We start from the raw sequence: 63087 nt of genomic DNA on the forward strand, positions 1-63087 counted from the left end.
AAATACATATCAATTCATCAATAAATACCATCTCGAATGTTTTGATTTTCTTATGGGTTGTTCTAATTCGAAACAGTACATACATGCACAACACGGAGTCGTAGATAATGGTTAACATGTGTTGGGTTAAGATATTCAAGATAAACTAACGTCGTCTTATTTTTTGTAGTTGGAGAAAAAACAATAATAAACATATAATAGACAACAAACTAAATTAAAAAAGATAAATAAATAATAACATAATAATCGCTTACAATTAAAGTTGTAAGATATTATGGACAACTATACGAATATATCCATTTTTAAATCTTTAATGAAATTATAATCCTAAATTTGATTGTGGTTTCATGTGTAATCTCTTAAGTGGGGATATATTATAAATCGTAGTATATTACAAACTAGATTAAATCCGCACGTTGTGTAGGGCCCACTAAAAGCGTAATTTAAAGGTAATAGATAAATAAATTTTTATTCATGATTTATGATAATATAAATAATTAGTTAGATTACAATTGATGCAAATAATAAAATTATAATTTATGATTATATGATATATATCAAATATGTTAAAACATGACTAATGAAACGTAAATATTTATAAAGGGGAAAGCTTGCATACTTTTACTGTATTTAATTAGATACAGCAAAGGTGAAAATCAGGGGGGGCTGGGTATTTAATCACGTTCCAAAAATTGAATAAGATGAATGTGAGAGCAATATATATATTGCTAACAACATTTAGTATTTTCCCATTTATAAATCATATGCAAAGATGACACCTAAAAATACATAATTTTTTTAGTTATATATAAAGAATTAAATTTAAATAATTACTAAAATTTAATATATATTTAGGACAGATTTAAGAGAACTTATATGATAGGATTAATTTGATTCAAGATGATATAGGTTTGCAGCCGACTTATTATATACTAATTTACTGATTCAATAATTGTGCAACTTATTATATACAATTTTGTAGATTTATGATACGATGCAGCCAACTTCACGTGAATAACAAATAACGGAATAAGTTATTTTTAAAAATTATAATGATGATTAGGATTAATGATTAGGAATAAATTAAATGACATGGATAAACATATGACAGCTTAAAATTAGGAAATTAATGAAAAAATGGCAACTCATAAAAAATCCTACATGGCATGTTCTTATAAATACCAACTAAGCAAAAACATATACTCTCTTAGTTATATAGGGAGATCTAATCTACTAATAAACTAAAATAGGATTGAGATGTTGTTTAACCGACATGTGGCGTAATACTTGATCGACACGCGTCCTTTTAATTTTTTTATGTTATTAAATTAGCTTTTTTAATTGTATATAAATTCGATTTTCTTTTTAAAATTAGAATTCAACTCTAACTCTTGACTTATTAATACAAAATGTATTATAACCTTATGATTGATCGTTTTCTCATTAATAAATTGTCTTCTTTTTTTTCTCAATTATTCAACTCCTAATACTCCTATTAATTATAATAAGTTATTAACATGAAGACTTTAAAAATTTGAGTTTACGATCCGAAATCACAAGGCTGTTTGACGTTATCCACTATGCTTACAAGTTCTGATTATGATGTGATTCTAAAAATTTAAGGTAAATCCAAAACTTTAACTAAATATATTATATTTATCATTACTGTTTATAATAATTTAGTTTCGATCATTGGTTTACATTAACCACAGTTTATTTCATACTCACGAATCATGTATGAGGCATATCCGAATTTTTTTATGATATAATTTATATAGCCACCGTACATCGTACGGGTATTAGGACTAGTTTATATATTAAAAAAATAGAAGATTAATTAGGACAGAAGATTAGACTCAAAGAGGGGGATTAGAGGTGACAAATGTACCCCCAACATCCTCTTTTAGTTATATTATAGATTAGAATCTTTCTATAAGTTTTTTCTTTGTAGCTTACAACATTCGAATCTCGAAAATATTTCTAGAATATTCAACAAAAATTATTTATAGAATCAATTTTTTCAATAAACAAAGTATGTGAATTATACATTTTATAATGGAGATAAACCAAAAGCTTTTATATTGCATTTCAAATTTTCGATACTTTACCTTTATGAAATTCACTATGTTTAGTTATTAATAAGTTTTGGAGTTAAATCTTCAAACTATATTAAGCTGTAAGTTTAAATAGTAAAAATAAAAAGTTTCATCACTGCCCTTATTAATGGTTAAAATTGTGTTCACATGATGTGTGATGATAATATTAATTTATAAGTTTTCGGCTAAATTATCTAGCTAATGGGATGATACGATTGGCTTCGCCGATCGATTGTTAGCATTGCATGGTGGCCAACAGTGGCTTGCGTTGATGGGAAAAGAGTAATTAGATGGGAAGCTCATGTGTTGATGGTATGAGAATGAATTGATCTTCTACAAAAAAAAATTTTGAAAATTTCTCCCATATGCATGGTGTTTATAACTTTATATTAATAATCAGTTAAATATATGACCAAATATGTTATATCTTATTTACTATTTTAACAATGTATATGGTTATAGACAAATAATAGTTTTGTCTTACTTTAAAACTCAAATTTTCATATCAAAAAACATTTTGTTTACTTGAAGGTAAGGCTGTAAATGAACTGGACAGTTCACGAATAGTTCATGAACCGTTCGGCGGAAAGTTCGTTCGTGTAACTAAATGAACGAACATGAACAAAGCTCTCGTTCGTTCATTTACGTTCATGAACGTTCGATAATCTGTTCGTGAACGTTCGTTCGTTTATGTTCATGAACGGTCGTTCGTGAATAATAGTTCATGAACCGTCGTTCATGAACAATAGTTCGTTTATGTTCGTGAACAATAATCCATTATGTTTGTTTACATATATATACACATAATAACCTATACTATAAAAAATAGTTTAAATATAAATATTTCTTTTATATAATATATATGAATACCTAATTATTTAAGAAATATTTAAATAAACATACTTAATTTATAAATATTTCGTTCGTTTGTGTTCGTGAACATTCGTTCATGAACACAAACGAACGAACATGAACAAGTCATTATGTTCGTTTATCTGTTCGTGAACCGTTGGTTAAGTTTAACGAACGAACATGAACATGGCTCCGTTCGTGTACGTTTACAGCCCTACTTGAAGGATGCTTCCGGTTTAAAATCTTTTTAGCTACGTATCTTAGGATTGTCACTAAAAATGGTAAACGGGTATTATTTTAAGAAAAAGAAAATTTTCATCTTTATATAATATAATCTGTACAGTAAAAATCTGTTCTGTGTAAAATAACTTGTGGATGGTTACTTAAAAAGGATTAGAAATGGAAGTAACCCCTATAGAAAGAAAATTCTAAATGTGTATCACACTGCCATATGCCATGTCTATCCATAATTTGACTCTTCCAATTGTCCCCCACTTTGCAGTTTCCCGTTCGATGCAATTCCTATATATACAATTAAAACCCGTGCATCAATTTTAGCGCTAGCTTATAAGTTCTTTTTTTTAATATATTTGGTGGGGTCTATCCACATCTATTTTAACTTTTCTTTTTACACATGCTCACAGATTTTTTTTTTTTAAATATATCTGGTGGGGCCAACATTTAATTTAACTTTTAGTTTTTTTAATTCCTGGACATCTTTTACTTTATTATTTTTTATAGAGACCAGAGACATTATAGGTTTACTTTGTTAGAACATTAGTCCCTACCAATGTTTTAAATACCGGTAAATACCGGTCGGTATTACCGGTACCGGAGATCACGCCGGTATTTTAAATCCGGTATTTTTTCGGTATTTTCACTATTTAATACCGTCCAGTATTTTCGGTATTCCCGGTATTTTCCGGTATTACCATACCGGTATTTCCGGTATTTTCAAAAAAAAAATTTGAATTTTTTAAAAAATTATTTTTATGATATTTTAATGTTATTTTTTGTTACTTGTGAACTTTAAAACTTATATTTTGTTATGAAATACATATTTGGTATTATTTTTGAGTAAATTATAATTGCATCTTAACTATTTTTGTTAAATTGTAATAAGTTTTGTAAGATTTTTACACAAAAAATATAATAAATTAAAAATAGTCGTACCGGCCGATATTTCCGGTATTACCGATAATACCGGAAAATTTTTCCACGCCGGTATAACTAAAATACCGATTTTTAAAACATTGGTCCCTACCATTAAATATGTGAGCAACGGTCATCCTTACGGCAACAACATATTATAAAAACTCTAACGGGAGCGAACTGATGTTAACTTCTTTTGCGCAAAAGTTTAAGTAACAGATAAAATTAGGTCTTTGGGTTAAATGCTTTTTATATGTCTGACGACAGTTACAAAAGTTGTTGCAAATCATATTCATTTCTTTAACGGATATAAGAGTAATATAAGAGTATATAGTCTTTTTTTTTCCGGTTTTGTCACATTTTCAAGTTTTTTTTTTTAATAAATCATACGTAACGTAGTTGTTACATAATTAACATTCGTTTATTATCACTTAACTATTCAAACAATTGAATATGTAAATGATTGTTACAATTAATGTTTGTACACGACAATATATTATCAGACATACGTTAAATAAAAAATAAACGAATATGTCTCCCGCTTGTATAAGGTTTCTGAAAGCAACGCCGTGTCACCCGGGGCAACGCCCGGGGTAACGTAACTAGTTAAATAATCTAATGAAGTACAACTAGTCAACTATCCTGTTTTGGGTTGTCTATAACCTTTCTTGCCTTCCGCCATTGAAACAAGATCTGAGCTTCTTATTTATTTATTTTTCTATTTTGACTTCAGTTATCAAACTTTTTAATATCAAATACTTAGTTTATCCATTGAAAACACAGTATACTAGCATCAAATATCCGAAAAGTAAGATATCTAAGCCTAAAAGGTGATAAAATGTGAAGCCTCTAATTTGTGAAGGCCTTAAACCACCACCTAACCTATATATACAGCCGGCTCTGGTGATACCGACTAATTAATTAATGTCATTATTAAAAATTCCAAATGAACTTAAGTTTGATGATTAAACTAGTTCTTCCTATTTATTGCTTCTCATGTGATGTCAATCTCATAATCTCATATGGCCCTTCCTCTTCAACGCCCCCCTTCATTTTCTTCTTATTCCAACTTTTCCCCTTCTATTAAACAAGTTGTATGATTTTCTTCACCTGTTAGGATTTTAATTCAACTTCACTGTTTCCCCGTCAATGCATGTTAGATTGTTAGTTTACTATCGATTTTTTTTTTTAACGTTCGAATGGTTAGATCTTATTTGTCCCACTCATCAGCACATACGTCCTTCAGACAAAATGTTATTCGAATTTTCAGATAACCACGGAGGCAGGAAAACCTCTTATTGATTCGCCAAACGACACGACGATATATAGGAGTAAAATTTGCTCCTTCATTACTTGAACCTACGTCTCTCCAAACCTAAGATCCTCATGGTAGGATTGAGATACCACTGAGATTTTGCCTCAATGATTAGTTTATTGTCAATTTACTTCATGTTCTTATTTATATCTAGCTAGTTATATACTAAGTTTTTGACCCGCGTTATATTTTAATGGTATAATCTTTTATAATACTAAAGCATAATTTCTTTAGTAATTTATCGACCAAAATCAAACTTGTCCATTTTTGAAAGTTACTTTTGTTTTCAATTTTGATTTACTTAACATTTTTTTTTGTTTTTCATCATAAGTTTACACTTTTTAACCGGCCAAAAACTCTAATTTAATAAATAAAGTATAATAACTAACATAAATCCAATATCCAACAAAATTATAGTTTATATATATTTCAATAAAATAATAAGTAATATATATTTTTATAGTACGTTTCATCTAATAAATATAAAATTAGTCAATTATAAATAAATAAAACTTAGTGTAAATATATTAAGATTTTTAAAAATAATTATACTATTATTTTTTTATTAAGTTTTTTTTAATAGTTATAATGAGACATATAAAAAAACATGTAAAAATATAACTTTTATGGAAAGCATATGTAATATTGTCATATTCTAATTAAAGATAAGTATACGTTTCATCATAAAATAAGATATTATTTCTAATAATGTAAGATAAAAATGTAATATACAATATGTAACAATAAAGCAAATAAAATGATAGTGACCTATTATGATTTTTTTAATATTCAAATATCACTAAGTATGTTATAATCTACAACTTTGATAGACATATGTTATGCTTTTGTAATATTCAAATATCGCTAGACATATCACAATAAACAAGTTCGATAGACATATGTTTAAAAAAATATTTCAATATAAACTCAAAGTTTTGTATATAAATCAATTTTATATTACTCTAAATAATAAATTAAATTTTAATCCATAATCAATTAACATCTAATATTTAATATTGATAACTTCGTAAGTCCGATATATTAGACACGCTCACAAGGGCCTAAAATTGAGTTTTGTAAATATTTTCAATGTGATTTTTATATGATGGATAATGGTAGCCGAATTTATAGCAAGGGTTGCACTTGCATAAATAGTTGAGTTTATTTTAAATAGATAACAATTGTGTTCATAATTGATAATTTGTTTAAATGTACTCAAAATCAACAACTTGTTTTTATGCTGCACCAAAGTTTATTAAACATATATGGCACTGAGCCAGTGAATAATGTTATCAGAGTGCAAGTTTGGTAATACAATTTATTAAGTTTGAAAACTTTTTTAAATTTTAGGTCGGAATGTAAAAAACTCGATTGAAAACTAATTTTCAAGAGCACGCAAAAGTAAAAATTACAATGTCGAACTAGATATTTTAAGAAAATTAGTTTATTACTTTGGAAGTTCCTATTAATAAACTTTGTTTTTGTTTACTAGCATGATGCCCGCGTAAATGCGGCGATGGTGACGACAATGTGGTGGTGACGGGTGACAGTGAGTGGATGACGGTGACGACAAATAGTGTAGGCTATTAGGTTAGTGTAGTTATTTTAAGACTTGAGGGACTGGTGGTGTAATTTATTTCATTAAGGGTATCTTAGGTATATTAGTGGAGATAATTAAATTAGTGATTAAAATAAAGAAGATGGGTAGGAAAAAAGTAAGGGTATTATAGTCATAGAGTAATTTCAACATTTCCATAAATAAAGAGGATTATTCTTTTTATATATAAATATAGATATCTTGCATGACTAGAGTGGTGCCGCGCGTTGCAACGGCGACGGTGTATAACGCTTTAAACACCGTAACGATTTATAACGTCAGTTTACTTTCATGAGATGCGTCAATGCAGGATCAAACCGTATATATCATTCTAAAAGTAAGTCGCGTATAGTTGCAAAAAATAATGAAATGTAAACACGAAGCATGAAAAATAACCACTTGTATATGCAGGGGAGAAGACCATGACAATTAAAAAAATAAATAGTTAAAAATTAAAATTTAATACGAATATACAAAGGACATAATTGGTTCGTAATTTCGTGAGTTATAAAAAGGTAATTATTTTTTAAACATTTTGTAATATAATTTATGACAATTAAAATGTTTTTTCTTATCCGTAGCAATAACTTTAGAGTTAATGGTGATTTTATAACAATAGAGGTTTTAGGTAATTGTGGGGTTTTTTGTTAAGAGTAATTTCGGAATTTCAGGTATAAGGTGTGTGGAAGTAGTTTAAATGTAGAGGGTATATTAGGTAATTTAAATGTAGAGAGTTGAATGGGGGAGGTATATAGGTAGTATAGATAAAAGGGGAGTGATAAATCTAAAACAAGTTTTTTCCATTTACAACAATATATACTGTATACAGTTGTACATTATGCAGTATAATATTTACATTGTGTAGTATCATTCCCCCATGATAAAATGGCATTAAAGGAACGAGGAGCGTAAGCCCACCAGGCTAAAAAAAGTCAAACCCCGACCAGGTAGTATTAGCGGCGACATCCCCGCTAATACTGCGGGCTCCCATGTCCTTAATGGTAAATCTGACAAAGAAAATAGCGGGGCCCTTGTCAGTGTCAGAGTATTAACGGCGACGTCACCACAAATACCCTGGTCGGGTTGACTTTTGTCTGGTGGTGTTACCCTGTGCCTAAAGGAATTGATGTTTTCTTGCAAATCCCAAAACTATGCTAAATTTGTCTGTTATTGGTAAGCACACTTGATGACGGATCATGGATTGATAGTTCAAATTTCGCAGAACACATTTCATACGGCATCATCATTATCTTTTTTTGTTATGTCACACCACAAACCTTGTAGCCTATTATCGCCTTATCGGCCTGTATTTATGTTTATGTACCAAACTCTTATTCGTTGTATAATGCAACTATTTTATGCTGGATATTATTATCTGATATTTTTCCCCATATCTCACTAAACTTGTCCACTTTTATAATTTTAAAATCAAATTTTATCAACTTATTGACAATAAATTTTTATCTACCAATATATATATAACAAGGTGTTAAATTCATTCTTAAACAAACAAGAACCATTGGATGAATTTCATCTATGATTTATAACCATTAGATCAAATTTAATTATTTCATCTTTATTAAATGACAATATTAATACTTATACTTTTTAAACTATACAAAAAAATCCCCCTTTATATTTAATTTACACTTTTTGATTTTCCATCACAAATTTACACTTTTTACCTAATAATTCGAATATAATATATTCAATAGATTAATAGTTAATATATATCCTAATATTAAAATAATACTCTCTATCTTATATCTTATCCAATAAAATAATAGTTAATATCATATAAAAAAATAAAGCATATTTTAATTTGAAATATTTAAGATATGATAGATCAATTTTTAATTAATATAAATATAGTAAGCTATATTTTAAACCATAATAAAATAAAATTGAGTATTAATAAGGTCATAACACCCTGTATCTACAATATATATATATATATATAATGTCGGGTTTAGAAATTATCAACGGCAGTGTTGAGAAGGGGGAGTTTAGCTTAGGTGAGTGACAACTTTGGTAATGTCAACCTTTAACATTAATCTGCAATTTTGGAGCATGTGGTGACGGAAAAGTTACGCTCTATTAAACAACATAAAATAAATTATCGAAATTAATGATATATAGTTTAACTTCTAAATATGCATGACTATTTGGATTACTATTATAAAGGATTTTGAAAAAAATATAATGTTTTTACATATAACTATATTATCAATGTACTGTACAATTACCTAAAGAAAGAAAAAATCTTTTTTCCAACCTTTTTTTTTCCCTATATTATAAAAATAAAACAACTTAAAATTTTTATTCTACCATTAGAGTGGTTTATCTTAAAAATAATGTTTCCAACCAAATAATGTACTTCCAAAAAAGAGGTCCATGACAACATAGTCAATGTTTATATGTATTCTTTATTTATTAATATTTTAATTGTAGGAACAAAATTACAAAAATGCCATTAAAAAAACTTTACATTGTACCAAAATTGGAGTGGGGACTCCATCCATGGTTATATTTCATAAATTTTGCAAAGTTGTTATAGAATAAAATCTAAACTCAATACTAATGCGTTGTCTATAATGGATTATAATTCGACAATTCAAAGTATTTATGGTATATTATTTTTCTCTATTTCGATTGATAAAGATTACAACTTAATGTTTTTTTGGTGGAAGGGGTAAGAGAGGAGGGGGGTCGAACTCGGAAATGAAATGTAATAAATCTACTAGAAGACAATTGTCAGGTAAAAAAGTGGGTGATTTAGGTTTTGGTGGTCTAGATACTCTTAATTTAGCATTGCTATGTATAAATGGATATGACATGTGGTTCAAAATCTGAATTATGTTAGGTTTACAATCATCAATGTGTTTCATGGTTCTGACTCTGGTGATAATATATGCGCAAATATATGTTTCTCATTCTCTGAGGCACACTCGATTGATAGCCCCCTTAAGATGTTGTTAAAGAACAGTTGGGAGCGAAAATAAGACAAGATTCACCAAATTGGAGTGGGGACTCCATCCAAGGTTATATTTCATAAATTTTGCAAAGTTATTATAGAATAAAATCTAAACTCAATACTGATGTGTTGTCAATGATATTTTCTAACTCGGTAATTCAAAGTATTTAGGATATATTATTTTTCTCTATTTCGATTGATAAAGGTTACAGCTTCATTTTTTTTGTTGAAGGGGTAAGGGAGGAAGGGGTCGAACTCGGAAAATGAAATGTAATGGATCTACTAAAAGGAAATTGCCAGGTAAAATTAAAGGTTTAGGTTTTGGTGCTCTGGATACTCTTAATTTAGCATTGATACGTACAAATGGATATGACATGTGGTTTAAAATCTGAATTACGTTAGGTTTAAAATCATCAATGTGATTCATGGTTCTGAGTCTGCGTTACTGAGTTAACAAATGGTAATAATATATGGAAAAATATATGTTCCTTATTCTATAAGGCTCACTCGATTGCTAGCCCCCTTAAGATGTTATTAAAGAACAGTTGAGAGTGAAAATAAGACAAGATTCACCAAATTGGAGTGAGAACTCCATCCATGGTTATATTTCATTAATTTTGCAAAGTTATTATAGAATAAAATCTAAACTCAATACTAATGTGTTGTCTATGATGGATTCTAACTCGGCAATTCAAAGTATTTAGAATATATCATTTTTCTCTATTTCGATTGATAAATATCACAACTTCATTTTTTTGGTGGAAGGAGTAAGGGAGGAGGGGGGCCAACTCATAAAATGAAATGTAATGGATCTACTGATAGACAATTGTTAGGTAATAAAGTGGGTGGTTTAGGTTTTGGTGGTTTGGATATTCTTAATTTAGCATTGATATGTGCAAATAGATATGACATGTGATTCAAAATCTAAATTACGTTTGGTTTAAAATCATCAATATGATTCATGGTTCTGAGTCTGCGTTCCTGAGTAAACAAATGGTAATAATATATGTTCCTCATTCTTTGAGACACACTTAATTGCTAGCCTCCTTAAGATGTTATTAAAGAACAGTTGGGAGTGAAAATAAGACAAGATTTTGGAATGATCATTGGGTTGATGGTGACAATCTCGCAACTCGGTTTAGAAGGCTGTATGCCTTGACACCATCTAAAGAATGTGTCAAGTGTGACATTTTTTATTATTTGACATGAAAATCCGAATGACATCAAGATATTTGTAATGAAATGGATAAGCAATAACTTTTAGCATTGAATGATTTATTTAATCGATAAGACTTAATGAGTAACACAATAAATGTTTGTGAAATTATCAAAGGTAAAAAAAAAAGTTTATAAAGTGAAATTGAATATTTTAATTTGTTAACTTTTAATGAAGAAAATAGTATTTTAGATATATATAAGTATAAAAATATATTTACCCGCGTATACGCGGGACAATAATCTAGTTTGTGTTATATAGTAATTGATGAAAGTTATACCAAATGAAACACACATGTAAAACACAATCAATTCATATAACTTTTATTAAATATTATATAACATAAACAAAAATATATATAGACAAAACTCGTAAAATTTGAATTTGAAAAATTAAAATGAACAAGGTTTAATGAAACGGATGGAGTATATTATTTAAATATAACTGTATAAATTCTTCGGTATAGAGTATAGACGTTTGGTATGCTAATTTCTGGTGAATATCATTTTGTTGACACATTTTTTTTATATTTGATAAATCAATTCATATAACAGAAGGATGCTTGGAAAAGGATTCGGTACCGAATACATATTTAGGTCAAATTCATATATTTGATAAATCAATTCATATACGTAAAACTAATGTCAATTACAATTGATAAGCATGATAATCAAAATTAAGTCAAATTTAAGTATTTAACTAAACTAATGTATAGGTCAAATTTAAGAGACATACGTATTCTATCGCTGTGAAATTTCAAATTCTCATACTAATAAACCTATAGATACACCTATAGATACACCTATTGATACACCTATACATACAGAATACATACAGAATGTGTGAATTGATGTATTATGTACGAATTTCAAATTCAAAGCTTATCCTTAAATTAATAAACGAAATTAGGTTAAACTCAATAAACCTATAAATACTACACATATAAACATAGATACATAAATCAAATTAAACAAAATAATCAGCTTCGAAAACAAAAATAAATCAATGTTACCGGAAAAAATCGGAGGAGGAGATTAGGCGGTGACGGCCGGATGAAGAGTGGTGATGTGTGTGTAAGAGAGAAGAGAGATATTCGTCTGTGAGAAAAGACAGAGTGGTGGTCTGGTGGATGCGTGACTTACACAAACTCTATTTCTTTTTATTTTTTTACGCTTAATAATAATAAGAGTTGTTTTATGGAGTAAAAGTTACTCTCTGTAATTTTAGACTTTTAATGACTGAAGTTATATCAGTCATAAAAACTTTCAGTCACAATGACAGTTATGTTGTAGTGGTGTGAACGATATAATATTTCTGAATCCGTCAAAATAAATTTCCATCGGAAATGCGAGAACTATTGCCAAAATTTTATAGATATCAACATAATGGTGTTTATGTTGGAATTCTAATGGTAGTCTATTTGAAATTTTTGCAAATTAAATTTGTAAGTTTTTTGGTAGTGAAAAAGGTAATGATCGACAATAAATCTATGATCTATTACTTATAAAGCTTATTAGACTCGCTCTCCCACACTTCACTTTCAACCATTCAGATTTTAAAATGTCAAAATTAAATACCTTTATACAATTAACACATCTAACCACTATCTAACTTCGTTAATTAAAAATAATCATAACGATTAATTTATAAAATCTATTACACTATCTTTTATAGAACAATTATCTTTACATCAAGAACATACGCTACTCATCGCCGCCACTGCCGCCGCCGACATCTCCCGTTTCCGCCACCACCACATCGCGTCAACATTAGTCTAATAATGATTAAAAAGAAGCAAAGAAAATGATTTGAGTTGGCTTAGCTAGATGAGTCGTTAACAAATGAGGTGAAATCGAATATTACAATCTTGATTTATTTTTTAGTAAAGTTAATTTCGTTTCAGACGTGTTGGAGACAATTTTAACCAATGATTTACTGGACCTCCAACCTCTTACTCATAGAAAATTCATTGAGATGAGAAACCGAAGACTCTAACATGAGACCTTGGAAAAAACTCACATTCAGGGCCCACATAATAGATTTAGAAGATATCTATGACCAACCCACCTAAGTGAAGTTGGTTATTACCATCTTTATTATATCAAAACTTTTTCTCTATTTGGCCGAGTACTTTAGTGAAAAACTTAAAATAATTATACTACATTAGAAAATGAATGCTTTAAGAAATCGAAAATATAGGTTAAAAATCTGCTCAAAGCAGTCCAGCCCGACCCAATCTACTTTTTTTGGGTAAAAGGTTACCCCTTGTTCATGTTATTATATAACAAATAAAAACAAGCGATCAGGTACATCCCGATCGACTTTACAAATGTCCATACGCTAAAGGTGCAATATCCACACAACAAATCTTCCCGCAACTAGAAATTACATGATAAGCCTAATATCTAGTTACAAAACGAAAAGACTAACGGGAAATAAGTAGCGACAAAGGCAGGTTCCATGCATCCAACATCCTTTCCACTCTATGAGTTTTCTTAAACCTGCTAGTAAGAAGTTTTAAAACTTAAAACTTATGGTTTTATTTTTACTTTTTTGCGTTGGTTAAAACTTAAAACTTATGGTGTCAGGTTAAAACTTAAAACTTATGGTGTCATTTTTACTTTTTCGCGTTGCCGGCTCGCCCAAAAAGAGATAAGTTATAACATGCTGTATCAAAATTTTCGTCGTTTATATATTTTGTGCATGTATTTTTTTAAGAATTGAACTGACCCTATATCAAATTAGTGAAGTACACAGCATTTCGCAAATTTAGCAATTTGTATAACGTCTTTTGGCCCAGTGGACCTACATTGATATCTAAACTACATACCAGATGCGGCTCTTAGTCTAGCCTGTAGACAATGGGCCCATATAATTTTAGCCCAATCAGATATCACTCTGTAATAGTTACAGAGTATTAGTGTATCGGCATTCGGTCACAAAATTCATTTACTATATGTATGCATCAAAGACCAGTAAAGTTTGATATATACATATCGTATATTATGATAAGAAAAATTACAAATATATGGTATGTATTCACCCACCTAATGTATTACACAACATAAACATAAACACTATAATTCATAGTTTTGATTATTCATTTCGATTGTAGACTTAGTGAGTTAGGAGTGAATTCCCCTACTATTGCAATCATATAATATGAGATCAAGCATTAGTTAGTGAATTAGACTGGTTGATTTACTACAAGTTTTCTCATCCATGAGAACCCCTTATTATATGTGCAAGACTGTCGTAGCAGATAGAATATAATTTTCGGGTCATATATGTTATCTTAATTCTGGATTTATGAGACTCTATTCAAGTCATATTGAACATTTATTCGTAATTTTATAAGAAAACAATGTTGGTTAATCCCTCATACTCTACTTATAACTAATTTATAACTATATCAGTATTAATAACTATAGTTGTATTTTGATTAATTATACGGCATCTTTTTAATGATCACATGCTATTTAAATAAATCATAACTACTTTTTTTTTTTTCTTTTCACATTTTAAAATTGGAATCAAATATGTAATGCAAGTATGCAACAAAGGGGAATAATCAAATACCAAATTTATGATTTTGAAAGTCAAATTTGGACATTTTGCTTTTGAAAATAGAAAAAATAGGACATGTCGTTTGACACGTGGGTGGTTTCTTAATTCAACATGTTGACTTTTGACGATGCAATTCTTCAATTAATTTGACATATTCTTGAACGGTTTGAATTTTGGCATCACGCAACAATAGACCCTTCCTAAGTAAGTTGATGATAGCATTGATTAAGAAACTTAATTGAGTAATCTAAAAATGATTTTTGGCACTGATATAATATCATAATAAGTGCACAAATTCTTACTACTTAAGAGATAATTTTAATTTTTAAATATAAATACATGACTCTTCTAATTTAAAAAACAAATACAACATTACAGTTTTTTCTGTTTTCGATCTCATTATTCAAACATTTATGATTGATGTTTACTTAATTACCATTGTTTTCAATTTTGACCAACCATTATAAACCATAATACCATCTAATTGAATTAGAGTTTTGTTATGCAGGTAAAGACGGTATCAGAAAAAATTCAGAGTAAGCAAAATTAAAAAATACATGAAAAATAAATTTGAAAGAGGGCAAAATAATGTTAAAAAACTATATAGAAAATTTAAAAGTCCATGAAAAATTTAAAAATAAATAACAAAATTTAAATTTCGAGAGGGTATTGGCCACCCTCACCCTGTTCGCAGGGTTTCATAAATACTATACGTATGTAATCAAAGACTGATTCTTGGACTTGCACAGTTGCACCCTAAAAAAATAAGAGGTGCTACTAATATACCAAGTAACTAACTCAATATTAGCCCCTTTGTTGGAGTTTCACATTACATACATTTTTTTAATCCTCTAAAAAGAAAAGAACAAAAGATCCGTTATGGTAATGATAAATTGCAAAGCAAATATTCAAAACCACATGCACCACGGTTGTTTAGTGTTAGAATAAAATTCATTATAAATACTATATTATTAATACCGTTGAGTCCAATTGTTAAAAAATAAATAATATAAATACACTGTTGAGTTTTGTAGAGTATTTGTCAAATGTCATGTTGGAGTGTGCATAACTTGTAAGGAACCGTTCTTATCCACATATTATGGTTTGAACCAACGACGTAACGATTCATAAACTTGAAGGCCAAATTAAGCTTTCTAGAGGTAGGCCTCTAATTAAGAACTCTACACCCACATATGGTGGTTAAACGTGGACCAATATATGATACCCAATTTTATGGGTCTTTTACACACACACCCTTTTCGTATTGACACATATTGTCCATAACTTCACAAAGACAAAGTGTCATAGTCTTGTTAACCAATCCAACTTGGTCCTTTTAAGGGAGACCATACCTAATTATGCAGAAATATCTATTTGCTTATCTAGATATATCATATATCTATATTTATATCTATCGTATAATACGGTATATCATAAGGTAAATCATTTCCAACAATTCATCAAAACCACATTCCATTAATAGCCTACACTACTGGTTAGCGTCGCCAACACCACCACCGCCGCTGCCACCATTACACCGCCGCATCGCGTTGGTAATGTTCTAGTAAAAATAAGTTTACGTAACGCTAAATGTGTTAGACAAGTGACAAAAATATCAAACGCTTTTCTTTTGGATGGTTTTATACTTTTATTGGTTTGCTAAAAATAAATTTTATATTATTATATATATAAACGATACAATACAACTTGGAGTGGTGTTCTTGTATCTTTCAAATCAACTTAGGTGACTTTACTGTTTGACACCCTGATTAAGTTTATCTATAATTCATTTGTTCGTTCTTGATGGGACGAATGTCAAGTGAACACTCATAATTTGAAGCTTAAATGCTCTACCCATCCGCAATTAGTTGATGGCACCGTGACTTAACCCAAATTTAAGCACTGATTGATCTGACTAGCATATGGTACACAAATCATATCGGTGTAAAAGAAGATGATATATATACATATAGGGAGGTCATCCAATAAGAACAAAATAAAAATAAGAACATGTAAGAACCAATATGATACTTCCAAATCATCAGCCATTAAGAAGGGTAATATAGACAATTGATAAATACAATTAATTTGTAATTTTTTAAAAGTAGTTTCAGATTCTATTAATTAACTGCCTTTATAATTCAAATTGAAAATAGAACGGCTTCAGGCTTCCATATAACGTATTCCATGTAATATCAAATGCAGTACGTTTTCCCAATTCAACATTAAACTCTCTATTTATTTAGTTTTCTGGCTTCACATTTATTACAAGTATATACAAATGAATGCTTCATGGGAATCAAAATCTAATGATCCGCCCCTTAATGTTAAGCAATTAATGGAAAAAGTTAACAAACTTCTTGCAGAAGCAAGGGAAATTCGACACGATATAAAGAAGTTAACAACCGTCTTGCACAACTCTTATATAAAAAGGATGCATAACATATAAATGGATGCATAACTTTTATAAATGGATGCAGAACTCTTATATAAAGAGGATGGACAACTCTTAAATGTGGATGCATAACTCGAATCGGATGCATAAATCATCTCTAAAAAGTGGATGAAGAACTCCTATGCAAACAGGATGCATTTTTACTTCATTAACTATATAAACGAGGATGCATTTTTACTTCATTATCTATATAATATATAGTTATAGTTATGTTATTGTACAATTAATAATGTACGAGTAAATTTCTTATTTATATTATGTAGGTTTACTGATGTGTTCTATTTAAACATATGCATCCAAGCTTTTAGTTTACAAACAAAACCAAGTATGAACGTGGAGTACATATTCATTTTGTAACTTCTTTTGATATCTTGTAAACTGCCATGAACGTGCAAGCATACTTTTGTTTTTGTTCTTTTTTAATTTACTATCATGTCCTTAAAAACATATGTAAAAAGACATAATCACCATTAATTCTACATAATATTTCAAAAATGCCCTAATTCATCTTGACCCTTCATTTTTTTCATCCAATGGTAAGGAACTGTTCTCACTATTCTTATTTTTAATTTGTTCTTACCGGAAAGTCACCCTATCTATCTATATATATATATATATATATATATATATACACGTTACGTTAATTGATACATATATTTTTTTATGTATATATAAATCTTAGTTGCCAAAGAAGGCTATGCGAACACTTGAGTTATACTCCGTATGTTATAATTTTGTATAGAAGATAAAAAGTTTGTCTTCTTCTACTTCTTGATGCAAAACTTTTTATCCGATTCGAGTGGCCTACTGCCAACTTGGGTTTGACGCCCCCTCTCGTCCAACTCGCATGGTGGAAATGTTTTTATTATTTAATGGAAACCTATTCCAAAAATTTGACTAATTAATTAGCAAGGATCTAGAAATCTCAAACTCTATTCGGATATTTTTATATCTCCAGACAGATATAAGATTACATCTCATCTTTTGACTCACCTTATCTATATCACGTTTGAATATTTTTGTTATTTATAATGATTGAAATATGTTGCGTTTATGTGATTCAGATTAGATGGTATGAACCGTATGATGTTATTGTCCATTTAGACAAATCTAAATTGTGGGAATTTAAATTTAAAGTAGACAACAATGTGTTGTATCTATATGTAGAATCAAACAATAAAAAAGTAAATAAATGAATCAACAATTAAAAAAAATTCTTTAAAACATAAGTATGTTTAGTTTTAAAGGTAAATAGAGTAGATTTTTCTTGTTTGGGTTATTAGAAATGGGCCATTGTTTTAAGTTATTGAATTTAGCGGCCTAAACTGGTTCAATCTTTTGTGTGCACAGTTTAATCCATTTTTTTGGTCACTCTCAAGGTGTTGTCTAAAACAAGATACGAATTCAGGGCATTTTGTGAGAAAACAAGACTTCTTGCTATTAAGATTAGACAGCTTGATGATCGTTTATATTAAGTCAAATACAAAACTAGACCCTCGCCATCTCTTAACATAAGAAAAGTAAAACATAAAAGAGTTCGAATGAGACAACAACAATTTCGTCTTTGGGTTTATATATATATAGCTAGTAAAACCGATGCTTTGTTTAAAGTTTTTTTTTTGAGCATAACTTTCTTCCAAGTGACTTCTAATCCTTGACCATCAAGAATATGCTTAATCCTAGGTTACCATAAATACAATAGGAAAAAAAACAAACTAATACTATTACAAAAACCAGATTATATTGACCAACAGTTCTAACAATTTCCACCTTATTAACAGATTTGTATAACTTAGTCTGTTCTAATTAAATTTCTAATAATTTTACAATGCGTGAACTAATTAGACTTTTGAAAATTCCTTGTCAAACACTCGTCAACATAATCCTCAACACCATTATAATCTAGATCAACTCTTTTTACAGTGACTCTCAAATTCGCCGACCTACCTATTTTCTAAGATTTACATTTTCTTCGTACTATATGTCAAGTTACATCCAATCATTTTCCGACTAGCTTCCATAGTTTTTGTCCACTTGTTTTTATTATAGAAGCTCTTATCCTATGCACATTTTTTCACTTGTCAAAAACCGCTACATTAACTCTACTTGTTCAAGACGTTATAAATACCACTAGCTTTCTTTTTATCTCCAAATAGAATTGATTCTCCATAAACCTTGAGTCTGACATTGAGGTTATTCTTTTCCACATTACTGCCTTCTTGATAATTCTCTTTTTAATGATTATCCCTAATTAGCAACTCGATCAATCTACCTTAAACCTCATCCTGTCCTCATGAACTCCTACTTCAGTCCCAAATCAAAAGTTTCTCACAATATTTTCACCCCATTAATTGTACACCAAATGTACGTAGTGCACTTAATGATTACCTTCGATGAAAACTTCAAATAAAACTTAGAGTGGATAACATTTTCATGAGTATATATATGTGTCATTTTCATACTCGAAAGACATGGCTAATCTATTAGACATATATAACTCTTGTATGTTTCCTAAAGCACGCATTAATTATTGCATATTGCTAGCAAATATGATCGAGTTGTAAAAATCACTTCATTAGCCCAAGCATAATTAAGTCAACAAACGTACGATGGTCTATTAATCTTTGAGATATTCACAAATCAATAAATGCTTTAGGATGCCATCAGGTTAATAGCTTAGTGGTAGGGGGTTAGGGTTTACCCTGTTGATGGTGGCATTTTATCCTTCTCCTCACGGGGTGATCCAATTTGCCCGGAGGCCGAGATTTATGGGGTGTGGGTTGGATTTGCTGGTAAAAAAAGAAAAGCTTTGTGGCAAGAAAAAATGAAACTAAAAGGAGTGAACTTTTTACGAATGATCTAATGGTGGTTCTAGTGCCTCAACTCAGGTCCATTTTAATTTGATGTTTCTTTTTTCTACTTACAGTACAATCCAAACTCATTTCATTTGGCTTCATAGTCTATAACTCTATAAAGTTCCGTATTTATACTCCCTTAGTCGCTTGTAAAATAAACTAAACCCCTCCTCTAAATTTAAGAACCTGATATGTTTAAACAATTAGAATAAAACCTTTTACACCGTCACCGCCTCACAACCGCTACATTGTGCGGAAACCAATATAGTAAGTAGTAACTATATAAGAGACCAAGACAAGTTTGAAAAGTCTCGACACTTTATTTATCCTATATTCAATTCACATTTTTCTAGGTACAAAATATACGTACAAGAAGTTATATAGATCACCCCCACCCCACTACTAAGCTGGATAATGCTAGTTGATTCGATTGAACATGCAGTTTGGATTTTTTAAAATACGATACTACGCAAATGCGGGACCTTCTTTTATATGGTTTACACTTTTTCGCTTTATATAAAGTTAGCACGTACTTTTAATTTTTTTTCGCTTAGAATTTTTAGAAATATAACAACCACCAAAATTACGTGGCGGGCAGCTCTCGTATTATTCGAAATGACAAAAACCACCCTCCCTTAAAACAGCATATTCTTCGAATGTCCCATTTTGGCACTTTTTCTCTACAAGTATAATAATTGTTATCCTATCAAACTAACACACCTCATATTATATTTTTTTGTCACATCATTGAATATTTATTTACTAATGGTATCTTGTTTAAATTCCAAATGTGAATGTACTTTAATTAAGTTGCTGGATATACTTTATAAACTAAGCTGCTGCATATATGAGAGTGATATATTGTAATTATATATCTTACATAGAGATGTAAACTTTTTTATTGAGTAGTTTTATTTTTTCCATTTTGTATTTTTTATAGGGTTTTCTTAAACAAAGTGTTAAAGACTCTGTTAAACTACATTAAATAGGTATATAATTATCATATATAAAATTTAAGGTACGTGATCTTTTGTTATAAAAAAACTACAAATTTTAAATGAATCACACTTTTGTCCACAAGTAAATCTCTTATATCTTTATCTTTATATCAAATAAAAGATTATTGTTGTGACATCATCATTCCATAAATATTGTTTATTTGTCATATCCAAATTATTTCTTAATATTAAGTTTGTTTGTTTTTTTAATTTACTTATGATGTTATAAACACTCTTATTCTTAAAATTTATTGCATTTTTGTTTTTGTTATTTTATAAAAAAAAAAATTTAGAGATATATATTTTTTAATTTTTTTTAATAAAAAACTATAATAAATTATACATTGTCTTATAAGTTTCATCTTCTAAATAATTTTATCATAACATATTTTTAATTATTCACATATTATGCAAGTTAATAAACTAATTATAACTTATAAGATATACTATTTTGAGGAGACGAGTGCTCTTAGACTATCGCAACTTCGGTGGTGAAAATGTGATTTTATAAAACTTTGATTGATATGCCCAGGTTAATTAGCTAGTATATAAATAAAACAAAATTGTTTCTTAAAGTTTATTTCTTATGTGGCATGCCAACATGTTTCCTATCCTATTTTTCTAGAAATATATGATGTCATAATACTTTTTTTTATATTAGGCCTTATGTCATATCTCTCTTTTTCTTTATATATATATTACCTTTCTAACACTAGTGATCTGTATTTTAGCTATTTATTTTTAATTCCATATCTAGCATAATTTATGATAGTTACTTTTTACTTTTTTATCACCCTAATTGATTTATATATTAATGTTCATCTTCCCGTATTAAATTACATTAATGTATCAACCAAAAATTACATACATATATTTTCTTAAATATATATATTTTTTATTTTAAATTTTTAATTAAACAGACCAGGTTGAATTCAGGTTAATTAGCTAGTTTGATAAACTAATTCATGGAAGCTTGCTAGTAACATCATGAATCGAAATTTGAATATTAGTTTTTCTCGTATCTATATTAGAAAATGGCTTTCCTATTTCACTATTTGCGCCCACAAGATTGCTAAAAGTTATCTTTGAAACTTATAATTGTTCTATGTTAATTGTTACTGTTTCTTAGATGCACGTTATGTCTCATGTCTTCGGCACAAGGTAATCTAATCTCTAAAATAATACCATAGGAGTAGGTTCAAGGTACTTACGGACAGGGAATGAAATAATAAAAATTTTTTTGTTAATTTTAAAAGTATAATTATTTTTGAAAGAAGCACATTAATACTAGTATAATTTGGTATAATATGATATATGAATGAGAAATGATATTCATACCACACAATTTGATAAATCTATCATAACTATGCATTAAATATTTGTACAGTGTGTTATGAAATATGTACAGTGTGATAAATTTATTAAATAAGGTGGTACGAATATCACTTCCCTATATGCATGCATCAATTCTACAAGGCATAATGTTTTGACTATAAGGTGTAATTATATTTTTAATGAAGTAGAGATTTACATTATACTAATTAACTCATTTTGATTGGCAACATGGTTGATTCTAAAACTTGAAAAACCTTAAAATATTTTTTTTTATTATTCAAATAAAAAATAGGATACTTATACTTTGAGGTTTTTCAAGTTTTGGGAGGAAGATATCTTTAGGTATTTTTATGAAATCTTAGTTTTTATCTTTGTCATTCGAGTTAATTTAATAATATGAGTAAAATAGTTTGTCGTTATAACTAAAAAAATTTTTTTGGTTATTTCTCATAAAATAAAATCCAATAATCATAAAAGTACTAATAGTTTCAATATCTTTGAAACCCATTAATATTTTGAAAAATTCTCTTTTCTATACAACAGATTTTTTACATCTAAATATATCAAATAATCATACACTACATCATTGTTAAAGGTAGAATCTTGGCCTTCACTCCAAGATGCAAAATCTTTATACCAAATGATCTAATATTCTAATCCCCCAAATTGAGCTGTTAAATTTCTAGACATATACAGTAGCTTGGTTCAAAGAATCCAATAGACGCTAATTAATTAGCGTGGCAATTATTTCCACTTGACATGTGACGAAGAGACGGAACCAAAAATTATTAGTGAGAGGTAATTTTAAAAGTTATTTGTTATATTTATAAAATTAGATTATTGTCTCGCGTAATATGCGAGTAAATATAGTTTTATACTTACACACATCAAAAATATAATTTTTTTAAAGTAATAATTAACGAATTAAAATATTTAATTTCACTTTATTAACATTTGATTTTTTTATCTTGAAAATTTCACAAATATTTATTGTATTGTTCATTAAGTCTTACTGATTCAATGGCAAAAGTTATTGCTTATCCATGTCATCACAAATATCTCGATGTCATTCGGATTTTCATGTCATGTCATGAAAAATGTGACACATGACACATTCTTTCGATAGTGCCAAGACATACAACCTTCTAAATTGAGTTGCAAGGTTGCCACCATTAAGCCAATGATCATTCCAAAATGTTTTTTTATTTTCACTCCTTCTTTAATAACATCTTAAGGGGTTAGCAATCGAGTGTGCCATAAAGAAAACCTTTTCTTTTACATATTTACATATAAGACAAAGAAAACCTTTTCTTTTACATTTATTTGTTATTTCTATTAAAAATTAAAACAACTCAAGTTTTTTATTCTCAAAATTAATGTTTCAATGACTTCTAAAGAATAAACTTATGACAACGAAGATAATATTTGTATGTATTTCTTATTTTTAGAAAAAAAGTTACAAATATACCATTTAGATTTTAAAAATTACATTGTATCAAAATTGGAGTGAGAGATGAGGTAGCTGACCCCGGTTCCCTCCCCCATAGTAGATCCGTCCTTGCATGTGAAGGAATTTTTCTATTTATATACTTGTGATACACTAGTACTAATATCATTCATTCAATATTTTGTAACTAATATGAATTGGGAATTGGAAACTTTGAGATTTAAAGATTTTGAGTTTAAATATTATGTGTAAACAAAACACTGAAAAGATTAGAGAAATGAGTTTTTAGAATGAGTTCTCCTTGTAAAGGAGAAATGAGTTTTTAGAATGAGTTCTCTTTATAAAGTTAAGTACTAGTATATGATAAGAAAAAAATATTGGCACTATACTTTTTTTTCTTTTGTTCAAAACAATGTATCAATTCGATGGAAAAAAATGAATGATTACATATTAAAGTATTATGTGTTTAAAGAATGTAAGCATTGTTATATACTTATACGCTTAGCCCCGTCTAATGGACGAGTAGTTTTAAAATATATCAATCAAAAAGCTAAAAAATTAGAATTCAAGTATATTAAATCCCTATGACTAATATCACAATTTAATCAATACGAAAACTAAAGAAGAAAACATATGAAATTTAATTCCATATAAATATTGATTCTAGTTTACCGTTTTTTTCAACTTTAGTTAAATAATTTTTTTGCAGTTAATACATACACAAACAACAATTTTAGACTAAACGATTTAGAGTTAAGCTCAATATAAAGAGAAACAAAAAGTGTACAGTATATAATTTGAAAAATACATACCAATTCATCAACAAAGACCATCTCGAACGTTTTGGATTTTATTCGAGTTGTGCCACTCCGAAACAGCTTGTACATGCACAACACGGAGTCGTTGATGGTGATTAACATGTGTTGGCTTAAGATCTTGAAGATGAACTAATGTGGTCTTATTTTTTGTTATTGAAAGAGAAACCATAATTAACCTAAAATGGACAACAAACTAAATTAAAATAATAATAATAATAATAATAATAATAATAATAATAATAATAATAATAATAATAATATAATAATAATAATAATAATAATAAGTTCATACCATTCGCTTTTTCTACTTTCGGAGAATTCGATAAAGAGGTCTTGGACACACTTTCACGTATTAAGTCTATTTCTAGTATTCACTCAAATAATATTAAGAGTGGTATTTATATTTTTCATAGGTTATGCTTTTGTATTCAAAAAGGAGTGGGAGCACAACTTGTATCTAGGCTCCCATCCAACTTCATGTAAAAGGTTTCTTTATATGGAATGATATTATAATAATAATAATAATAATAATAATAATAATAATAATAATAATAATAATAATAATAATAATAATAATAATAGTAATTTAAGTTCATACTATATTGAATTTCATCAAAGTACGTGATGATCTTTAAAAATTAAATACATGTTACCTGGTATAGGAGGAGGACGAAACTTTTGGTAGTTGACTTTTTTTTTTGTTTGCTCGTAGTTTTTTTTAAAAAAAATATATGAGGTTTTTTCTTAGGTTATATATATATATATAGATATAAAATATAATATTTGGGAGACTTTTAAGAATAAAAAGATTGTTTTATTAATAATAATAATGTCGACCTTTAGATTTAATAACTAAAAAAATATCTTAAAAATAGAAAATTAATGAGGAGGGAGTTTTAAGCTCAAGAAGATGATTAGGGGTGTCAAATGTAACCCCAACCCTCTCATTTAGTTATATTATATATTATTATTTATTAACTTACTTATTTGATTTTAATATTGTGTATATATACCGTAGATTAAAATAATTGTATTAGAATATTTAAAATAGTTATATATATATATATATATATATATATATAATATCTCTAATAGTTATATATATATATATATATAATATCTCTAATTTATTTACTCATTGAAAATGTATGTTAATATATATTTTGAATATTTTATCTAAAAAAAGGTTATAAATAATACTATATTAGAAAATTTTTCAGTTAGTTATATGATCAAAAATTAAATCAATTTTCTCAAGTTGATAGCTACAAAATGTAATTATTTTAGATTAAGTATTTAGTGAAACTAAAAATTATAAATTACTGATTGTGTAAGTTAATGAGATTTTTTCTACATCTATACTTTATTATAAAACAAACTACACTCTCTCTTTTCAACTTTTCACCTTTAAAATATGCAAAATACCCTTATTTTTTTTAACACATTCTTAACTCACACACTAAATCTAACCAATATATTCCTAAAATATTTTACAACCATATTTATCAAAACTATGTATCTCCTTTATTCATTATTTTGAATATTTCCGCCTAATATTTCTATAGTATTTCTTAATAAAAATATTTACGAAAGATATATCCTTTAACCATAAAATAACTATACTAATATTTACATCAATTACTTTAAATTAATAACCACATTGTTACTACCACCGCCACTAACACCACCCGTTGCCGCCACCGTCACCACATTGCGTGGTACCCATCTCGTATACTTAATATAATAGTAGTAAGATTTTAAAATATTTTGATAATGATTATATTGGTATTTTAAATTTGTAATTAAATTAATAATGGCATCATTAATGTTCAATTTTAAGGTTTGAAAAATTGTGATTGATCAATAAGTAATTAGGTCAATCATTTTTATTATATATAAAGATAAAGATTATTCACGTCTCATCTAAATCTATACGTAATAAAAAGTATGAAGAGCTATATATATGTTAGGTATGTGTGGCTTGACCAACCAGAATGTTTGGCATTTTAGAAAAAGAAAAAAGAAAAAAGAAAAAAATCTCAGCCATTGCCTATAATGATATCGGTATAACAAAGTTTTTCAAATTGAAGGTGATGTTAGATCTTCTTTGATAACCTTGATCACCCTCCAAATATGTAGTATGCTATATATATGTCTCCTTAGAGTAACAAACTAACAAATTATTGTACACACTAATTTGAGCTTCTAAAAGAAAGTTAACCCATTTACGCAACAACAAAGTTTATCTATTTTACCAAAATTTTATGGCATATATAAAAGGTGTTTGGGATTGCGTTATAAAGTGATTATTTGATTATTACGTTTGTAAAACGCAAATATTCTAAAATAGTGTTTGTATGAAAAAGTAATTATTGGCTATGAAAGCGCAGTTTTAAATAAGCATGTACCTACATGCTTTTTCAAAACGCAGTTTTGAAAACGCATAATCTATCTTGAAAACGCAGATTTTGTTTTGTAATCGCAATACCAAACACCCCATATTATGACAGAGGTGACATATTATGTTGGAAAATGATTGCACTTCGGTTACATTTGTACTTCTAGTGGACATAAACGGGCTTAGTTGTAGATAACGCTCTAAATTAATTATTTACTGTACTATAAAATCGTAAACTTGTTAATGATATCAATATCAAAGTAATATAATGGATAGAATAATATATAGTCGCAGTAAAGATGTTTGTCAGACAAAGCAACTATAACTATATCTGTTTATGATTTTATCGACTTTTGAAACGGAGAATAATAATCATTTATGTTGATAAAATTGAACTTAACTACTTTTTAATTTGTAAATCGTTTCTTATTTTTATATATACAGATTGGTGCTTGCAAGAAAACGACTTCAACAACCGGAGGAGTGAAGCAGCCTCATCGTTATCGTCCTGGAACCGTTGCTCTTCGGTAAGCCTCCTGACCGATCGATATTTTCTTTCTAAACCTTTGAATACTATAATATCCATTAGAGCGGGGACAATGGTCAGTAACTTTGTATGTAGAAAAAAAGAACCATTATAATTTTAAACAAAAGAGGTGTGTACAAAGCTTTAGCCTTAATCAGATAGTCTAGTTTGGATTAAAGCCGTAGTAGATCTAATAGATATAGTCTAGTTTTGATTAAAATCAAAAATACTTAATCTATTAAGTCATCAATAGTGTTTGTTTTTTTGACTTAATAAACAAAAAACAAATGTATTGACTTAATCCATATAGACAATACTTATCCATTCAGTCATTTAATCAATTCAGTCACTTAATGGTTAGAAAAACAAACATGCCGTAGTCTGGATTTTATGGCACATTTTTCTTAACTGGATTTTATGGCACATTTTTCTTAACTGTTTGTTGTAATCTTAGTGTCTTTAGGTGTTTTACCGAATTTTTTTTTTATTAATAAAATTGTTAGTTAAAAAAATATATATGATAGAGTAATATATTATTGCTAGTATGTCAATGGTTTTTATAGTCTCTAATGAAATGATTGGTGAAGAGTAATGAAATGATTGGTGAAGAGTTGAAGACAGGAAAACAAAATATCAAATATTACTGCTTAAAATCACACTCATCTTGCATGAAAATGAAACCGTTGCGTGCCTCGTCATGTATGATTCGGATGAAACAATATTGGGCCTACACTCTCATCATCGCAATTATGTACTCGTATTAATTAACTTATCAAAAATCTTTCAATTCTCAAAGAAAAAATATAAGGGGCAAGAGTGTAGGCGACTTGTTTTATCGGCAAGAAGTATCGGCAAACATCGACAATTCGGCTACACTATAGCACGTGAATCGGCTTGTATCGGCAAGTTCAATCGGCAAGCATTGGCAAGAGCAATCGGCTAGTTTTGGCCGATGAAAATGAACGTTGGGCAAGGCCACGTGGCCATTCTTAGCATGTAGGAGCGTATACTTTTGTCCCTCAACTTCTACATATATACAACTTTTTACACTAAACACATTTTATTCATATTAAAAAAAACACATTTTACACTAAAAAAAAACACATAACTAAAAAAAACAATACATGATAAAAACACAAAATACACTAGGTACGATTATTCATCATCATCATTTTTGCTTGACATACTTCCCAAGCCACGGTAAGCGTAATCGTCTAGCCACCACTTGTCATGTTGTGGGCATTTAACTTCCCACGTGCTTTTGCCTTCCTCGCAATTATCATGGTACGATTTGGCCCAAGTGCACTGGTCATCCAACGTATGACCGACCTTAAAAACATCGTCGACCACACTCTTGAAATTGTTGATCTCCCATTGTAGAAATGAAGAATAGTGCTCTTTCCATCTTCGAAACGTTGCGGCCTGACGCTTGTATTGCCTCTACCTTTTGCTCACATCGTCGTCTTTTCTCCCTCAGGTATCCCATGACCCTAGAGAGTTCAGTTTGAAGAAGGGTGTCCTCTTTGATATCAGCCATGATTCGTGTCTTCATTTCATCTTCGGTCAGACGAGGTCGGTGGACATTCTTTTTTGATGAGGATGTCATTTGGTTAGAAAGAATGCGTTTATAGAATGATGAAAATATATGATGAAAATGCAACTGAATTGAGGTCTGTGTTTGTATTTATAGAGTGACAATACAACTAGCCGTTCAGGGTCTGGAAGTGTAAATGTATTTGATTTTTTGGCCGTTTGAGGGACTAAAAGTGTAAATATATAAATTCTGCCGTTGGAGGGACTAAATGTGTAGATATTTTGAACGTTGGATGAGCGTCTTGTAGTTCTCTTTAAATAGTGGGTCCTTCATCTGGAACATTATCTCAAGCACAAACTTTTAACCATCTGGAAATGTCTTCTTCATCAAATAAAATGACGGTTGATCAAGTGCATGAGGGTATCATGGCTGATATCCTCGACCACCAAAGGGTCATAGAGGAACTCCTTGTTGTTATGCGAAAACTTAACGAGAAGAAACAATGGTGTCGAGAAGAAATCGATTACATACAAACCGGGTATTGTACTGATCTTGAGGGCCAATACTTTACTTATTTGCAGGGGAAGATCGATAAGATTACAATTGTTGTGCAAGAAATTGCTTCCGCCGTCATGACTTTGGACCATCTGATCATATGGGCTAAAGCAATGAATAATTTCCGTTGTTGAATTGTTCTGGAACACTATCATGTTGTATGTTTTTCTTTAATAAGTTTGTAATATTTTTAAATTATGAATAAATTTTTGTTGTTATTAAACTAGCACGTTACCCGTGCAATGCGGCGGTGGTCGTGACAATGCCGTTGTAGTGGGGGGCCGAGTGTTGGTGGTGGAGACGGCGTCGAGTGGTGTGGATAATTGATGTAAATGGTTAATGAAAATATATTAAAGAATAAAGGATTGGTAGTGTAAATTAATCATTAATGTTATGGGGTAGTGTATGTTGAAATATTTTAAGGGGTGCTAAGTGAAAATATTATATATTTTCAATACTTCCATAAATAAAGGGGGTTATTTCTTTTATAATATAGTATAGATAGTCAAGTAGTCAAAGGGTCAGGTCGCCTCAAAATCCAACACCTCATCAACAATACATCCTCTTCTTTAGTCCACTGATGATGCGACATTTGGATGTGATGAATGAAATGATTTGATTAAGAGATAAACGATTTGAGATAATATTGTTAGAAAGTATATGTATGTATATATAGAGGTTAGAAAAGGAAAAAGAAAAGTCCAGACGCTCCTAACGTTCGAATTTCAATAAAAAAAAAAGAAAAGGTAACTCCCAACGTTCACTAGCATCGGCCAAAACTACCCATATGTTTTATTTGTGTTTTTAAGTTTAATGAAAGTTTAGGGTTGATTTGGTAATATATTTTAACCACAAAATTGGCAAGTTTTACACTACATCACCACATTTGGCAAGAATTTGGCTATTTTTGGCTACACCACTTGTCAAGCATCCATTGGCTTATTTTTTGTCAAACTTACCAATTTGTTAATTTTGTAGCAGTACATCTTTGCCCCTAAGAAATCTTATATTTCATTAATATCTTAATGGAATTATAAAGCCTCTAAATGATTGCTCAATAAAAAAAATTCCAAATACAAGTTCTATCATGTAAATTTCAGCAACCTTAATGATTTAAATAGTGTTTGTTAATGTTTTTATAAAAAAGTTATTACTTAATCTTAATTGACTCAATCCATTAAGTCATCAAATATTCAAATGTGTTTGTTCTTTTCCAATCTCCATTCAGTCATAGGAATAAATAAGCAAACTAACCCTTAATTTAATTGCAACATAATACTTTTAGTCAGACCATTTCCAAATTTTGAATTACAAGATATAGAAAATACACAAATTTAAATATGAAAGTCATTATATATCTAACAAAATCAAGATTTGTAAATTTTTTCACAATAAATTGTATACTTAAATATATAAAATTTGCTGATACTCAAATTTAAATTTCAAGACACCACTGATAACCGTCAATTGACGACGTCAAGCATAGTCTGTTTGTTGTTGTTTTTTTTCTTTTTATAACTATACAATCTACCATTGTTTTGGTACATTTTAGCTTGTTTATCATTCATGTCTTCATATAAATGACGGACATAATCTAAAATCTAAACTACCTTATAAACCCTTTCAAATTTCTCAAAAAAGAACTTGATCTACTGTAACACCCATCGTTTAAAAATAAGGATTTCCAAAAACTTTTGCCTAACGGCGTTAAAAGAAGCGGAATTAACTTTAAAAGTCCAAGCCAGTAAAATCTGTTTGGTTTATTCATTAAATGGTGTTACTAGCCATATCATCAAAATAAGTCTAAATGGAAATCCATCGGTTGCCCAACATTAAACAACCGAGTACATTATCAATACAAGTCATTAATATTTAAACATAAAGCAAATGTCTAAAGCGAGCAGCCACTATGGGTAATCTATAGCTAGCTTCAAGATCATCTACCCATGCCTCACATCTTCACACATCTACCTGCTCACTATTGTTGGACCTGAGGGCACAACACATTTTTAAAGAGCAAGTGTTAGCTAACGAATTAGCTAAGTAAGATAACACATGGTTTATAAAACGTTTGTCCATTTAAAACATTATATAAAAGTCATATTAAGTCGTTAAGGCATATATCATCAACATATCATCTCACATACATATCATAGCATCAACATCTTTCATATTAGGATGGGTCATCCTAAATGTGCCTAGTCATCTTTTGCATCATCACATATCACATTTGAACATCTTTATAATTGTGACAAAAGTCACGCATCTCATATAACATATGCATCTCGTTAAGTGTGACATAAGTCGCACCCGACTAGATGAACCACCATTCAGTAGTACATCAATGTCGTTAAGGAATGGCAAGCCAATCCAGGAGTAATCCGTATGTTCAATGACAATGGGGTTGGTAAGACCTCCCGTATTACTCTTCACGTTGTACCATGTTGCAAGGAGCCACCCAAGCAACCACATCAACGCACTTAACCGGGCTAGGGCAAGTACGAGTTAAGCTTAACACTTTCACATCAAATTTACGAGCTTGATTTCACATCACATATAGTTTAGGTGTTTACACAACCTAAACAATCATCACATATACATCTTTTACGTTTGGGCCCTTAAACGTGCACGTGACATGGCAACTTAAAGAGTCTAGTGAACTAGATGAACAAGCCATACAAACATGCACATTTCAATACTCATCAACAAGTGTCATAAATCAATTCATCATAAGACATTGCATTTCATTTCCTAAGACAACATCACATATCGTTGGGACTGCATTTCAGGCCTCATTGGTCATTTACATAGCCCATATAACCTCCCGTGTATCCCGATTACCCATAAACGATCAAGATATCAAATGGAAGTTATTATAAGAAAACCATCTTTTGTTGAACCCTCAGCATGTCAAAGTAGTGTATCTTACCTCGTAGAAGCACACAACAAATGATAACGTAAGTTACCGAGCTTTGCAAGTATTCCCGACTACCTATAATCATTAAACGACATAATGAGCTAATAAATACCCACTCACTTATGGTCATGACTCACGTCTAAATACCTATAAACATGACTCATGACAATGCCTGATGCATCGGACATTCGATTAATACTCTAAAGCTTACATAACTCGACGAAACTCGGGATACACTCACTAAATTAACCTTTATGGAAACTTGACATTACAATCATCTTTCAAAAACATTTCCATTAGAAATTAGACTCTCTCATGATTCCGTGGATATCTTATTTGTCAAAAACGGAGTTACGGTTCAAAAGTTATGGCCATTTGAAAATTCCGTCGCTATTGCGTCGCAACTACCAAGTTGCGTCGCAGCTACGTGTCACTGTTTTCTAGTTGCGCCGCAGCTTAGTAGCTGCGCCGTAGCTAGCCCCGATTCTGCACAAACCTCATTGTTTAACCTCCAAAACTTAACCAAACACACCCCAAACGACCCCAAACCTTATGAACGACTTTTGCACCTCAAAATTCACTATTTTAAGACCATAATGATGCAATGAAATCATTGATTAATCCTTACTTGATTTGCATCACATAATTAAACGTTTTAGGTTACCGAATCGATCAAAACACACGTTTTTTGACATCAATTGATCTTTACAATAACCTAGACCAGTTATGGATCTGATTATATGATTGAAAGGACATAAAATCAATGTTATTATACCTTGGATACCTGGAGATTACAAAGAGGATGCAAAAACTTGATCAAAACACTCTCGAATCAACCGAATAACCATGAAATCGAACAATAGGATGCCATGGAACAAAGGGAATGGCTAGGGCTTCAAAGGAGATGTATATTCTCTGATTTATGAGTCTAATGACAGATTATTAGACCCTTAACCCGTTTTTTAGTTTCCAGCTTTATCAAAACTAGTCCTTAGACTTCCTTATGACTCATATTTAGCTTAAAACACCTATGGGGAATACTTACAACACATTAAACACTTTAAGCACCTCCAAAGACATTAAAATATACCTTTAGACACATTAACACATGAATCATTAAGGCTTTAAAACCTTACACATAATGCACCTTAATCACACATAAACATTAAATCTCTTAGAGACTTAACGGACACGTTGTGTTGACTTAACAACTGAAGTCAACCGTTAATTAAAAGTTCGGGATGTTACAATTACCTCCCCCTTAAGAGGATTCCGTCCTCGGAATCATTTCGCCACTCGTATATAAATAACTTGTCCGTATCCTTAACTTTATCATATCATTTCAGGATTCCCTTGAGTCGTTCTTTAATTTAGCATGGCCAAACTCATTTAGCTCCTTACATAGTCTTTTCTACTTTCACTTTTCATTTTAACCGTTTCGTCATTTCTTTGGTTCAATCTTTAAGTCAACTAGGTATTCAACCCAATTATCCAACCTTCATAAGTAGTATACACATTACATTCAGAGAAGACTATTCATTTGGCGAAGAAGCCCTTTCGACACCTATCCTCATTAACTTGCTAATATAATTTACATGATTCATTGAACAAAGGTTTGACTCACCATGACTTTCGATGCATAACATATCCCTCCATAGGGTCTTATGGTTAAACCATTATACTCACTTGTTCAACATAAGCTTTCTTTGCTCACCACAAAACCTTCGGTCGATTTTGAGCTAATTAAACACTCGTTCAACAATATTAACTTTAGGAGCGACTATCTCATGTCATATGGCTCTACAACTTTCATGATCATATGATTTTCCCAAGTTTCTAGATCATCCTTTCTCATTCCCATCAATCTAAGGGTTATAGACACCATTTGAATTCACCATTCCTTACATACTTTTCCAAAACATATATAAAAATTTTGTTTACATAACAGTCGTCTCAATTCGAAGCATTCAACAATTAGCTTTCACACTTTAAGAGAACTTCTTAACGAACTTCCTTTTCTTTCATGTCCAATGAAATGGTACAATAGTTCATCGGGGAATAAACATTCTTGGTTAACCAATTTAATAATGGCTGATATCATTACCTTCAACCTTCCCGCAAAATTCCGTCTCTTAATCCATAAATAACGCGCCTCTTCACTTTCGTTAAGGGATCATTAAATAATTACTTTTGTAGCGGAACTTTCGGCGTCCTGTCTAGGCTTCCAGCCCCATCACACGTTCACATAAAAGATTTACAACACGTCGTATCACAATAGGTCGTATCACGTTTCAGATGGCATCCAAGTAAACACGTCACCATGGTTCATAAACCTCCTTAAGTACAACTTATGGGTCATAAGATGACCAAACCAGACAAAACTCAGTTCTTAACAAATGAATAAAACTCAAAGACCTTTTCAAAAACGCAAGGGTTGACTCTCGAAGAGCTCTAATGCATAAGTTGTGACATTTGCAAGGCAAGTCTGCAGAATTCGTCAGAAACCTTACCACTCTTGGAAATCAATGTTTTTCGCATATCTCTGGGAAAAATCACAAGAAACTTTGTTCATATCAAATTTAGTGCACACATAGAGGTTTCCAGAATGGTAAGATTCAACTTCTAAATAGTTCATATGAGGAAGATATCATTCTTGCAATATGACTGAGTTTTCAGACCAATAAACGCTTTGTTTTGCAAACCATTTCCGCCATCAACCTTTAACCGTAAATATCTTTGTTTGTGGGGGGGTCAGACACGGCGGAGACTTTCATTGAAATCTTTTGGAACAAGTACTCCCTTCGCCCATTTTAATTGTCCAATTTTGACTAGACTTGTCCAATTTTAACTAGTCAAGTCTTTTTCTTCCAACTTTAACCGTAAATATCTTTGTTTGTGTTATATATTAGTAGATGAAAATTATATCAATGAAAAGTACATGTAAAACTCAATCAATTCATATATATTATATCAAGTGTTATATAATACAAATAAAAATATTTACGGTCAAAGTTGAAAGAAAAAGAATCTTAATATGTGATAGATGTAGTAAGATTTATCAGCGTAAATAAAAACAAAAGGATAAAAAAAACTGATACATATCGGGATTCACAATGGATAATAAATAAACAAAGGTAATATAGTAGAAAGCCGTCACCTTTACGATAATTTTTTGACCAACAAATCACAAAATGACACGTGTACCACTCCGTCTTCCCACACCACCCCCTACCCTATAAATAAAAAACCCAATTCCTGGTTGTGTAATCATATAACAACCATTAACCGCCAATTTATTTAATCTCTCCCTCCCTTTGCCATATTATTTGGCTATTTGCAATGAAATTAAATCAAGAACAACAACAACAACATGACACGTGTAAAACAATCGAAGTAGTTCCATCCTTAACTACTATGATCATGTCCTCCGCCGCCGATTTTAATTCTAATAATATTAATAATAAGAAAATTTTTGATTCGAATGGTGATGAAGAGCTGTACACACCCCCATTAAATTTTTCAATGGTTGATCATGGAATTTATCGTTCCGGGTTTCCCGATACCCCAAATTTCTCCTTTCTTCATACCCTTGGCCTTCGCTCTATTATGTAAGCCACTCCCTCCCTCCCTCACTAATTATATATATATATATATATATATATATATGTCTCTATATATTGGCGGAACCAAGAACTAATAGCCCGGGTTATGAGTCTGCTAATTGTAATTTTTGTTTCAATATATTACGCATATCCGTTTCTGTAAAATGTTCAATTTTGACTTGTCTGTTATTTTATTTTCAACTTTGACCGTAAAAGTTTATGTTTTGCTTTCAACTTTGAACGTAAAAATGTTTGTTTGAGTGTGGTAGGGACATGAAACATAAAAGCAGAGGTATGGAGTTCAAAATCAGGGCCATATTACCTTTAGCCATAGTATTATGTGATTTATAATTTGGTCGCGCCACTTGTTGATGATAATCCATAAATATGTGCGAGTATGATGACATTTTATTTTTGTTACTCATAAGTTTTTTTTTTATATGTTTTGTGTGATTTTGTAGATACTTGTGTCCAGAGCCATATCCGGAACATAACATGAGATTTTTGAAAGCTAATGGAATTCAGTTATATCAGTTTGGAATTGAAGGAACTAAGGTAAACATTTGATTTAAGTTCTACATATGTTAGTATGTTACTATATATGGTATTGTTTTTTCCTTAATTGGGTTATATATATATATATATATGACAATCAAATAATAACAATCTTAAAATAAGAACACGGTGAAAACATTTAAAAACTGCATTTTGATGCATTAAAAGTCTATAAAACTAACATAGTGTATAACTAATTATCATTATTTAAGTGTTTAACAATGGTCTGTCAAAATCGTGAAAATCATGTTTTTTGTTTTGTGCATCCATCTTGGATACATATTCATCAAAATGACGCATCCAACAAAAAACATGATTTTTTCAATTTTGACGGATCAATGTGTTGTTAAACACTTAAATAATGATAATTAGTTATGCACTATATATATATATCACTACAAATTATGTTGCATTTGTTCACACTTTTTAATTATTGTGAACAAATTAAAATTTTATGACGCTTTTATATGTGTGTAAAAACATATAGAACTAAAAATGTATAGTAGTTTCTTCACACTAAAAAGTGTGTTGAATTACAGGTTCACACTTTTTAGTGTGAAATTTAATAATTATTTTGTCACACTAAAAATAATTAAGAAGTGTGAACAAATGAAATATTTTTTTAGTGTATATATAGTTGCTTAGAATTGAGAAGGAAAAGAAAAACAGAATTAGTTTGATCTTACACATTTAGTGAATTATTATAATGTTTTCATGATTTTGTTAGGTTCCTTCAATAGGTTGTTATGCCTTTCTTGTGAATGTGGCAAAGTTTCTTTTTATACGAATAATTTCATGTATTATGTTAATTTTTGTTGCAGGAACCTTTTGTTAGTATTCCTGAAGATACAATTCGTGAAGCGTTAAAAGTTGTTCTTGGTGTGCATCCTATTCCTTTAGTCCTCACTGAATATAAAGGCTAATTGGCCTTTTTCGCCTTTTTTCTTATAATATGCTGTTCTTTGGCAGATGTACGAAATCACCCATTGTTAATTCATTGCAAAAGAGGCAAGGTATGTGATACGCTTCAATATTATATTTATATATGTAAGCCTAATAACTATCTATTATTCTTAATTTGACATTAGTACTTATTTGGCTATTGCTACCTCTACTTGCAGCACCGAACTGGTTGTCTAGTCGGATGTTTAAGAAAAATTCACAGATGGTGTTTGACGTCTATTTTTGACGAGTACCAAAGGTTTGCAGCTGCCAAAGCTAGAATATCGGATCAAAGGTTTATGGAGCTGTTTGATGCGTCCGGATTTAAAGATATATCGCCGTGTCCATGTTTATGTTCTAAGAGATAAAATGTGGCACTGCTGAAGGGCGTATTTTGTCCTTCACATGAGTTGGAATAAACTGGAATAGGCATTCATTTCTCGGATTATGTTTAGCTGATCTGGAATGATAATTCCCATTCCTTGAGGATTACTTATAACAGTTGTTCTCTTTGTTAGGACTTCAGTAAATTTCTTTGTGTACCCCAATTGAAAATGAAAGTATATCAAGTTATTCTGTGACAAAGCCCTTTTTTATTGGTTATGATACCTGCATACGGCTCCTCAACTTCTATACAGAGAGTTGCGTTAGTTATACACTTGTAGATTATACTTTTCTTACTTGATCCAACGGTGTTCAACTGTTCATGTAAATAGTGATGTTTTTACAATTGCGGATTAGTTTGTATGGATATACTGCAAACAAATTAACGTAGTTTTTTTTATGTCAATTTCCTTTGAAGCTCATTTATTGTATTTGTAACGATGTAGATGTGATTGTTCAAGTGTTTGATGTATATATTAGCATTATAAATTATCAAATTATATCAATTGCCAAATACTCAAGTTTCTTAGTGGCACTTTTCTAAGCGTTTACCTTTTACATAGACGTGCAGCATATTAATACGTCTCCTGTTTGTGGTTAGGAGAGATCGTGAATTCGTGATGGTGACATAGTCCCGTTTAGGTAGAGAGGATTACTTATGGTAATGAATCTTTTTAATATTGAATCACAAGGCATTATATATATGTAGACAATTGGATGGTCTTCTGTTAGTGCTTGGTTTCGTTGATGCTTCTGAATTTCTTTGAAGTGTTCTGCAGCGTCAATCTTACTCAAACCGAATCCTATTGCACTTTTATGGTCGAGATAATGTTGTATATCTTGCTAACTTTACTTTTACTTGGGCAAATTAAAAGAAGTAGGGTATAATAAATTATTGTTTGTAAAGTAATATACAGTATCAACTAGTAAACATTATGATCGCTTGACGACCATTATCTTACAAGATTCCTTGGTTTATTCATTGAAATTCCCTTTTGCTTTCTACCACTTTTCGGATATCTTGTCTCTTTTTTTGTTGTTAGCATAAATGCATGTGCTTTTCACATGGTGGTCTATTCATATTTGACTTGTTATTGTGGATAAAATGGAAGCTCCATGATGTTAAAAAACGAATAAATTTAATTCAACTGGTATAATATATACAAAGATTAGTATCTCTTTATTTGAAATCTAACTTAGACAAAAACTTGTATCATTTTTGTCAACATCTTAGTTTGGACAAAGATTAGTATCATCTTTATCGACATCTTAGTCCAACAAAGATCAGTATCATTATGTTTTCCCTGCTCGGGTTACCGAGTATTAGCTTGACCGGGTTTTTTTTTTTTTTGCGCGTGACAGGTTCTAAACATTTCCTGCTCAGCCCAAAGATATTTACCTAGGAGAGATAAACCTGAAACCTTTTGTAAGAAAATAGAACTCCATAACACTACACTGCTTGGTGATGGTTACATCTGATGTCTAAATGTCGCTATCAGTATAGAAATTATTGCTAAAATATATTTTTTTGTATCTAATAAACAAGGACTATAACTAAATTGATTTTCTATACCAATGATTGGTTTGCTATTAGTACTGAATAACTGATGCACTTGGGCATTTTTATGCTTAGATAGAATTGCAATGAATGTTCTGACTAGATATAAATTATATTTATTTTTTACGGGGCCAATGTTTTGAGTTGGCCTTATAATAATAATAATAATAATAATAATAATAATAATAATAATAATAATAATGCAACATAATCAACCAAAACAAGTAGCCAACAGTTCAATGATTAACTAAATTAGTAGTATTACTCATTCTAATTAAATACGAGTAAGTCTATTTACTGATTGGATATTACTAATTAAATGGATTTTTGCTATTGTGCCTATAGAGAGGCTTTATAATAACTAAAATGGCTTCTACACTTGTGCAAGTTATACTGTTCTAAGTATTTGTTATAAGGCTACTCAAAGCAAGATAAAGCAAGATAGACTTTAAAGATGTTTGTCAAGAAGCCTATTACAGTCTACACCACCCCCCCATTTTATGGCCGGTGTCATCTTGGAGTGTGAAATGACACCACATGACGCAAGTCCTCTTTCTCTCAAGATGCACCATACATTTTAGCCTAAGTGCCTAAGTTGATCAGTCACTCCATTACCATTAGGCGGATGGGCCTTTTGTTTTAATCTTATCATTGTTTCCTAATTATGAGAGTATCTACTCACATTGAAATTATTAGTAAGATGCACACGAGATACCTCAACAATTCCCAAGAGGGTAAGGTTCATGTGAGAACTTTTTATATATGAACATAGGTGATTTCAATTATAATTTGATTTGTTCATATGTGACAAATTTGTTCACATACACCATTCACATATGAACATCAAGTTATAATTTAAAGGTTCTCATGGTTCTTGTCACATCCCGACTAAGGCGGAAAACTCGGGATGCAAGATAAAGTACACGCGCACATGGATGTTACATAGGAATAACTAAATGTATGCATAGATTAAACAGAGATAAACAAACACATAGTTTAAACAAGTAAACATAGCTTACAAACCCAAGTTTAAGATGCAATCAAATAAGTACGAGATAAGCTCCCACGCAGGGGAAGAAGTCAGGCAGAGTGCCATCAAACACATAAGTACACATGCAACACCAAAATCCTAGCCTGGTCTGCTACAGGACATCATGCTAAGCTCCTTAACCTCCTCTAATGCGATTCATATGTTCACCTGAAAGGAAATACTCAAAAGTGTCAACACAAAGGTTGGTGAGTTCGTAGGTTTTGTAAACAAGTATCGAGTATGGTGCCAGGTCGAAATGTCATCAAGATCCACTCAGCAATATGGCTATCAACTTACTTATGATAGCAAGAATCAAGTATCTCTATGCAACCAACACTTACGGTATACCAGGCCTAACGGTGCAAGTATCAAGTATCTCATCTGGTGCCTCCAACTCCACCATAAGTATCAGGTATCAAGCACCTCAAACTCCAACATAAGTATCAAGCATCAAGTATCAAGTATCATAGTGCACATCATACAGTACAGTTAAATAGCCATAAATGATGATAGACACAAAGGCACGAGTATTCTTTCACCCCAAAACATATATAAGTAAAAAGGGGCTACGAAACTCACAGTGATTTGGTACGAGCACGGGTTATAAGCACAGAGAACAATCACCGAGATAGATAAGTTATATCTATCGAATTCCAAGCACACCTTGAAGAAAACCTAGATATAGATCATTGATCATAAATGAACACACGTATTAATTCATGTGATTATATAATCATTGAAAGGTCCTTGATGAACTGATGATTTGGTCCTATGAAGATCTTTAAATGTTTTGACTCGAAAAGAGTTTGATTGAACTTTTAAGTACTCGATTTGGACGTTTATGAACTCACACATATATACTTTGAAATGTAAATTAGTTGTTTCTTATCTTTATTAATAAATTTTAGCTTTAAGAACTCAATTAAGGTTTGCACACTATTCGTTGTTTTTGATCGATTAATTAACTAGCTTTGATGTTAGGAAGTAGCCTTTGGTGTGATTGAATTGAGTGATAATGATGTTATGAACTGGTTTGATGATCAATGATCAAGTATGGTGTGTTATAGAACAAGTACATGTTGTTTTGTGAATTGCACAAAGTCATTTTAGGGTTAGGGTTTCAAGATCGTCCCTCTGGGTGAGCTCAGGATCGTCCTAGGGCTTTGGGAGTCCAAGATCGTCCCACTGGACAGAGGCAAGATCGTCCTAGCTGACAAATGCTCAAGATCGTCCTAGTATTCAAGTGCAAGATCGTTCCAGTTACTTCAAGTACAAGGTCGTCCTAGTAGTTCTAAGTACAAGATCGTTTCACAAGATCAAATCCAAGATCGTTTTAAGTTAAATGCATCAAGATCGTTTCAAGTGGATGGCTCAAGATCGTCTTAAGGAGACAAGCATCAAGATCGTCCTAGTGGACTTTGATCAGGATCGTTTTAATGATCCAATGGACAAGAACAAGGCATATGATCGTTTGAATTGAACAAGTGTTTGAGCTAAACCAACCCAAAGGATCAGTTACCCATTGAACGTACCATCAACATCACAACACCACACAAGATCGAACGAGCAGGAACCATGAACCAAATAAGTTGCCTAGTTCCAAGACCGTCCCATCAACCAGGACAAGCTGAACAAGAACAGAACATATTTCGATGATCTAGATCGATTTCAGGACGTATTAGAACATAGAACTAGTACATATATGCATACTAACACTAACCAATAACACTTTTAATGATTTCAAGACCATCTATAACATGAATAACGCGTGGCTCATCAAGAACAAGTTTTCCTTCATTTTCAAAAAAAATGGATTTTGTAGATTAAAGCATGTTACGACCCAAATTTGTTCACAAACATGTTACTAAACACATTTAGACACAAACCCATTAGCCATTAACACGGTTTTCATTCAAAAATCGGACCAAATCATCAAGAACATAAACTTGAAAAAGTACACTTTTATTTTGATCAAAAAAACTCATAATTTGTTGTTGTTACCTGAGATTTGATTCCAGAAATATGTTTTGATTACCACAAGGATGCTAAAAGTACAAATGATTTTGGTTTAACAATCCAAAATCAAAAGATGAATTTTGTGTGTGTGAAAGGTGGCTGCACTATGTGTTTTAGTGAGAGAAAGAAGAAAGATGAATAAGATGAGTGAATAGAGGTTTCTCTCTCAAGGGTTTCCATCTTATTCTATATATACCTTTCCCATATTAAATGAACTCAATAAATGCAAGGACCATTTGCGAACTTTTTGAACTAGAACTTTTACGAACACGAACGTTTACGAACCGAGCTTTATATTTCATCGTAATTAATCATGAACTCGTTTAATAAATCGGGATTTTAGATCAAATTGACCTTCATATAAGTGCGTAATTTAAGTCTAGAGTACGTCAAGAGCTTAAATAAATTGAACTGTCTAGCCGTTCTAATAACAAAAACACGTTTCAAGGAACTTATTTAGAACATTTCTAAGACGGTTGTTACAGTTCTTCCAATTCAAATGGTTCTCAAGTGAACCTTTTTTCCATTCCCAAGGTGTGTAAGAAATTTTGATGTTGAGGAGCTATTAAAGCATGAAAATTTTATTAGCTACTTCGAGTTCGTTAACCCGTATGTCATATATGTTAGGCCTGTTATTATATACACTCTTAGCGTACATATGTAACTTTACGTGTTCTTATTGGAGTCGGGGGAGAGAAAGTTATATACGAATATTTTTCAAAATATATATTCTCCTTTTATACAAAGTTTGTACTTAAAGAAAAGAATCAGTATCTAGGGCTATCTCCAATGCTATAAATGTAGGCGTCTTTGAGCTGTCATATCATATCCTTACAAATCCTTATACATCCTTATAAATTCTTTAAATCCTATATTTTTATCTCCAACCATACAAACATCCTTACATATCCTTTTACCTCAAACTAAAAATAAAAATATATTAAGTAAGGACAAGTATGGGCATAGTTGTCGACTCGTAAATCTCGACTCGACTCGAAATCCGATTTTTCGACTCGTGACTCGAAACGTGACTCGAATTATAAGAGTCGGGATATTTTATATTTTATATAATATATATATATCATATCTAAAATTAGATAAAATAAGATTTAAGTTGATTTCCTTAATACATTTACTAAAAGATTACATGCGTGCTAGTTTCGAGTCATAGACTCACAATTCATTTCCAAATTTACACCACAATTGGTCAAAAATGCATATGTAGCACATGAAATGATGTAAGTAGCGATCTTGTAATCAAGTAAATGTCAAAAGACTTGATAGCATCACATGACTAAGGTTCAGGATTAAAGTTGTTATCAACCTCTTTTTCATCATCTAAAATTACGGTTGTCTCATGGAGTCCATCTTCATCTAGTCCATCCTCATCCTCATCATTCACATCATCAGTTTGGTTTCTTCCTATGTTCTTGTCGGCAGAGACTTTGTTTAAGTTTCTTGGTCCTATAAACAAGTAAAAAAATGTCATTATTAGTTGATGTTTTTTAAGAACCTGATAATATAAATGAAATTTTGATGTATAACGGTATAAGTACATAACTAATTACCTCTTTTTCTCTTTTTAGAACTTGTTGCTTCATCCTCTTTATAAAAGTATAATAGATTAATATCAACCAAGTATGAATCTACTTTAATAATTTAATAAAATAAAAAATAAGGTTAAATATTTACCTTACATATAGAGAGCCAGAGAGGATGACCGGATGGAGATCAAGAAATTAAAAGGAGAATGAAAAGCTGCTTCATAAAAGAAAAGATGATCATGAACTATCTTTCATTGATGAAGAAAAATAAAATAAAGAAAAGAGAAAATGATGGTCAAAGAAAAAGAACTAGAGAAGTAAAGTAGGTATCCTCAAATATTGTGCAAAAAGACTATACGACCTTTTATTCCTTTAGTCACTTATGAGTCAAAGCTTTTTCTTTGTTCAAACTTTAAATTTGACCAAATATCCAAAATCGTACGAGTTCTAAGTTGCAACGACTCGGTACGAGTCAAACCAAAAATCGCGAGTCAGCTTCCGAGTCTGGACCCTTTTTGAGTCCGTGTCCGAGTCGCCATTTTTACCTTACATTTTGACTCGACTCGTACGAGTCGACTCGAGACTCGTACGAGTTTGACAACTATGAGTATGGGCATGACCTTAGGTAAGGACATTCTTTAAAAAATCTCTAGTTTTGAACAAGCTTCAATAGGAAAAGATATCAAAAGGCACCCAAAGATACCCCCGTTGGAGATCCTAAGTTCCCTTGGGCAGGCATTTACGTCGAGGTTCAAAAATGGTGGTGTGGTAATTTTTGGATCGGAAAGAGTCTTGCCACAGACTTGGCTTTTATGTTGCTTTTTTGTGCTTAGTTAAGATAGTATGAATAAAACATTACATGTTCGGCGTGACCTTATAAAACCAGTTGTGACCTTAATATTACTAGCTGTTAGCTCATATAGGTAGTAACGAATTGGTTGGTTAATCTAATAGATGTAATTGATGATCCTCTCATAGTGAGGAAATAAATATAGGTTAATCACTTTATTCTATAACTTCTATAAAATCTAAAGAGACACCTGAATTTAAAAATTCACTAGATAAAAATGACTCGGGAATAAAAAGTTTAAGAACATGTCACAAAAGTACCGGTTAGGACACATATATCAAAGACAAAAACATGTTTTTCTTTAGATAGCCCGAATATATCCATTTACTTCATTCATAGTTTGACTCATGTCTGATTTAAACTCAAATAAACAATGAAATACCACCTTTAATAACATATAACAAACCTTTTAACCATTTTTTAAAATTTTATCTAAACCTACACATTTGTGAATTAAATAACTTTTATTAAATAAATAAACAAATAAAAAGAAATTCAGAAAGAGAAATGATTTTCAAACAAAGTATTATTAACCCTAACCTATAAGCTTGGCCCAATACTAGTGATATAGTATAGCCCAAATAAACACCACCACGAGGCCCATTCATAAGCCTACAATTTGACTAACCCTACAAAACCCTAACTCATCTCCATTTCCTTTCTTTTGCAGAGCTCAAAAAAATACCGGCGGTGACATTTATCTCGGATTATCAAGCCCCGTTACTTTAATTACTGTAAGTTTATTTAAATTATCTATTCTTATGTATATGCAGATTTTTTGTTTAGAATCGTATATCTATATTTTGTATGCATATGAAACACGACATAGTACTTAGTTAGGCCTTAGACATAAAATAAAAAACACATTATTTCTGTGGTTTTTAGCTTAGGAAGCTTTATAGAAATGTGTATCTAATTTGTATGTCCTGCTGTAATTAGTAGCACAAAATTAAAAGAAACATTAAGTAAATGATTTAATCTCTTTTTTTTTTTTAAGTTGCAAGGTTGCACCTTTTATTAGTGATTTGTTTTTTGTCTGGCGGGTTAGTTCTTTTTGTGTGTGTATATATATATATAAACTTTATGTATCCATGGTTTTCTAATAAACTCGGCTTGGACTATTTTAGAGAAATGTTGTTTTTTTGTGAATAATTTGATGATTTGTTTATGGGTTGATGTATATCGTGTTTACAGTAATTTGTGTATTTTAGTGTGGAAAAAATGGTGGAAGTTGCCAAGGCAGGAGTAGTGGTTCCCGAGTCGGTATTGAAGAAGCAAAAACGAAGCGAGGAATGGGCGCTTGCGAAAAAGCAAGAAGGTGAGCTTTTGAAAAAGAAGAATGCTGCGAACAGGAAGTTGATCTTCAATAGGGCTAAGCAGTACACCAAAGAGTATGAGGATCAGGTATGTTTGCGTTTGGTGATGCTTGTTTTGAGGTTCGAGATATATGTCTCTTTAAGGCGAGTTTGTTGTTTGGGCACTGATGTAACTTGGTTCTTGTTTTATATTCAGCAAAAGGAGCTAATTCAGTTGAAGCGCGAAGCAAGGCTAAAAGGTGGCTTCTATGTGAATCCTGAAGCCAAGATGTTGTTCATTATTCGTATCCGTGGGTGAGTTTATCTTTTGATGTCCGTGTTTGTAACATATACTTCTGTTATCAGTTTATAAATGATATCAATACCATAATCTTATATTTCTACATCAATGTTTCAGTATCAATGCTATGGACCCTAAGTCAAAGAAGATTTTGCAGCTTTTGCGTCTTAGACAGGTGATTTTCCTAGCTACCAAGTTGTATGCTTTCTGTTGTTTTTGTTTCAATGGGTTCCATTTTTATTAATTATGTGTTATCAATCAGGATTTAGTTTTAGAATTCATCTTATGCAGTTTTGCATTCCCTAATGTATGTAAACGAAACGAACCATAAAATGTTTGCTTACTATAGCTTTTATTAATGTGTTACAGCTTGTATATCACATATTAGTAAGCTTGACTTATATTGTATATCATTTTCTTGGTGACTGGGGAATCATAATATTACGAACCGACCTTTTAAAACTAATAGATCCATGTAGCGTTTATATTATTTCTTATAAACACTCCTCTGTAGAGAAAGCAGATGCTTGTATGGCCATGCTATAAGTTATTTGAATCTCTAACCTTTATTTTTTGTTCTTTTCTTTGTCGAATACTTGCTTAAACTTCATATTGGTTTCCACCAGATTTTTAATGGTGTCTTCTTGAAAGTCAACAAAGCAACCTTGAACATGCTGCACAGGGTGGAACCATATGTTACTTACGGGTATAATTCTATATAAGTTGAAATTATATGTCTGGTCTCTTCCATTTTGCATTGTTTTTTAAATGCACTCTTTTTCACAGGTACCCAAATTTGAAGAGTGTCAAAGAGTTGATCTACAAGAGGGGTTATGGCAAGCTCAACAAACAAAGGATTCCACTTACTGATAATTCCATTGTTGAGCAGGTTTGTTTTTGTTTTCTTTTCTCTTAAAGTTACTTGGACCTGTCTATATTGGTAGATCGAGTCATGGATCAAAGTTATGTCGAGTTATGGATCTAGTTGCCTGTTAAGTGTGATTAAAAAAGTTATATATATATGGAGTATATTACAGTAACAATCTAAAGCTCTAAATAAAGTAATGCAGGAAGTTGTATGCATAAAGCTCACTTTCTGCAACTTTAGGCCGAGATTCAACGCTACGTATGTTTTTAACCTTATTAGGGCGTGTAATAGTAATTATCATGACTTATGCAAAATGACAGGCACTTGGTAAATTTGGACTGATCTGTGTTGAAGACCTTATTCACGAGATCTTGACTGCGGGTCCTCATTTTAAAGAGGCCAACAACTTCTTGTGGCCATTTAAGTTGAAGGCACCTTTGGGTGGGATGAAGAAGAAGAGAAATCACTATGTTGAAGGCGGAGATGCTGGAAATCGTGAAGATTACATCAATGAGCTTATCAGGAGAATGAACTAGATACCTTTGGTAAATTTTATGGCTTGTTGTCCCAATTTCTTATCTGCGAGGAAGTTTTGGATTCTATGTTTTAGTTATTGACCTGCAACATCTACTATCATTGCTCTGTTTTGTTATACTAAAAGCATATTTGTGTCGTATTTTAGTTTTCTATAATGAAAAGTTCCTTTGCCAGTATGCATAATGGTTTAGTAAGTCGAATTCACTTTAGGTATATTGGCTAAGACGTCGTCTTTGAAAGTAATACAAGGTTATTAGTCATTTGGTCTACATTTAAGAATTAAATGAACATGTAAAGGAGAATTGAAATAGAAATTTAGCTAAGAGGGAAATTCTTTGGTTACTAAATCTACAACTGTAAGAGTAGTTGTGGTTAAGGGGTGGTCGGCGTGGAAGGCAACGACCCCGACCACCCGGAGTTGTCCCATTACAACTTTGTGTGGATGTGGTGTGGAGTCTCCAAGGTCGAGGAGTCAACGGTGAAATATAGTATGGGGTCCGTGTGGAAAGTCCACCTCTTAATTTTTTATGATCCTCAGATTTCAATCAATCTCTTTAATTTTGTGTTCACTAATACTTCCATTCAATATCTACAGATGTTATAGTTTTTTACTTTGTGAGTCATACTTCTGAGTTTTAATTTTTAAAATGTAAAAATCATTACTTTGATGAGGAAAAATAGTTTTTTTCGTTTTTATTTTTCATTTTGGTTTGTTTGATAAAAAAGATAACAAATGTGACTTTAAAAAGCAGCAACTTTGGTTAATCTTTTGAGTAAAATTAAGCAAACCTTTAAATTGGTTTTCTGATTAAATAGTTTTAAGTATTACAAACTTAGTTTCTGTATCTAGTTATTCAATGTTTGTTATGGTTTTGTTATTGAAGTAAAAGTGTTATAATTTAATATAAAATATGGTGTAATATGATTATTGTTACATATGTGATGTAGTTGCTGAGTAATGAGTAGTGTTGTGTGATGCAATGTGTGGTGGTGTGAACTGTGAACATTTACAAGGCTTTATTTGTATTTGGGCTAACGTCGATGAAAGTCATCAAAACCCAAAGCAAATTGGCTTTTAGAGATGTTATTACAAAGAGAAAATCGCATCATTAGCCAAATTTCATTGTGATTATACCAAGTTAGTCAAGTTTTTTTGGATTTTCACAAAATAGCCAACAAAATCGCAATAAACTAAAAAAATCGCAATAAGATCTTCAAAATCGCAATGAGAACATCAAAATCGCAATAAGATTAACGGAATCGCAATGAGATTATGAAGAATCGCAACGAAATCTTGAGAATCGCAATGCGATTCTTCTGCAAAATCTCTATGAGATCCTGCAGAATCTCTATGAGATCATGCATAATCTTTATGAAATTCTTCTGCAGAATCTTTACGAGATTATCAGAATCGCATAGAGATAATCGGAATCGCATTGCGATTCTTAGAATCTCATTGCGATTCTGCAGAATCTCGTTGCGATTTTGAAGTTCTCGTTGCGATTTTGAAGATCTCATTGCGAATTTGTTGGTTATTTTGTGAAAATCCAAAAAAACTTGGCTAATTTGGTATAATCGCAATGAAATTTGGCTAATGACGTGATTTTCTCTATTACAAAACCCATAATGATATAATGAAGTTGTATAGATATGATCAATGTTTTAAAAACCGGTATTTTAGTTATATCGGCGTGAAAAAATTTTCCGGTATTATCGGTAATACCGGAAATACCGGCTGATACGACTATTTTTAATTTATTATATTTTTTTGTGTAAAAATCTTACAAAACTTGTTACAATTTAACAAAAATAGTCAAAATGCAATTATAATTACTCAAAAATAATACCAAATATGTATTTCATAACAAAATATAGGTTTTAAAGTTCACAAATAACAAAAAATAATATTAAAGTATCATAAAAATAATTTTTTTTAAAAATCAAAATTTATTTTTTAAAAATACCGGAACTACCGGTATGGTAATACCAAACTTAAAATACCGGTGTGGTCTCCGGTACCGGTAAATACCGGAATACCGGCCGGTATTTACCGGTATTTAAAACATTGGATATGATAAGTCAATTTATAACAAAAAGTCATGTTATATTATGTAGCTCACTTTTTATAAACGCTAAATGGTGTGATGACAACCTGGAACAAATAATGGAAATTTGGAGTTAAGTGGGAGGGAGGGAGGCATGGAGAATCTCTGCCGTGACTGAGATTATGTTGAAAATATATGTATGTGTCAGTTTGTTGTATGTATATGCCTCTATATTCATCATAAACCACAAGTTTTCGTGTGAAGATGATAAAGGAAAGTTATAGTAGATGACAATGGTGAAATCTTTTAGGCAAGTACTCAAGGATTCTATGCAAAATAATACATACAAATGTGACATATCTTTATATTTTTCATTACCAATATCTTGGTGGTTGAAACATGGGAGGAATTAAATTCATACATCATATCAATTGCAACTTTAACAGCAGTAGGAATGGTGACAATTGACCATTTCACTCCAACTTTATTTGCCTAAAGTGTACTTACTGGTCATGGGACCAACTTTAATTCCCACTGGCCTCTGCTTTTCTAGGTTTCATCCTCTTTATTAATCTCAACTGCATCCCTTTAACATAATGTTCAAAAAATAAATTGATGTTCAAAAAAAAAAAAACAACATAAAAAGATGTGATTTTATGTGATTTGTACACCACAAAATACAAAATGTGTTTTACAGTATTTACGCAAGCATTCTTTGAATGTGTATTTATCGCAAGCAAAAGCGTGGTAGCTTCCTCTTGATTAGATATGCACAACCATCCTTTTATTTTTCATTTAAAGAACTCTGATCACAATGGAATGTACAAAACACAAATCTAATTTACTTAACAAAAAGATACTAATGATAATGCAATAACTATTTGAAAATGAATATATTAGATGATCCATTACAATTATAACCAACTAAACATAAAGAAACTATAAATCTACAACGAATACTAACATCCCTTGAACCTTCGTCTGTTTAGGTGAACTCACATTTCCCAAATTCTGCAGAACGATTAAAACCAACTTTAAATCATTAAACTCCCAACATCAGTGGGAAAAAAAGGAGATAAAGTATATGTTAATGTGCTCTTTATGGTCATAACTTCAACATTAAAGATTTAGATAATGTCCCAAATCTTGACCACTTTTCTCTTCAAAATTATGACTATTTCTAGCCAACATCTAGCATGTGACCACAACATTAAACATAGGTTAATCCTAAATCTTACTAATATCACCAAGACATCCAACTCAAAAGCAAAAAACTTAATGTAACTTCTGAAACTTATATTGAGTAAAGAAAAGTTACATACGTCTAAATAAGTTGTGTTATAGATTTTTAGTTTTATAGTTTTATTTGTTAACTTTTTATTATTATTTCACACTTATATGCTCGGATAGTAAACTAACTAATTTGTTATAAAATAAAGTTACCAGATCAGGCATAAGCCACCAGCTACAAACTTATAACATACTAATAACTAAACACAAGTGAAGTTTACACGTGTAATTAATGTCATGAAAAGTTTTGGTAGTTTCCCTTGAAATTTACTAGACTGGAGTTTTAATATATCTAACTAAAACTCTAAAAAAATGTCCAGTGATTGAATATTCATAATGTATATTTATCCCATTCCCATAGGCCCATAATCTAAAAGCATCTTATTGTAGTAATTTTATACTACATAAAAGTTTTATGTAGTATAAAATTTGGTCCATCCCACACCAATATGTCAGAGGTCAAACCACTATCAGGTGCACCACATTAGCATAAACCTAGACACCCAGGCCAAAAAAAAGTAATTCCCAAAACATTCACAGTCTTCCACGTTCCTAAAATAACACAAAAAAATAAAAATCTGGATGATTACCCCAAAAAATAATATGTTTGTGACATTTTAAAATGTACTCGTATAATATTATATAAAAAAAATACTTACTAGGTGGTTCAGTAACAATATGAGCGGCCCCACCAAAATAACACGACCCGCCAGCCCGGCCGGTTTTTTGATAATAGCTATTAAACGCAAATGAAGCGTGGGCTTCTAACGTGTTAGGATCATAACACGTGGAACCGGGCTGGATCGGACGGCAATCAGCACCTCCTTCCCCACAAGCAAAATCTAAAGCCATTTGTAGTCTTTGTTTCTCCACATTACTTGCCACACACCACGTCTGACCCGACCCGGATTCCGACCCGGAACCTTTACCGGGTGTGGAAACTCTTACCTGACCACCGCCAATGTCACCTACAGCCGGGGATCGTTTGTCTTTATAGACCCTTAAATCCTCGGCTGTAAATGGCACGTGGTATACTTTTTCCCGGTTCGGGTAAAACAACCCGTAGTTCCGCTCAGAAGACGGCCCGTCTTTATTGTTCTCGTTAAATAACGCGAACAAAAAGACGGTCAGCTCCGCCTTTGGGCGGAGGGGTGTACCCGAACTAGTAAGTATACGTTTTACTAAATTTCCATTATAGGCTGCAGCATTTTCAATGCTGGCGCCTATCTCGTTGTTGTCACCTTTAGAAGGCCAACCCGTCTCGGTGACAACTAACGGGATATCGTTGTAGTGTAATGCCGACATTGCGGCAAACACTGCATCGATTTGCGCATCAAAAAGACTAAAGTAACGTATACCGTTACCCGCGTCGACTACGCCTGGGTTTTCACGAAACAAGGCGTAGTCTAGCGAGATAACATCCGAGTTTGACTCGTATGCGAAAAACGGGTACGCATTTACCATAAGGTAAGACCCGGTTTGTCGTAAAAATTCAAACATGGGTTTGAAAACCGGTTCAATAAGTTCGGACCGGAAAGAACCGGCTGACGATGGGTATGAGTTTTGTAACGCACTTAATGCAACCGGTGATGATATTTTAATATAGGAATGTAGATTATAATTCACAAGAGCTTGATGTAGATTTTTCATAGCGGGTACAAGAAACCCGGTTGTGTTACCTGGGTCAACGAAGACTTCATTGCCTACAGCAATGGCTTCGATTTGTGTATCTGGGTGGTATGCAGCAATGTTGCGTTCCACCCAGTTTGTAGCAAATGACTGTTTTTTGGCGGCGGTTTTGAGTAACTGGTTCGGGAGGTCTACTGTCACCTTTATTCCCGAACCAGATAATGACTTTAGTACAACCGGGTCAGTGTCGTAAACCTTGACCCGGCTGATACCTTGTGATTTTAAGAGGTCAACAACTTTTGAAGGTGATGGTAAGTTATTGGCAACTCGGCCATAGTTTACACCTATTGAACCACCATTTACAAGTGAGAAAATGGTTAGGCAAACAGAAATGAAGGTGAAAAATGGTGACATATTTTGGTGGGCATGAAAGAGGGGAAAAAGTGTAGTCAGGGGGTGGCTCAATGAGAGTGTATTGTAATATGGGTGATGATGGTTAATAAGGGCCGTTGGATTTGTTTGTGTTACATGGACCCATATATTTTGTAATAGTAGTGAGAAAACATTACATATATTTAGCTCTGCGAGATTTAAGTTGTCGGATCATGTAAAGAGACAGTTGTTCAACGAAAAAAATGTAAAGAGACAGACTATGTGGATCTTGTGAAGTTGGTTGAGTTATACATATTGGATGTCATGTTTCAATATACTAAAAACTTTGATATAATGCGGAACATATGTTTGAGTTTACTTTTGTAAGGTACTAAGGTTGGTTATATTTTCATTTTTAAGATGTTAGTTTTTAAGATTTTTGTTTAGTATTGAATTAAAGTTTCTATTTTACTATCTTGAAACTTGAAAGCATGTAGTATTTAACGTTTGTAGTTTTTGTTTTAATTAATATGGGTGGGTTTTTTTTTTTTCTGTTAGTATTTGAGTTGCCTCAATAACCAAAAACTTATGTTTTAAGTGTGATTTATGTTAAATTATACAAAAGTATGTAGTGCATAAATATTTTGATTTTCAAAAATATTAAAAGTGTTGATAAGATGCAAACCATATATAGGATGGCACCTAGGAATGTAGATAACGTGAATATGTGACGTACGAAAACTAGAAATATATGATACTTCATTGATACGTGTCACATGTGATAGGAATATCAAATGAGATTATTAATCAAAAGTTATGATAGTTTTATCGCTTCTCATTGCACAAGAATGAACAAGATACATTGCAATATACTTATTTCGTTCGTTGCTTTCCATTATCATCATAAATGAACGCACTCGTGATTCGAAGACTCAAGCCACGAGAAGTTCTGCAATTACGACGACATAAAACGACCGGAGGAGGTACTAATTAACGAGTAACGAGTTGCATAACCATCCCTTATTAATGCAGAAATGGCAATAAGTTGTGCGTATGTTTTGGAACCCTTTTTTTTTTTTTTTTTTTTATCATAGAAAGGGTTATTAGCCCAAAGATTATTTTGTGGAATCGTTTCTTCTTCTTTTTTTTTTATCATAGAAAGAGCTCTAATGCCAAAAGAACCCAATAGGCGAATAGGGTCCGATATAACTTTGTTGGACCAATATAGCGACCCAACTTAAAGTTGGTGCCCAGTTTGGATTTGAAAGATCATTACCCTTAAAAATAAATACCATTTGCCTGACATTATTTACATCTCATAAATAAACGAACTCGAATACATCAGTAGCTTGGAAAAAACAACAAAACAACACACAATAACATTAACTAAATACACATACGGACATACCTATCACTATGGACATAACTGGCGTTTATATATACATTTTTGGGCCGGTTAGCGAGTAATTCATCTATATATACTAAGTATATAGTAATATATGCTATGCAAATGAACAAAATACTTTTACATTGGATATCAACTCTGTTTAAAGTGTCTCCGGGGCGGCCACTTCCGTTCCCCGACGGCCTCAGGCTGTAAAAGATTGAAAAGGGAAAAACAACTTCACATTCGGGTTGAAAACTCTTATGGTACGTGTCCAAGACAAGTAACCACAAAAATGGTTGGGCCAATTGGGATGGGTAGCAGGTCACACTTGGTTCGGGTCAATGAGTCGGTTTGGTATGGGACCAGGTCGGTTGCCCCATATTTGTATATTACTATCTTTAAAATCTTTGATGGATACTCTATGCATTGTGCGAAATACGTACCCCTACACTGGTGTGCTTAATTGAGCACATTAAAAACTCTTTGAATGTCTTTCAACTCATTTGACCCTTTACCAGTTTATCATAAAAAGAAATTCTATTTGGTCTTTTTGAGATCAAAAGTTATACAACTCTACCCTTCTAGAGTAGATGGATTAATACTGCCACCTATCACTATAATTTTTTAGTAGTATAAATGGACAGATTAATGCTAAATTCTGGCAACTTACCGGAATTTGACTTCCAGATCCCTGTGGTGGATGAGTAGAATTCATGGGCTGTGACCTTTGAGATGGCTGATTAAGTGTTCGAATGAACTCCTGTATATGATTATATATGCTGCACATACGAGGCATTTTAAAATATATTAATTGGAGCATCAATCTGGGTATTACTCATAAATCCGAGTACAGATATAATAACTGAATTACACTATGAGTAAACTAACAAAGGTATATTTGTTTAACCTTAATCGATGTCTATTGCAAGCTGTAAAAAATGCAACAAATCCATTTAAAATACTCCGGACAGCACGAAAAACCTAAAATAAAAAAGGAAGGTTGTAAGTACATGAACTGCGAGACCAGATAAGAAAACATCCAAACAAAAGAAGAAAAAAGACAGTTTAAGGTTTCAATTACATGGGAGAAGAGGTCACTCCAAAGAGAACGCCAAATAGAAACCTCATACGTGCTTACTGTTGTCTCAGCAGTTGAAGCTAACTTAAAAATGCCACTCACAATAAGCGATATTTCTCCAACTAAATCATATATGTAATTATAGACAAATCCCACAAAATCGGATAGACCAAGAATGAGACGTATTGGAGCAGAGAGTATCCCCCAAAGGCACCAAAATATAGGGTATACCACGGCCGATACTGCGACCAGAACAAGTTAAAATCCAACATATTAGCAAAATAAATAGGAAATACTGCTCCAGAAACATGTTAAATAATTAATGACTTGGGTAGGACAAAGAAATGGAATGGAATAGGTAATGGAAATGGATCATTACATTCCATTATCATGTTTAGTTCCTGTAATAATAGAGGGTTTTATTATATATCGAAAAAGAATATACAGCTTTATTATATCTTACACAAGTTATAGGAATTTTTGTGTACAAATAATATAAGTTGAAGTCTTGAAGATAATCTAGCTCCATTATAACCTCAACTAAGTCAGATGAAAACTTAGCTAATGTTTAGAAATCTTCGAAAAGGATATAAGTTATTATAGGTTACATAAAAACCGAGTGATATCGTAACTTTTTTCGAATATACATGAAACAGAAAAAAACAAAAAAAAAAAAAAACCTTGTCCATGACTTCATGGAAGGAAAATCATCTACGTGGATGGAATCACATTCCATCATGAATGGTAATTCCATTCATTCTCTGATTCCAACATACCAAACACGATAAATTTACCTTCTACAATAATGCTTAACTTACCAATCATCCAAAGAAGTGACAAGAGGGACCACACGGGAATAAGTATGACTTCCGCTAGATTCTGGACTATGTCCCATGAAGTTTCTGTCAGAATCCAAATGAACGAGCATAAATATTGTCCTGCCTCAACAAACAAATTCCAAACGGGAAGGAGAACCTCAAGAATATCCCAAAATGGACCAGCTAACGGTTGTGTGACAACAGAAACAAATGATCGGAGAGTGTGTGTCATCATCAAGAACCACATAACCGCCTTCTCAGAATTATGCAAAAACAACATAGTTCCCAAGTACTTGATCCTTGATACCATTTCCCACGTTTCTATCCAATCAAAAAGTGGCCCACACAAACGGGATGCGGTTGCCTTGAGAACAGGAACATTTTTGTACAGATCATAGAAACCAATGACCACTGTAACCACGGAAATTACCACATATAGAGCTCTTGCTAGAGGGCACATCCATGGACGATAAATATGAGAAAATACAGGATAAGACTGACAGAAAATCACCCATGATGGAAGTCCAGCCTCTAATAACGTAAGCAATCGCAAATCAGATACTATTATCTCTTGCAATTCGAATGGGAGGTCATGGTCATTGAACCGAAACAAAAGCAACACATCCCTGTACTCGGTAGCTTCAGCTGTTCCATCACAATCACTATCATAAGACTTTATTGGTGTGAAATATTTTCGCTCAACGTTGATACCTAAAGGACTCATTAATTTCCTTCTCTTGGGAGGAGGTGTACGTGGTATACTTGTTTCGTCTTCTAAAGTTTCTAGATTTTCACCAAGATTGGAATGAGGAGTGCATGGAGATCCATTCTCCTTCTCTGCACTAGCATTTATGATGTTTTCATCAAAATAAGTATTATGGCAGTCTGTAAATTCTCCAGGAGCATCATGGAACACATCCCCTGCAGAATTGCAGATAAAAATGTTATGGCTAATTTTAAATCACTTGGAAATTTTTGAAAAGACACAGGGGTACCATCTCAAAGATATAAGACAGAGACATTTGGAAATTTTGAATCACTTAGAAACTTAAAATAGACGACTAGCTACAAGTCTCAAAGATGCACAGAACAGGTTTTAGGGTGAGACTGGTCCCGGGAATAGCCCAATAAAGATCAGACCTTTTAGGTCTGGTTTAGCTCGAATCATGCTATCAGTCCTAAACTCCTAATCTTCACTGGTTATTCCAGTCCACGGACGGATAAGGCTAAATGGTCAGTCATTTGAGCCCGATAATTAAAAGTCTTTATTCTGATTGATATATACGTAGTTTTTAAATTTTTGTATAGTATTTAGTCATTCTATGAGTTAAATGATTTGAGTCGTTGTAGTCTGTCTTGTTACAAAGCCGATAATATGCCTCCACATGTTATGTGTAATACCTCACATTGTAAAACATATACTAGTCCCTGATACTTGAAAACGAGAGTGCTAACTTCCACTGGATTGAAGTCGCTTGCTACTTAATTATCGCTAGGCAGGCTAGTAGCATAATTTCCACAACATTAGAAGAACGAAACGGATCAAGAAGAATTACATGAGAGTTTTACGCCTAGACCAATACCTATATTTCAGGAAACTGTTCTGTTCCCTATGAGTCTACGGCCCATGCACATAAACTTACATGTTCAGATCTTTGATTAATAGATACAAACTTATTACCTCCTCATGTTAGAAAACTATAAATTTAGGAAAAACAACAGTACTGTTAAATTATAAGTGTGCATACCTAGCATAGAGTTGAGATGCTCTCCTAGAAGAAATCGTTCATTTGGTGTTCCTGGAAACCATGTATTTATGCATTTAGCAGCTTGGGCTATGCTATCAAACTCCCATCTTGTCATGTATTTAGCCTCTACAGCAAGAGAAGTATCAGTCTGCTCACAGAATAACCCATTCAGATACTCTATGCAGCCACAAGTACATACAGAAATAGGGTAAAGAATATATACCTGAAGCTCATTTAAGTAATTGATGCCACGAACATCTTTCCATGCCACTCGAAAGACAATGAACCCGAACAAGGTTCTGTGCAATTTGCTATTTGCAAGCAAGGAATTACGGAGTTTCTTCACAGGTAGCAAGGCTCTCTTTTTTGATAGTGTTGCGGCATCAACCACCGAGAACCATTTTCTCAAGTTTTGGGACTGGCTTGAACCTTTAGAACCCACCTTCTTGTTAACAAAATCCGTAGTCTCTTTCTTTCCTTTCTGCCCTCTTGTGTTTGCAAAAGGGGACATCCTTGACTGTATACAAAATAAATAAACAAAACTCATGAATATAACACAATCATAACGTACATTATAAAATAATAAAACGTGTGGAAATGATTCAGTTAATATATTAAACCTTGGTAACCATCAACTGCCATAGATGCGCAGGCCGTGATGAGGGTAAATCTTCCAACCATGGTCTATTATCCACCAATACATATAATTCCTTGCTATCAGGAGCCAAGAAAATGCTAAGTTCCGAAAGATAAGACTGCAAATCCCTGTAAATATGCAACGATTAAGTGAAATGCTGTAATTTACACTGATGAACTATATCTTCACAGATTGCTTGAAACACGGAATGGCCAACTACATACCATACCCATTCTGCTATTATGTATTAAAATAAACTTCCAAGTTTCCTGTTCGATATAATAAACTTCCATTATCTGACATTTTATAACCTGTAAACCGGCTACACATATGATGACGTGGCAACAAAATTTTGAAAATTTATCCCTTTCCAAATGAAAGTATATACTTTTAAAATTAGATACATACAAGAGCAAAACATGCATACTTACGAATCTAATATCATTTACCCCTAAAAAATGAAAAAGAAAAGGTTTTGCAAATCATGACTGAAAAAAATCATCAACTAATACTCAAAAAGTTTCCATTTTTATAACAAAAAACTTTCTAGGTTGACAATGAAATCATATTTACATATGGAAACTTTAAAATGCTAATTAATAATGTTTTTCACTTACAAAAGATTTAATCATATCCCTTCCTTAATAATGTAAGAAAATTACAACTGTTACGAATTTATGAGAATTTATAGCATAAAAAGAGTACTATTTACGAATTTTTCATACAACCACATCTAATCAAATTTAAAAGCTTTCATTTCTAAATTAAGTACAACAATTGATCATAAAAAAAAAAAAAATTTAGAATGTACCCAATTTGGAAACTTGTCAACGGATAAAAATGCTGAAAATTGTTGCATCTCTTCATGTAAACCACAATTTAATCCCTGCATAAACCAAATTACCAAAATCATTAAAAAGTTTAAATCTTTATAACAAAAAATCAAAATTATTATACATAAAAATAACATCAATAAAAAAAGTACATTAATTTAATAAATTCAAACCTTGAATATAAAAACCCAGATGATGAACTTCATAACATTAGATCATGCAAACATGAATCAAATCTGCCATTAATTAATTAATTAATATAATTTTTACACGCTTAACTGTGTGTTTTCATTAAATTTGAAGAGAAAAACAGATATAAATTATTAAAATTAAATAAGGAATCACTTTGAGATAAAGATTTATTATGTGGGTTTTGAATTTGCGTCAACGATACGTAAGTTATGAATGGAAAGTTTTCGAAGGGGTGAGTTTTGTAAATGAGTAAAAGGTAAGGGGGTGAAAGTGTAAATTATAGTAGCAGAGTGTTCTGACCGCCGTCGCCGTCTGAAAACGACGCCGGTTAAATGAGTATAAAGTTGGGCTGGATTTACGGGTCATGTGTGGGGTATGATATTATTATATCTATATCTATAGATAGATAATAGTTGTGGACTTGTGGCTTGACCCTCTTTTTGTTATTGTCTAGTTGTACATAGAAATTATGATATGATATTCCTTATCTAATCTATCCAATAGACTTGTATTTTCTCTCGATAAAAATTTTCTTAAAAGTTGAAATTATACATAATTAACTAATCAACTCGGTTTAATCTAGGGTAATAAAAGTTTTATAATATTAAGTTGTGTTGATGTTTAAGAATTATGAATAGTTTCATAACCACGAAATAATATACTTATATTTCGAATAAATATAATTACCTTATTGACGCAAAATCGGCAAATAGTAGTTTCAAGAAAAAAAAACTAAATTAGATAATTACATTTTAATTTACATGAGATGTAAGCTAGAAAAGAAATAAATCATAAATCAATTAAAAAAATATATTTAAACTTTAAATAAGATGGTCAAGACAATAAAAAAGAAATAATTAATATAAAAAAGTTTAATAGTTACAAGTAAACATTGTATAAGAATTAATGATGTTATAACAATTTTGTTTATTTATATATAAAAGATATTATCAAAATCTCTTTTCTCTCAAATAAATCAAGGTTTTTAATTCTAATGACTTTCTAAAAATCTGCCAAGTGGCAGCCTAATCCTTTCTTTGACATAATTTCTGTCAAACCAAAATTATACCTTTTCTTTTTTTATTTTTTTTATTGTTATTTTATCTATGCTACATGATTCTATCTCAATTCTTCGCCTTCAATATTCAACTTTTCTTCATTAAATTAATGATGATATGTGTGTACAAAAGTTTTGGGGAGGTTTTTGGATTCGCTGACTTCTATCTTCTTATTCAATCACATAACCATCATTCAAAGTTATCATAATGACGATGAAGATATAAATTTTATATGTTCTTCTTCTTATTTGAAGTTTGGATCGAATATTTTGAGGCTATGCAGTTAGGGTCTGTGTAGTTTAGTAGAACAACGTTTCCTTCCTCGCCTCAGGTATATTTTTGTTTACAAGATAAGAAGTTTTGATTTTAAGGTATCGATCTTCTATTTCATTTGAGTTTTCGAGTTTTAGAATTTTTGGGTTCTTATTTTTCATCTTTAGTTTCCGATCAAAATTTAGGGTTATTATTTATATATTTTCTCAACCTTTTTTTTCCTTGGTTTCTTGATCAGTATGTATACAACTTTGATTCGATTATGATGCTAATATAATTACTAATGTGCAGATGATAGTGCATTGAGTAGTAAGACCAAGAAGAAATAAGTCTCTTCTCATGTTCCTATTATGTCACGTCCTACCGAACGTAATTCCCTTCTTAAAGCGTATATCGAACTATTTATGCTTTGCGTTACAGGCACAAATGTTTTATTTGGCTTCTTTTCTACAAGATCAAGTACTTTCATGGTCAATCCCTTATTATTGGTTCCATTAAGTAGTCTATTCTAAGGAAATATGATAAGCATTGTTACAATCAAAGAATTGTAAAGAATGTCAAACTGGTCACATGAATTTATTAAATATTATGTGCTTTCGACTCGCCAAGGAGGCATCATATCAGTAGTTTGTTTTTGCTCAAGGTATGAGCCCATGAGAAAACCTTTGAGATGGCAGTGGCAGGCATATATTTCAAGCATGTTGAAACTACATAGATATGTTGGTTGCTATTCGTTGCTTGCTTAAATAATGCCTCTATTGTATGGGGCACGACCCCTGGGCAATATGGATTTCCTTCCTATAGATGTATGGTTTTAAAATGTGGAACAAAACTAATAGAGATGGCAGACTTGGTGGAATTGGGTAACGTGCCAAAAATAAAACCTCATACCACATGGATGAGATAAAATGAAATGTGAATACTTGAATGGCTTCTAGGATGTCAATGTTGGAATAAACATGATTCGATTCGAGTGATAAAGCATCCCCAATCGTCCTGTGGAACCTGTAAGAACATTAAAGCAAAATTGCTATTGATTTCGGGTTCCCATAACTAGGTGATTGAGTAATAATGGGATGAGTAATTCGGCTGGAACATGATGCACGAATTTAGAGAGAGGAGGCACACGAAAATTAGGGTTTATTATGTGTTGTGATTAACCTTAACTTAGGGTTAATTACCCTCTATTTATAATGAGAGTAATTACACATTCAACCCTTTAGTATTTACACATTTAACCCTTCTGGTGTTTAATGTGTGTATCATTAGTCCTCTTAGTTACAATCACCTAATGGGAAACCCTATACTACGTCTCTAAGAGTAAACACGCCCATCATATATTTACCTAGACATAGGGATTTCAGTTATTGTCAATTATTATATCAGGAATGACACATGATCAGTGATGGTCACACTAACGTGGTTCCAACAGTCAAGACTCGAGAACACTAATTTTGTTACTGCAATTACTTAAATGGCTGGTATGATGTCAAGCAGCATGTTCAACAGCAAGATTCAATTCTTATATTACACAGGTATCATACATTTATTATTGCTTTGTGATATACGTTGGCATTCTTATGCTGTCAAGTAATCACATATATATCACGCATTCATGCTAATTGTGTGCTAATCATA

General features: G+C 31.4%; 4 protein-coding genes and 1 long non-coding RNA gene across 6 annotated transcripts; 2 read left to right on the top strand and 3 right to left on the bottom strand.

Moving 5' to 3' along the window:
• The first annotated feature begins 35891 nt into the window (after positions 1–35891).
• LOC122593530 (probable tyrosine-protein phosphatase DSP4) lies at positions 35892–38496 on the top strand. The gene is made up of 5 exons (XM_043765950.1): positions 35892–36215; positions 36671–36764; positions 37586–37643; positions 37734–37777; positions 37886–38496. Exons 1-5 carry the CDS (start codon positions 35947–35949, stop codon positions 38072–38074), a joined length of 654 nt encoding a protein of 217 aa, XP_043621885.1. The 5' UTR covers positions 35892–35946; the 3' UTR covers positions 38075–38496.
• A 5303-nt stretch (positions 38497–43799) lies between these two features.
• LOC122594431 lies at positions 43800–44574 on the bottom strand. The gene is made up of 3 exons (XR_006322998.1): positions 44387–44574; positions 44263–44298; positions 43800–44158 (listed from the first exon to the last, which is right to left on the bottom strand). It is a non-coding gene; the product is annotated as an uncharacterized LOC122594431 (long non-coding RNA).
• Positions 44575–45719: 1145 nt separating this feature from the next.
• LOC122592502 (60S ribosomal protein L7-2-like) lies at positions 45720–48265 on the top strand. 2 transcript variants are annotated; one of them, XM_043764745.1, is made up of 7 exons: positions 45720–45822; positions 46300–46492; positions 46601–46698; positions 46802–46859; positions 47311–47390; positions 47471–47573; positions 47873–48265. In XM_043764745.1, the coding sequence occupies exons 2-7, from the start codon at positions 46310–46312 to the stop codon at positions 48086–48088; spliced, it is 738 nt and encodes a 245-aa protein (XP_043620680.1). In that variant the 5' UTR covers positions 45720–45822; positions 46300–46309; the 3' UTR covers positions 48089–48265. The 2 variants fall into 2 exon arrangements, with proteins under 2 accessions (XP_043620680.1, XP_043620681.1); XM_043764746.1 differs by having other exon boundaries at positions 45736–45822; positions 46283–46492.
• A 2691-nt stretch (positions 48266–50956) lies between these two features.
• LOC122594528 (glucan endo-1,3-beta-glucosidase 12-like) lies at positions 50957–53646 on the bottom strand. Its single transcript, XM_043766973.1, has 2 exons — positions 52084–53646; positions 50957–51145 (listed from the first exon to the last, which is right to left on the bottom strand). The coding sequence occupies exons 1-2, from the start codon at positions 53465–53467 to the stop codon at positions 51120–51122; spliced, it is 1410 nt and encodes a 469-aa protein (XP_043622908.1). The 5' UTR covers positions 53468–53646; the 3' UTR covers positions 50957–51119.
• Positions 53647–54719: 1073 nt separating this feature from the next.
• LOC122592289 lies at positions 54720–60211 on the bottom strand. The gene is made up of 10 exons (XM_043764484.1): positions 60100–60211; positions 59905–59979; positions 59077–59221; positions 58680–58973; positions 58457–58604; positions 56709–57629; positions 55894–56132; positions 55720–55793; positions 55483–55591; positions 54720–55019 (listed from the first exon to the last, which is right to left on the bottom strand). The coding sequence occupies exons 2-10, from the start codon at positions 59958–59960 to the stop codon at positions 54963–54965; spliced, it is 2043 nt and encodes a 680-aa protein (XP_043620419.1). The 5' UTR covers positions 59961–59979; positions 60100–60211; the 3' UTR covers positions 54720–54962.
• Between the last annotated feature and the right edge of the window lie 2876 nt (positions 60212–63087).

This window comes from Erigeron canadensis, chromosome 3 (genome assembly GCF_010389155.1).
Source record: "Erigeron canadensis isolate Cc75 chromosome 3, C_canadensis_v1, whole genome shotgun sequence".
Taxonomy (NCBI): domain Eukaryota; kingdom Viridiplantae; phylum Streptophyta; class Magnoliopsida; order Asterales; family Asteraceae; genus Erigeron; species Erigeron canadensis.

What these genes read in the sequence shown, in the direction of transcription:
- LOC122592289 (XM_043764484.1), bottom strand. Translation starts at nt 59,960, where the DNA reads ATGAAGAGATGCAACAATTTTCAGCATTTTTATCCGTTGACAAGTTTC. An exon ending in TTGACAAGTTTCCAAATTGG is followed by an intron (nt 59,222 to 59,904) that starts GTACATTCTAAA and finishes GCATATTTACAG; the next exon opens with GGATTTGCAGTCTTATCTTT. An exon ending in GGAGTGACCTCTTCTCCCAT is followed by an intron (nt 55,794 to 55,893) that starts GTAATTGAAACC and finishes TTTTTATTTTAG; the next exon opens with GTTTTTCGTGCTGTCCGGAG.
- LOC122594528 (XM_043766973.1), bottom strand. Translation starts at nt 53,467, where the DNA reads ATGTCACCATTTTTCACCTTCATTTCTGTTTGCCTAACCATTTTCTCA. An exon ending in TATTGTTACTGAACCACCTA is followed by an intron (nt 51,146 to 52,083) that starts GTAAGTATTTTT and finishes ATCGTTCTGCAG; the next exon opens with AATTTGGGAAATGTGAGTTC.
- LOC122593530 (XM_043765950.1), top strand. Translation starts at nt 35,947, where the DNA reads ATGAAATTAAATCAAGAACAACAACAACAACATGACACGTGTAAAACA. An exon ending in CTTGGCCTTCGCTCTATTAT is followed by an intron (nt 36,216 to 36,670) that starts GTAAGCCACTCC and finishes GTGATTTTGTAG; the next exon opens with ATACTTGTGTCCAGAGCCAT. An exon ending in TTCATTGCAAAAGAGGCAAG is followed by an intron (nt 37,778 to 37,885) that starts GTATGTGATACG and finishes CTCTACTTGCAG; the next exon opens with CACCGAACTGGTTGTCTAGT.
- LOC122592502 (XM_043764745.1), top strand. Translation starts at nt 46,310, where the DNA reads ATGGTGGAAGTTGCCAAGGCAGGAGTAGTGGTTCCCGAGTCGGTATTG. An exon ending in CCAAAGAGTATGAGGATCAG is followed by an intron (nt 46,493 to 46,600) that starts GTATGTTTGCGT and finishes TTTTATATTCAG; the next exon opens with CAAAAGGAGCTAATTCAGTT. An exon ending in TTCATTATTCGTATCCGTGG is followed by an intron (nt 46,699 to 46,801) that starts GTGAGTTTATCT and finishes TCAATGTTTCAG; the next exon opens with TATCAATGCTATGGACCCTA.